The sequence below is a fragment of the Miscanthus floridulus genome, chromosome 8 (genome assembly GCF_019320115.1).
Source record: "Miscanthus floridulus cultivar M001 chromosome 8, ASM1932011v1, whole genome shotgun sequence".
NCBI classification, from domain to species: domain Eukaryota; kingdom Viridiplantae; phylum Streptophyta; class Magnoliopsida; order Poales; family Poaceae; genus Miscanthus; species Miscanthus floridulus.
Window position 1 is genome coordinate 67,906,111 of NC_089587.1, and position 70,457 is coordinate 67,976,567.

General features: G+C 46.0%; 5 protein-coding genes and 1 pseudogene across 5 annotated transcripts; 3 read left to right on the forward strand and 3 right to left on the reverse strand.

The window, feature by feature from the left end:
- Positions 1–10,154: 10,154 nt before the first annotated feature.
- On the forward strand, positions 10,155–12,635 carry LOC136469297 (uncharacterized). Its single transcript, XM_066467540.1, has 3 exons — positions 10,155–10,187; positions 10,330–10,986; positions 11,875–12,635. Exons 1-3 carry the CDS (start codon positions 10,155–10,157, stop codon positions 12,433–12,435), a joined length of 1,251 nt encoding a protein of 416 aa, XP_066323637.1. The 3' UTR covers positions 12,436–12,635.
- A 16,907-nt stretch (positions 12,636–29,542) lies between these two features.
- LOC136476603 (MADS-box transcription factor 26) lies at positions 29,543–32,079 on the forward strand. Its single transcript, XM_066474504.1, has 7 exons — positions 29,543–29,931; positions 30,019–30,094; positions 30,564–30,625; positions 31,290–31,392; positions 31,465–31,510; positions 31,596–31,633; positions 31,728–32,079. The coding sequence occupies exons 1-7, from the start codon at positions 29,750–29,752 to the stop codon at positions 31,887–31,889; spliced, it is 669 nt and encodes a 222-aa protein (XP_066330601.1). The 5' UTR covers positions 29,543–29,749; the 3' UTR covers positions 31,890–32,079.
- Positions 32,080–32,684: 605 nt separating this feature from the next.
- Positions 32,685–35,425, reverse strand: LOC136476604 (succinate dehydrogenase subunit 6, mitochondrial-like). The gene is made up of 4 exons (XM_066474505.1): positions 35,179–35,425; positions 34,994–35,096; positions 34,720–34,863; positions 32,685–33,005 (listed from the first exon to the last, which is right to left on the reverse strand). The coding sequence occupies exons 1-4, from the start codon at positions 35,341–35,343 to the stop codon at positions 32,992–32,994; spliced, it is 426 nt and encodes a 141-aa protein (XP_066330602.1). The 5' UTR covers positions 35,344–35,425; the 3' UTR covers positions 32,685–32,991.
- A 2,082-nt stretch (positions 35,426–37,507) lies between these two features.
- Positions 37,508–39,744, reverse strand: LOC136469298 (pentatricopeptide repeat-containing protein At3g09650, chloroplastic-like; annotated as a pseudogene).
- A 120-nt stretch (positions 39,745–39,864) lies between these two features.
- LOC136469299 (F-box/FBD/LRR-repeat protein At1g13570-like) lies at positions 39,865–43,168 on the reverse strand. Its single transcript, XM_066467541.1, has 5 exons — positions 42,863–43,168; positions 42,398–42,486; positions 40,646–41,440; positions 40,359–40,514; positions 39,865–40,266 (listed from the first exon to the last, which is right to left on the reverse strand). Exons 1-5 carry the CDS (start codon positions 42,939–42,941, stop codon positions 39,865–39,867), a joined length of 1,521 nt encoding a protein of 506 aa, XP_066323638.1. The 5' UTR covers positions 42,942–43,168.
- A 20,115-nt stretch (positions 43,169–63,283) lies between these two features.
- Positions 63,284–69,996, forward strand: LOC136472433 (GDSL esterase/lipase At1g71691-like). The gene is made up of 3 exons (XM_066470143.1): positions 63,284–63,701; positions 68,691–68,815; positions 68,898–69,996. The coding sequence occupies exons 1-3, from the start codon at positions 63,458–63,460 to the stop codon at positions 69,627–69,629; spliced, it is 1,101 nt and encodes a 366-aa protein (XP_066326240.1). The 5' UTR covers positions 63,284–63,457; the 3' UTR covers positions 69,630–69,996.
- Positions 69,997–70,457: the final 461 nt, after the last annotated feature.

Below are 70,457 nucleotides of genomic sequence, written 5' to 3' on the forward strand. Positions count from 1 at the left end.
ATGCTAAATTTGTATGGTCTGATAAATGCCAGGCAAACTTTGATGAGCTAAAGAAGAGATTGACTACAACTCCAGTGTTGATTTTGCCAGATTTAAGCAAGAATTTCTCTATATATTGTGATGCATCTCGTTTGGGCCTTGGATGTGTTCTTATGCAAGAAGGAAGAGTGATGGCATATGCATCTAAACAATTGAGGAAGCATGAGTGTAACTACCCTACTCATGACTTAGAATTGACAGTTGTGGTTCATGCTTTGAAAATCTGGAGACATTATCTAATTGGGCATAAGAGTGATATCTATACAGATCACAAGAGTTTGAAGTATATCTTTACCCAGTCAGATCTAAATCTGAGACAACGTCTTTGGTTAGAATTGATCAAAGACTATGATTTGGAAGTGCAATATCATCCGGGAAAGGCAAATGTCGTGGCTGATGCACTTAGCAGGAAAAGTTATGCCAATGGACTTTGGATGACATTTATGTCCACCGAGTTGTGTGCTGAAATGGAGTATCTCAACTTGAGTTTGGTCACTAATGCAATGGAATTGGTGATGGAGCCTACCCTAGAGCAAGAGATACGCAAAGGTCAATTGGAGGATGAAAAACTTAAGGAGATAGCAGAGAATATAGTGCTTGGAAAGGCACCAGGATTTAGGATGGATGAGAATGGTACTCTTTGGTTCGGGAAAAGGATATGTGTACCTAAAGTGAAGGCTATCCGTGATGTAATTCTGTAAGAGGCACATGAGTCTGCTTATTCTATACATCCTGGAAGTACCAAGATGTATTTGGATCTCAAAGAGAAGTATTGGTGGTATGGTTTGAAGAGAGATGTGGCAGAGTATGTGGCTTTGTGTGACACTTGTCAAAGAGTGAAAGCTGAGCATCAAAGACCTGTAGGGTTGCTACAACCAATGAAGATTCCTGAATGGAAATGGGAAGAAGTTATTATGGATTTTATCGTAGGTTTGCCCTGCACTCAAAGTGGTTATGATTCAATATGGGTATTAGTGGATCGACTCACCAAGGTTGCTCACTTTCTACCAGTCAAGACTACCTATACAAGTGCAAGGCTAGCAGAGTTGTATATGGAAAGGATAGTGTGCTTACACAGTGTTCCCAAGAAAATTGTGTCTGATAGAGGCACTCAATTTACATCGCAATTCTGGCAAAAAGTACATAGATCTTTGGGGACAAAGTTGAAATTCAGTTCTGCTTACCACCCACAAACTAATGGACAGACTGAAAGGATCAACCAAATTTTGGAAGATATGTTGAGAGCTTGTGCACTGCAGTACGGTACTAGTTGGGATAAGAGTCTGCCCTATGCTGAGTTCTCGTACAACAACAGTTACCAAAAGAGTCTCAAGATGGCACCTTTTGAGGCGTTGTATGGGCGTAAATGTAGAATGCCTTTGTTCTGGAATTAGATTGATGAAACTCAAGTGTTTGGACCCGATGTCCTTAGAGACACAGAAGAACAAGTGAGAATGATTAGAGACAACTTGAGAGTGGCTCAGTCCCGACAGAAGAGTTACGCTGATACTCGTAGAAGAGAGCTGACTTTCGAAGTTAGAGATTATGTGTACCTGAAGGTGTCACCAATGAGAAGTGTGAAAAGATTCAATATGAAGGGAAAGTTGGCACCAGAGGTATATTGGATCCTTTCAAGATCCTAGAGAGATTTGGAGAAGTAGCCTATCAGTTGGAACCACCTGAGAGTTTGTCAGGTGTGCACGATGTGTTTCATGTTTCTCAACTAAAGAAGTGTTTGTGAGTACTAGAAGAGCAGATTCCTTTAGAAGAACTTGCTGTTAAGGAAGATCTCACATATGAAGAGTATCCGATAAAGATCTTACAGACGGCAGAAAGAGTTACAAGGAGCTGAGTTATAAAAATGTGCAAGGTACAGTGGAATCGGTATACAAAGGCTGAAGCTACTTGGGAAAGGGAAGAAGAGTTGCGAAAGTCTTATCCCCAACTGTTTGAGTAAGCAATCATCCGAATCTCGAGGACGAGATTCATCTTAAGGGGAGTAGAATTGTAACACCCTAAAAATTGCACTCTTTTAAAATAGTTAAATTTGATTTAATTATGTAATTATGTGTGCATTCAAATATAGGAAAATAATAATTTTTGTGAAAATAAAATCCATCATAAGAATATATACATGTTGATGCACTCAAGCTGGAGCATTGTATTTAATACGTTGAGTGGTTTTGATTTAAACTCAAAAGGATCCAAAAATTATTTGAAAATGGAATTGGAAAATTCATTTGGAAAATAAAAAGAAAAAAGATTTTCTTCTTTCTTCCCCTCCCTTCCTCAATTCTGGCCTGATGGCCCAACTTCCTCCGCGCCAGCCTAGCCTCGCGCGGCCTAGCAAATCACTGGCCCGCTCGCCCCCTCCCCCTGCTTTCCTTCCTGGGCCGGCCCAGCACCGCTGGCAACTGCCGCTGCCGCGCCCCTCCCTCCTGCTCTGCCGCTGACAGCTCAGGCCCACGCGTCAACGTCGTCCCCCACTTCCCGTGCGCCCCGCGCTCGGTCAAGCGCAACCGCCGCCGCGCCCACTTCGGTTGTGGGAGCATCATCTCCCCCCCATGCCCTGGCCTCTACAAAAGGGAGCCAAACACGTAGCCGCCCTCCCTGTTGCCTCCCCGCTCCAATTTTGCACTCGCCAGTGCACAACCGCCACAACAGCAGCGCCGGGATCCACCGTCCGCCCCTCCACGTGGTCCGCCGACCCCGCGCCGCCTCCGTATCCATTTTTCCCCATGGTGAGATTCGTCATGCTCCACTCTTTCTCCCCATGCCTTCAATTTAGTGTTTCATGGCCTCTAGGGCCCGTTTCGCGTGCGCCCGTGAGCTCCACGCCGCCGGCCATGGTGACCACCGCCTCGGCCATGACCTCCGGCCGCAATCTCAGCCTAGGCGGGTTCCCCTCCACCCCCTCTCTTCCCCGGTGCCCTTGGTTCTTCAAACCGTGGCCCATAGACCCCAACCCGCACGTGCCGGTGACCTCCTTTCCGCCGGCCATGGTGCCCAGCCGCGGATGCCACTGTTCCGGCCGCCGGCCTCCTTTCTCTCTCCCTCTCTCTAATCCGAGCTGTCCATCGCATGATCAACGGCTCTGAGAGGCCGATACCCCTTAACGGGACATTTTGCTAAAGAGACCCCCTGGTTTCGCCTAATCAAACCCGCAGTCCTCGGCCGTTTTGATTAATTCTAGATTTAATTTTAATTAAATTCAAAAATAGTTCCTTCTATTTACATAAATGCCACTACACTGTTTTGCTCATAAAATCGTCGTTTTAGCTCCGAATTGACCCGTTCAAATTGCGTTCATAATAAAGTTCTCTACATGTTAATACCAATGTTAACCATGTTTGCAACTTTTAAATTTCATGGTTATGTTTAATTAAATAAATTGTTATAGGAAATCCCTGTTCAATTCATAACTTTCGCGTTTTAGCTCCGATTTTCGTGAACTTCGCGTTGACGTGATCATAGCGAGACATATATTCTTTTCATAAACATTTTATCTTGCTTTCTATACTGCTGGTGTACTGTTCTAACTATAGGATTGTTTGCTTTGCATGAATGCCTTTGGAATGTTGTATGTTGTCGTGTTGGTTGCGTTCAGACGGTGAGGAGAATGTTGGAGACCAAGAGTTCTTTGATGACCAGTAGGACCAGCACGAGTTTGCTAACTAAGGCAAGTATAGCATGGGATATACCTTGATGTCCTATTCACTATTTATTAATTACTCATTTGCATGTGTCTAATTTTGATACCCGTAAGGACATCCTAGTGTTTGATTATCCTATTCCTTATTCTTCTATGGGTTATATACATATGGGTAGTTTGTTAGTGCTCAATGTAACTATGCATGATCTACATGATGAAATAATGGTTCTATGGAACGAAAAGTAAAATTGACTTTTAAACAACTGAATTATAGGGCGAAGGAGCAAATGACTTTCGATCATGATGCTCTCGGCCCTACATAAGGACTTATCTATCGGCAAAAGCTGGGACTAATAGTGCAATCCGTGAGGGTCATATGGCTCTGACTTTAGCTCAGTAATAGGACCTTTTCTAGCTTGTTAGAGGTTACCTTTATGGCGCAAAAGGGGTTTGCCATGTTAGGTATAGGACTGCCCCTGCTCTTATGTGTATAGTCCGCGAAGGATTTATGCCATAGGAAAGGGCGGTTCCTATATCTGCCCACCGAGGAAACCTAGCGGCCCTAACTTGTTAGAGAAACCTATGAAATAGGCTTCATAGTGTACCTCGCCCGCTCACCTTGGCAGTGATATGGGAGTAATTAACCCAGGCATAAGGGAATCACAACTCGCGGTGAATGTGCACAACCTCTATAGAGGGTTACAAACTGTTATAATAGCCGTGCTCACAGTCACGAGCGGCCCGAAAAACTCATAGAATAACTGGTTATTTATTGTTGTTCATTTATGATGTTCTATGATGATAATATGATACAATTGATACTGATATCTGATTATATGGGTTTAAATGGGAGCTTAAGCATAACTTGCTAATAGTTAATGATAAAATATTGACCCACTAAAAGTGCTAACTACAGTAAACCAGTGTCATCCTTTTTGAGCTTTCATAACCCCATGTTAACTCGTTATGTACAGAAAGTACTTATGCTTGTTTACTTTCAATATTTGGATAAAAATCCCAGATGGGTAACAGATGTCAACGGGTATGAGGAGTTCCTAGAGGACTTTTAGGCTTGTGGTCAACCAGTTGACCGTCCCTGTGTTGGAGCTTCCACAAGAGAGTTATCTTTTTATTTTCCGCTGTGTTGTGTAAGACTATGTGATGTTATTAATCGTGATGTAAGATACACCAGTGATGATACTTCTTATAATTTGTTGACTTATGTGTGTGACTGATCCCTGGGCACACATGAGCTTATGCATTTAATTTTATTCTTAAAATTGGGTGTGACACCAGTGAAGGGGTACAACAGCTCTATTTCGTGGGGGCTTCTATTTAAGCCCTATGGCCGGCTCAAGCTCACTCTCTTGCACATTTTCATTGACATAGCAACCTTGTGAGCTTAGCCAAAGCCCTCCCACTCATCTCCATCATTGATTCATCATCTTTGTGAGATTGGGAGAGAATCCAAGTGCATTGCTTGAGTGATTGCATCTAGAGGCACTTGTTATTCGTGTTGCGCTGCAGATTTCGCTTGTTACTCTTGGTGGTTGCCACCACCTAGACGGCTTGGTGCAGCGTTGGAGGATCGACACGAGTTGGTGATTGTTCGCGGCCGTCTCCGGTGATTGTGAGGGGAGTTGTACCTTCCCTGGTGGAGTGCCGAAAGGTAACTCTAGTAAATCGTTCGTGTCATTGAGTTACCTCACTTGTGGGTAGGTTCTTGCGGTGTCCAATCATGTGGATGAGGTTTGTGCAACACTTCTTAGCCGCCGAACCACCAAGTGTTGGTCGACACAATGGGGACGTAGCGTGTTGGCAAGCACGTGAACCTCGGAAGAAAATCAGTTGTCTCTTGTCATTTGTATTCTCCCAGTGTTTGGCTTAATCTTCATCTTGTGATTGGTTCATTCCTCAACACGGCGGTATAATCATCCTACTCACTCACTTACATTCTTGCAAACTAGTTGTAGCAAGCTCTTTAGTGTAATTAGAATTGAGAGCTTGCTTTGTTATTTTAAGTTCATCTAGTGGAGCTCTTTAGAGTAGCAAGTTTGAGAGCTCTTAATGAGTAGTAACATTGCAAGTTGTGTGCTTAGTTATCATTGCAACTAGAATTATTGGATAGGTGGCTTGCAACCCTTGTAGAGCTAGAGCAAGTTTGCATTTCGCTATTTGTCATACTAATTAAATTGCTCTAGTTGATTTATAGATTTTTAAATAGGCTATTCACCCCCGTCTAGCCATATTAGGACCTTTCAGCTCCACGTTCCGCGTTATGGTTAATAGGCTAGCTAGGGCTACAGACTCAGCTACACACTAACTATTCGGGCGGTTTATATTAAATACATCTTCACACCAACTAATCGCCGAGCTACTTACGCTATTTCATCGCCATTGCTGATTTTTCTCCGGAGTTCATATATTTGTATATCATGTACTACCCGTTCTACATATTTGTATTGCAGGATCATCGGACCATCTGGTGCTCGGGCTTCTCCACCGATCAACTGGTTGGACCGCTAGGTCCATAGACTTTGTCGCCAACTAGTTTATCGGACTATTCGTCGGTCGCTTCTACTCAATGTTCACTTCGTCGCCGACCAGTTGACCAGACTGTTCGTCGCTCGTGCTTCATCGCCAGCTACGTCGGTTACTCCTCGGCCCTCAGATTCTTCGTGCTCGAGGACTAAGTGGGCACAATTAACCCCACTTCACCTTGCGGACATCGCCAGCTACGCTGGGGACTCCTCGATGCTCGGACGTCACTAGCGGCGCTGAGGACTCATCGGTGCTTGGACATCGCCAGCTACGCTGGGAACTCCTCGGTGCGCGGACATCGCTACCTACGTCGGGGACTCCTCGGTGCGCGGACATCGCTACCTACGCTAGGGACTCCTTGGTACGCGGACATCGCTACCTACGCCGGGGACTCCACGGTGCTCGGACATCACCAGCGGCGTCGAGGACTCCTCGGTGCTCGGACATCGCCAGCTACGCAGGGAACTCCTTGGTGTTTGGACATCGCCAGCTACGCCGGGGACTTCTCGGTGCGCGGACATCGCCAGCTATGCCAGGAACTCCTCGGTGCTCGGACATCGCCAGCTACGCCGGGGACTCCTCGGTGCTCGGACATCGTCGCCCACGCCGGGGACTCCTCGGTGCTCGGACATCGCCGCCTACACCGGGGACTCCTCGGTGCTCGGACGTCGTTAGCTACGTCGCGGACTCCTCGGTGCTCGGACGTCGCCAGCTACGTCCGAGACTCCTCGGTGCTCGGACATCGTTGCCTACGCCGGAGACTCCTCGGTGCTCCGACATCGTCAGCTACGTCGAGGACTCCTCGGTGCTCGGACATCACCGCCTACGCCGGGGACTACTCGGTGCTCCGACATCGTCAGCTACGCCGAGGACTCCTCGGTGCTCGGACGTCGCCAGCTACGCCGGGGACTCCACGGCGCTCGGACATCGCTCTTGGTTGTCAGATCTTGCTACGTCTTATCGGTGTGCTATCAAGCTGCTCCATGCTGTTCGGATCAGGGTGCTGATCTTGTGCAGCACGTCTAGGGTCTTGATACGCGCATGTCAGACGATGTCGGCAAGCTTTCAGACTTCTTTTTCTTTGACCCTGCTATAAGATTCATTCTTCATCTTCCAGCAGGCTCGGGGACTAAGTGGGCACACTTCACCTTGTGGTGAATGCGCGTTTTTCTCATCTCGAGGCTACGTCCGGAGACTGGCTGCCTGCTCGGCTGGTCTTATACTTTCTGACCCTGGCACCCCGTGACTACATCACCTACTGTCAGGCTCGGGGACTAGCTGTGGGGGGTATAGCCCCCGGTATCCACAAGACAAGACATGGGTCGTACCATCAGAGGTGGCCCAGCCTGCAAGATCAAGGCGTGCACGGCGCTGCTCGGCGTGCACCGTAAGATATTGTATAGTACCAAATATGATATTTTCCTTGTAACCCTACCCCTCCAGAGTATATAAGGAGAGGCAGGGGTCCCCTAGCGGACAGGCTACATCAAGATACATACATCTGCAGTCACGCAATATCATACGATAGCTAATACAAATCAACAGACCACAGAAGTAGGGTATTACGTCATACTGATGGTCTGAACCTGTCTAACTCGTGTGTCTCTATTGCCTTCTTGTTCTTGATGTCACGCTTCCCTGCCGATCAATCTACCTTCGTGGGATACCCCTCGGATGACTGCCAACGATATTTTGTCGACATTTTCTGACGAAGAATGAATTGCTGATGCACTCAAGTCCCATGGACTGGGGAGTGATGAGGGCTCCCGCAGAATTCGCTGATCATAGTAAAATCAAATCAGGTTTATTTGAGTTCGCAACTCTGTCTGAAACACTGAAGATCTGTTATGTGCTTCAAAAGACTCTATGTATTTTATGCTAGTTAAACTGGTTGTACCCATATATCAGATATTGTACTCGCAAAGTCTGCTCCTATATCTGTTTAGAACTCGAACAAACATTGAGTGAAATGTGGCTCACTTACCTGAATCAGATCTACCAATGCTATAACAGCTACCAATTCATGTAAATACAGTCTGCAGTCATTAACATGTCGAGCACGATGGTAAAAGTGAAAAGGGACTTTCACGGTGCTTACCTATGGACATTTGTTAAGTCCCAGAGCTTCATTCCTCTCACACAAAAAATTTAGAAGAGACGCATGAAACTCCAAGCCAATGGAATGTTTAACCTGTTCATGCTCATAAAATATGTCCAGTCCAACAGTTCCACATACTAGTAAAAAACCGAAAAAAGCGCATCTTATCCTTTTCTATTTCTCAAGATTATATTGAAGAAAAGCAAATAAGGTTGTGCACATTTGTTGGACCAGGACGGTTACCTAATTTGAACCCATAAAACTATATCCATATATAGTTATATAAATACATTGACATATATCTATAGCTATAAGCTAGGGATCATATCTTCCAATCATCGCCTGTTGTGCATGCATGCTGCACATATATGAAGGCATTTTACTTGATTTGCCACACCTTTGCATTGTATCGTACTAACTGATCCTGCAACTTAACAGGCTCTGCATTGGTTGCTTTCGGTGTTCCAAGATTCAGAGCCAAAGGGAGTGGTCCTGGACGCCTTGCCGCTCGCCGCCTTTGCATCCTGGAAAGGCCGCCCGTCTTTGTTTCTTTGCAGCGGCTGGCGGCTGCAGTTCTTTTCTTGCAGGGGTACTTGTTATCACTTCTTGTACCTCTTAGCACACATGACACAAAGAACCAAAGTTCAGTGTAACATGGCAGACACTAACAAGTGCTCAGTCACATTGATGCCAAGCTCTGTGTTTGTTAAGTGATATATATATGGATAGGCATAGGCTAGGATAAGCTTACATTTTTTTAGCGTGCATTTTCAGTAGTTTCTGTAACTCATATATCTATCAAATTTCAAGGGAAAAAGCAAGATATGATAGGTTGGGTCCATTAGTGGATATGGGGTTATTTACCGAACAATGACTTTTTGGGAGCAAAGAGGATTTTTGTGTCAGAGCAAACTCCAATGGTTGAGCTCATAGAGTGATAGTAACAAATTAATCTGAGAAAAAGAAAAGGAGAGTAAAGTGTCCAAGTTCGGGTGTGACATTGCTTCATAAGATGCTCCATTATATTAGAGCCTCCAAACTATAAGAATCTTGGAGGAATTCGTTAAATGGACTAATTTGTACGGCTAGGCATCTTAGTTATGAATGAGCACTAATGCAGTTGTTATGATTGACACAGATTTATAGTATCTGATACAACTAGATTTCCACCCTAGGGTAGAATATATAAATAACATCATACTGTTGTCATGAGACCATGAACTCTACTTTGAGGATATATGCATGTAATAGATTTGAAAACCTGCTTTAATTATTCTGCTGATTTTACCTAATATGATTGGCTGGAGTTCACTCTTGATTCTCTGTGGTAGTTTCTTGTATAATAAGACTGATTTAAGTAACCTGGCCGTGTTCTTTCTTTGAAGCAATGATTTTATTTGAAACAATAAAGTACCTGGCACTCAGTTTTAGTACCATGCTTGTGGAGAGCCAATGTTATATTCCCTGGCTGACTATTTTAGAGAAAGAGACCCTTGTACTAAATATGAAGGCCAAATCTTTTATTTCTGGAGGTACCTTGACAGCTTTATAATCTTGGCCACCTTGCATATTTGTGATTCTAGTTTAGAATCATCAAAATATATTCCTCCAAACAATCTTCTTCTTGGTGACTCTAGTTATATACTACTCCGCCCCGTAAAAAGAGTCACTATGGGACTTGTGCTGGTCAATCTTTCTTAAATTTGGCTAGATTTATGAAAATATTAGCAACATTTATATCTCCAAATAAATTTGTTATAAAATATATTCAACTATCTATCTAATGATACTAATTATCATAAATATTAATATTTTTAAGGGAAAATGGTGTTCTTGCCCCTGTTCAGCAATCCAATTGTGATTTTGCCCTTGTTTTTTCAACTTTGTGATTTTGCCCCTGTTATTTTAAAATGAACCATCCGTTTGCCCCTGGTTTGGATGTCTGTTAGATGGACATGGAATAAATGAATTAAAAAAAAATCAAAATCCCTGTAAACAGAGGCAAAAAGACCATGTTGCCCCTCATCTTATCTTCAACTTCCTGTTCGTCCACGACCGCGGCGCTCGCAGGGGCGCGTTGTGCGGGGGACGGTGGCACCTGGCTGCGGGGCGCGGCACTCGCCCACGCCCGCGGCGCGCGCAGGGCAGCAGCGGTGCCCGCCGCGACGCTCGGGTCAAGGCACGGGGCGGCGGCGGCGCCTGGCCGCGGGGCGCGGCGCTCGCCCACGACCGCGGCGCTCGCCCACGACCGCGGCGCGCGCAGGGCTGCAGCGGTGCCCGTCCGCGACGCTCGGGTCAAGGCACGGGGCGGCGGCGGCGCCTGGCCGCGGGGCGCGGCGCTCGCCCACGACCGCGGCGCGCGCAGGGCAGCAGCGGTGCCCGGTCGCGACGCTCGGGTCAAGGCACGGGGCGGCGGCGGCGCCTGGCCGCGGGGCGCGGCGCTCGCAGGGCCCCGGCACGCGCAGGGTGGCGGCAGCGCCTGGTCACGGGGCGCAGTGCTTGTAGGGCTGCGGCACCCGCTCTTGAGCTCCCGTTCACCGCACCTGGCCGGAGACCGAGACACGCCCTTGTTTGGGACCGCCGCCGCCCTATTCCCAGCTGCCCAGGCCTCGTCGGGCTCAAGCCCTTTGCCGGCGACGAGCACTCACCACAGCAGGTATGCCTGCCCCTTCTGTTCCCTTCCGTGCGAAACTGAGCACCCGAACGGCCGAACCCTAATTTAAGCTATTTGGCTATCTGTATTCGATCGGATCTGATCTAATCACAAGTGTATGCATGTATTATGCCTACTAACTTGGTTTTTTTGGTAAAATTGTTGGGTGTACACCCATGACCTTGCCCCCCTGCTGCGTGCTAGAGTAGCCTATTGGATTTTGTTGGTAGTGGAGCTGCCAGTTCAAGTCTTTTTCATGTCTTTCTGATACTTTAATTTGGCTAGATGTGGTTTAGGGTGCTTGATTATGGCTCAGGTTTAGGAATTTTTGTGAAAATCAGCGTGATTATCCAGACTTAGGTCTTGTATCTACTGGTTGAGGGTTAATTATCCCCTGTACTGGTGTCTGGTGGTTAGATATCTCTTATGATACCCCGGTTAATTGAAGCATTCCTGTTTTGTGGGACGTTGATTCATTGGTCTTACTATCTTTTAATTCTAACTAGTACTATATGTTTATCTGTCAAGGCAACGTTGAAATTTCCTATGACTAAGTATTAAGTGACGTGTTTTGATTTAGTGATCTCTCGATGATAATTTCTGTGCTTCTGTGTCAAACTTCCACTTACAGGAACTAGATAATTGATCTTCGCTAAATTGATAATTTCTTGCAAGCATCAAACAGGGTTATGCTCTTCTCCTTTCTGAGTGTGTAACTTTGTTGCTGCCAATTTTATTATGATTTAAGGTTGTTAATGGAATGTATGCTTGTTTTTCCAGATGTTGCATTATTTAGTCTGATGTGTAATTAAAGGATTTACCCCTTTTGTTCTGGCTGATTCTTAGCTCATTTTCTAACAGTACCGTAATGTTTGTTATGTTGGTATGTAGGGAGTAACCATGTCTTCTTCAATGGAATCATTTTCTAACAGTACCGTAATGCGTGTGGAGGCGAGGTTGGCGGCTCTCCTGTGCAAGATAATGGTTAACCAAGCTGATGATGTTGCAGGGATAATCTCATCTAAGGCTGGCCTAAAATATCTGGGTCCTGATGTTGATGCTATGAAGGCTGTTGCTGATGCATACTCTAAAAGATCTCTCAAGTATTTTGAAACTGCCCTTCGCGATTACAAGTCCCAACTGGAGGAGGACCCTATTGTCCACAGGCATCTTTCTTCTCTGTATGATACGCTCTTGGAGCAGAACCTCTGCAGGTTGATTGAGCCCTATTCAAGGGTGGAGATTGCTCATATAGCGGAGATGATTGAATTGCCGGTTGACCATGTTGAGAAGAAGCTGCCACAGATGATCCTCGACAAGAAATTTGCTGGGACTCTAGATCAAGGTGCTTGCTGCCTCATTATCTTTGAGGATCCCAAGACGGAGGAAATCTTCCCTGCCACTCTCGAAACCATTTCGAATGTCGTGAGGTCGGCCAAGATCATGGCTTGAAAGCAGCTAGTCTTACCTGTTTGCTCTGATTTCATTTTCAGTTCTGTCGATGTCCTCAGACATTTAGTCCTTCATCAATATTTGATAGTTTATTGTGCATGTTGCCGCTCAATTTAGTTTAACAAAACATACTCTTGCTTGCTACATACTGCTAGGAACAAGACAGTTTGCTGTTTCTGCGTGGTGGAAGTACTGTGAACACTTGCTGGTCCCAGGCATAAATTATACTTATTGTGCTACTACGATATTTGGCCCAATGTCGGGCTGCCTTACTCTTTACCACTACAGGTTCATATGACCAATGGCTGACTATTTTATGGTTGAGTCGGATGGATGTTATTGTGTGCCGCGCAGGACAGCAGCGGCGCCCGGCCGTGATGCTTGGGTCAAGGCGCGGGGCAGCGGCAGCGCCTGGCCGCGGGGCACAAAGCTCGCGCGGGGCTTGGTGCGGGGGCGTGCGGGTGCTGCGCGTTCGCGTCCTCGGTGGCCGCGCCATGGCCGGACGGTCGACCCCGTGCCGCGCGCAACCGAGCCTCGGCCAGACAGGGGCAAAATCACAATTAGGCATAAAAACAAGGGGCAAAATCGCATGGGCATTCATGTCTTTTGTACAAAGTTTAACACCGTTAGGGGTGGATAACGGAGCAGGGGCAAACCAGTGCTTCGTGAATGGCACAGTAGGGGTAAATTCACAAAGTCAAAAAAATAGGGGTAAAATCACAATTTCGATACAAAACAAGGGTACAAACGCAAGAGCCCCTATTTTTAATATATATTTGATCACAGTTAAAAGTGTTTAACTTCTTGGGAAGCGAGAATGACACTTTTTATGGGACGGAGGGAGTATGTGTTTCGAGCCAAATTAGGTAATCTATAGATTGGGTGTTTGGTGCCAAATATTTTAACACAGAATTAAAAAAATGTTAAATTAACTTACAATAGCCACTGAATAATGCCAAGGACTATGGAGAAGAACTAGCTAACACAATAACATATCCTTGGCTAGCTAGATTTCCACCCTAGGGTAGAATATATAAATAACATCATACTGTTGTCATGGGACCATGAACTCTACTTTGAGGATATATGTAATAGATTTGAAAGCCTGCTTTAATTAGTCTGCTGATGTTACCTAATATGATTGGCTGGAGTTCACTCTTGATTCTCTTTGGTAGTTTCTTGTATAATAAGACTGATTTGAGTAACCTGGCAGTGTTCTTTCTTTGAAGCAATGATTTTGTTTGAAACAATAAAGTACCTGGCATTCAGTTTTAGTACCATGCTTGTGGAGAGCCAATGTTACATTCCCTGGCTGACTATTTTAGAGAAAGAGACCCTTATACTAAATATGAAGGCCAAATCTTTTATTTCTGGAGGTACCTTGACAGCTTTATAATCTTGGCCACCTTGCATATTTGTGATAAAATGTGATTTACTTCAAGTTTAGAATCATCAAAATATATTCCTCCAAATAATCTTCTTCTTGGTGACTCTAGTTATATACTACTCCGCCCCATAAAAAGAGTCACTATAGGACTCGTGCTGGTCAATCTTTCTTAAGTTTGGCTAGATTTATGAAAATATTAGCAACATTTATATCTCTAAATAAATTTGTTATAAAAATATATTCAACTATCTATCTAATGATACTAATTATCATAAATATTAATATTCTTTAATATATATTTGATCAAAGTTAAAAGTGTTTAACTTCTTGGGAATTAAGAATGACACTTTTTATGGGACGGAGGGAGTATTTGTTTCGAGCCAAATTAAGTAATCTATAGATTGGGTGTTTGGTGCTAAATATTTTAACACAGAATTTAAAAAAATGTTAAATTAACTTACAATAGCCACTGAATAATGCCAAGGACTATGAAGAAGAACAAGCTAAACACAATAACATATCCTTGGCTAGCTAGGGCCATTGTAAATGTTTCACTGCAAAAGGAACATGCTATGTTGATGGATAGAGTGCATTGAAGATCAAACAGCTAGCATCTAAAAGGTCTCAAGTGTCACAGGCCAAACATGCATGGAGATGACAACAATGTTTCTTTTAAGAGCGTCCAATGAGCACTCACTTGCTCTCCATTGGGTGCTTTGCCTTCCATTACGCAAAAGCTAATTGGAATCAGTTCATGCTTTATGCCCCAAAGCACTAGCTATATAGCATCTATTACTATGAAGCATCCCACAAGGAGATGTCTCCACTTCTCCAGTGCCACCAGGTGGCACCCTTTCCAGGCTGCAGCATATTTCAGTGATGAATCTGGATGACATCTGGATTCATACTGGTTTCTTGTGATTTCTTTCTGCTTCTACTTGTCAGTTTTAAGGGACCTTCCGGTCTCTACTATACACATCAGATCAGTTTAATAGATATCAGTGCTGTAAATGAAGATGAGAAGAAAGTTTCTTAAACTATTGTACACACCTGTAGAAATTGAAACATGCAGCTAATTCAGTGATACCTTTTAGTGATTCATGCTGATTCATTTTAGAGAGTATAGCCTTCTACAAGCCTGTTCGCTTGCTCGTATCTGGCTTATAAGCCATGGCTTATCAGCCAACGAACAATATTTTTCTCTCACACCAAACCAGCCAACAGTACTTTCAGCCATGGCTTATAAGCCAAACCAGCCCAAACGAACAGGGCGTACAAGGTCATGAAACCCAACCAATGAATCCCCAGGGTCATCAACATCTCCTCATCCAGCAGCTAAATCCGAAGATATAAAAAGCCATACCGAGGAAACAGCCCACTTCGTCTCGCCCTGCGTTGCCCCTCCCACGCGGGCGACTCGGGTGGCCCGACCACAGCCGCCGCCCCCTCCCCTCTCCTCCCCTCCCCTGCCGCGCCGCCGCCGGAGCAGGCCACCGGCAAGGCCGTGCGGCTCGCCGGGATGGCGGTGGCGGGGCCTCTCATCCTCGCGCCTTGGCAGAGAAGCGGCACAGGCTGCAGCGGGCCGGCTGGGCGCGGCCTCGTCTGAGCCGCGTGGGGCTCGAGGGAGCCGCCTGGCCGCGGCTACGGCAGCGCCGGCTGGAGCCCAGACAGGCGCTCGGTGGTGGCGGCGGCGGGATCTCCTTCTTCCACTCCGCCGTCCCTCCTCCTCGTATGGCAGCGCCGGGCGGCGACGTTCTGGGCTGCTACTTGGCCTGGGGCCTAGATCCGGGGCACTGGAAAGCGGATCCGGCGACCAATGGCTGGGGGGCGGCGGCGACAGGCTTGGGGGCACCGGGTTCTCTGCCCTAGCGGCTGGATCCGGCGCCCTTGGGTGCTGGGGGCGGCGCCCACCGTGGTGGGACACTCGGCGACCGCGGTGCCCCGGCAGGCATCGGCTGCGGGTGCCAGAGGCCGGCGGACCTCGTTCAGCAACGGGCTTCGGTGTGCGGCAGTGTGACGCACACGGCAGGGTAAGCCCGATCCCGTGTTACCCCCCGGCCAGAGGGGGTGGCGGACGACGCAGCTATGCGGCTGCTGCGTGCAGCTGGCGCGTCGATGCCTCTCTGGAAGGGTTTTCGTTGGGATGGCGGGGCAGTGACGACGGTGGCGACAACAGGATAGGGTCCGGGTCTTGGTCGGACGTTTGTGCTGGGAACCCTTTGGGCGAAAGCCTTGACGACGGCGACGTCTGTGGGCGCCGCATCCCCTGCTGAGGGCGTCGTGTTCCCCAGCACTTGCCTTCCACGGGTGAAAACCCGGTCCATCTTGGACGAGCGACGGTGGCGTTCTCGACGTCATGCCCTTCTTGAAGGCATCGCTGATTGGATCTCGTCTCAACCACGACGTTGCCTTCGGTTGATGCTCTTAGCTTCTCGGCAGCCCGGTCTGCGTGTGGAGGGAGGACTTGCAGCGTGAAGTCGGAGCTGCTGCGTCAAGGGATGTGGCTCGGCAACGATGACATGAGGCGAACCACCCCCTCTTTCGTCTACTGGGAGGCTTTGAAGGTGTGGCAAATGCCGGGGTGCGGGGCGGAGGTCAAGATAGGAAGTCGGAGCTGCTCTTTGTTTTGAGCTTGGCAACGATGACCTGTTGCTGCCTCTCGCTTTGGGCCATCTTTTTTTCTTCATTAGGTTCGTCTGTGTCTGCCATGGGAAGTCGGAGCTGCTGGTTGCTTTGTAACCACGCTCGGCAACAATGACTCATGACAGTTTTGTTTCCCTTCCGCGTCGCGTGGATGGGTCAGCCATTTGTGTGGCGTGTGTTGGCACCACGTTTGGCTACCCTTCTTGTACATAATTTTCTTTCGTCTTAATTGAGCGGCAGAGCTCCTGCCTTTGTTTCAAAAAAAAAAATCCGAAGATACTCTTATTAAACACTAGTTGTTTATTTTTAGAGCCATTTGTAGATCTATTTTTCTGAGAAGTGTAGATTAGTACAGGATATGAACTAGTTTATCTGTCTTTACTTCCAAAAATAAGAACTACATACTTTATGTTCATGTCACAGTATACGTTTTTGTAATCACTCTTTAGTATCTACATACAGACCCGTCGATGAGGGCGTGCGGCCTAAGCAATGGAAGTCATGGAACAGAGCCTCCAAATTTATCAATAATTGTTTCATAAATTTCTCAGCGGTAGAAAGGTTAAGACTCCGTATAGTTGTAGTCACGCATCCAAGATTTATAAGATAGTTGCTCATTCAAATTTGGTCCGGTCTTCTTTTGTTTATTTCAAGGAGTATCTTATATATAACCTTAAAATTTCCAAGATAGTTGATGCTTTTCAGTAAATCATGAGGTTAGTTCTACCTATTTTTAGCATCAATATTTGATATATTACTAAACTTTGTATATTGAAATAACACATGTAAAAGTTAAAGTATTCTTTAGTTATATTAGACATGATTTCTTTTTTCAAATTTTCGGACCTCATTTTGCATTTCGTTTCGTTCTGGGGCCCAAATTCCTAGAGACGGTCTTGTCTATTAACTGTTAGAGTGGTAGGGTAGGATTAATTTCCAGAATATAGTCTAACAGTAACTTGTGTACCTGGAGCTAAAAACTGCACCAAATTCAGAACCGACTTTCGTGATCTCTGATTCATCCTAGGGAGACTATGTGCTTCCCAAGTTGGCTCACGAATACACAAAAAACCTTGAGCCCCAGATTCATCCACATCTCCTTAAATCTGCTAAACACCAAACAAAGATGCCTTTCTAGAAACACTTGTCATTTATCTTACCTGACTGCAAATTGCAGATTAGCATAACATATGTATTCTTCTTTATGTTCATGTTAGGACGTATTTTAGACGAGGAAACATCGTTTTCACGAGCAAGACACTCTCTTTCACACAATGATAGCTTCCAGTCCTAAAAGAAAAAAGATGGCTGCCAGTCTGCATTAATTCCATATATTCTTGAGCTCACTCTCTCTGGTTCTGGTTCTCCCAATCCAATGAGTAGCATGAATGCAGTAGAGCCATTTTTTTCAGTGGGCCAACCAGAGAAAAATTTTGTCCAGAGGTGTAGGTGATGCAATTCTGCGTCAGAGAGCACTAAGAAGAGGGCATGGTTTAAAAATGCAAATGGCAAGGGAATCCTCTGGGCTGGGCACTGCAAATTGTTGGGGAAGAGATGCTCCATCCAGCAAAAGAGAGTGAAACGAGGGGTTGTTGACGTGACAACCAATTTGTTGGGCATCAGGTTTTCGATGAAGCCTAGCAAAGCTAGCCATCTTTCTAACAAGACATATAGTCGAAGCGAAGCGAGGCAATCATCGCCTGTTGTGCATGCATGCTGCACATATATGAAGGCATTTTACTTGATTTGCCACACCTTTGCATTGTATCGTACTAACTGATCCTGCAACTTAACAGGCTCTGCATTGGTTGCTTTCGGTGTTCCAAGATTCAGAGCCAAAGGGAGTGGTCCTGGACGCCTTGCCGCTCGCCGCCTTTGCATCCTGGAAAGGCCGCCCGTCTTTGTTTCTTTGCAGCGGCTGGCGGCTGCAGTTCTTTTCTTGCAGGGGTACTTGTTATCACTTCTTGTACCTCTTAGCACACATGACACAAAGAACCAAAGTTCAGTGTAACATGGCAGACACTAACAAGTGCTCAGTCACATTGATGCCAAGCTCTGTGTTTGTTAAGTGATATATATATGGATAGGCATAGGCTAGGATAAGCTTACATTTTTTTAGCGTGCATTTTCAGTAGTTTCTGTAACTCATATATCTATCAAATTTCAAGGGAAAAAGCAAGATATGATAGGTTGGGTCCATTAGTGGATATGGGGTTATTTACCGAACAATGACTTTTTGGGAGCAAAGAGGATTTTTGTGTCAGAGCAAACTCCAATGGTTGAGCTCATAGAGTGATAGTAACAAATTAATCTGAGAAAAAGAAAAGGAGAGTAAAGTGTCCAAGTTCGGGTGTGACATTGCTTCATAAGATGCTCCATTATATTAGAGCCTCCAAACTATAAGAATCTTGGAGGAATTCGTTAAATGGACTAATTTGTACGGCTAGGCATCTTAGTTATGAATGAGCACTAATGCAGTTGTTATGATTGACACAGATTTATAGTATCTGATACAACTAGATTTCCACCCTAGGGTAGAATATATAAATAACATCATACTGTTGTCATGAGACCATGAACTCTACTTTGAGGATATATGCATGTAATAGATTTGAAAACCTGCTTTAATTATTCTGCTGATTTTACCTAATATGATTGGCTGGAGTTCACTCTTGATTCTCTGTGGTAGTTTCTTGTATAATAAGACTGATTTAAGTAACCTGGCCGTGTTCTTTCTTTGAAGCAATGATTTTATTTGAAACAATAAAGTACCTGGCACTCAGTTTTAGTACCATGCTTGTGGAGAGCCAATGTTATATTCCCTGGCTGACTATTTTAGAGAAAGAGACCCTTGTACTAAATATGAAGGCCAAATCTTTTATTTCTGGAGGTACCTTGACAGCTTTATAATCTTGGCCACCTTGCATATTTGTGATTCTAGTTTAGAATCATCAAAATATATTCCTCCAAACAATCTTCTTCTTGGTGACTCTAGTTATATACTACTCCGCCCCGTAAAAAGAGTCACTATGGGACTTGTGCTGGTCAATCTTTCTTAAATTTGGCTAGATTTATGAAAATATTAGCAACATTTATATCTCCAAATAAATTTGTTATAAAATATATTCAACTATCTATCTAATGATACTAATTATCATAAATATTAATATTTTTAAGGGAAAATGGTGTTCTTGCCCCTGTTCAGCAATCCAATTGTGATTTTGCCCTTGTTTTTTCAACTTTGTGATTTTGCCCCTGTTATTTTAAAATGAACCATCCGTTTGCCCCTGGTTTGGATGTCTGTTAGATGGACATGGAATAAATGAATTAAAAAAAAATCAAAATCCCTGTAAACAGAGGCAAAAAGACCATGTTGCCCCTCATCTTATCTTCAACTTCCTGTTCGTCCACGACCGCGGCGCTCGCAGGGGCGCGTTGTGCGGGGGACGGTGGCACCTGGCTGCGGGGCGCGGCACTCGCCCACGCCCGCGGCGCGCGCAGGGCAGCAGCGGTGCCCGCCGCGACGCTCGGGTTCAAGGCACGGGGCGGCGGCGGCGCCTGGCCGCGGGGCGCGGCGCTCGCCCACGACCGCGGCGCTCGCCCACGACCGCGGCGCGCGCAGGGCTGCAGCGGTGCCCGTCCGCGACGCTCGGGTCAAGGCACGGGGCGGCGGCGGCGCCTGGCCGCGGGGCGCGGCGCTCGCCCACGACCGCGGCGCGCGCAGGGCAGCAGCGGTGCCCGGTCGCGACGCTCGGGGTCAAGGCACGGGGCGGCGGCGGCGCCTGGCCGCGGGGCGCGGCGCTCGCAGGGCCCCGGCACGCGCAGGGTGGCGGCAGCGCCTGGTCACGGGGCGCAGTGCTTGTAGGGCTGCGGCACCCGCTCTTGAGCTCCCGTTCACCGCACCTGGCCGGAGACCGAGACACGCCCTTGTTTGGGGACCGCCGCCGCCCTATTCCCAGCTGCCCAGGCCTCGTCGGGCTCAAGCCCTTTGCCGGCGACGAGCACTCACCACAGCAGGTATGCCTGCCCCTTCTGTTCCCTTCCGTGCGAAACTGAGCACCCGAACGGCCGAACCCTAATTTAAGCTATTTGGCTATCTGTATTCGATCGGATCTGATCTAATCACAAGTGTATGCATGTATTATGCCTACTAACTTGGTTTTTTTGGTAAAATTGTTGGGTGTACACCCATGACCTTGCCCCCCTGCTGCGTGCTAGAGTAGCCTATTGGATTTTGTTGGTAGTGGAGCTGCCAGTTCAAGTCTTTTTCATGTCTTTCTGATACTTTAATTTGGCTAGATGTGGTTTAGGGTGCTTGATTATGGCTCAGGTTTAGGAATTTTTGTGAAAATCAGCGTGATTATCCAGACTTAGGTCTTGTATCTACTGGTTGAGGGTTAATTATCCCCTGTACTGGTGTCTGGTGGTTAGATATCTCTTATGATACCCCGGTTAATTGAAGCATTCCTGTTTTGTGGGACGTTGATTCATTGGTCTTACTATCTTTTAATTCTAACTAGTACTATATGTTTATCTGTCAAGGCAACGTTGAAATTTCCTATGACTAAGTATTAAGTGACGTGTTTTGATTTAGTGATCTCTCGATGATAATTTCTGTGCTTCTGTGTCAAACTTCCACTTACAGGAACTAGATAATTGATCTTCGCTAAATTGATAATTTCTTGCAAGCATCAAACAGGGTTATGCTCTTCTCCTTTCTGAGTGTGTAACTTTGTTGCTGCCAATTTTATTATGATTTAAGGTTGTTAATGGAATGTATGCTTGTTTTTCCAGATGTTGCATTATTTAGTCTGATGTGTAATTAAAGGATTTACCCCTTTTGTTCTGGCTGATTCTTAGCTCATTTTCTAACAGTACCGTAATGTTTGTTATGTTGGTATGTAGGGAGTAACCATGTCTTCTTCAATGGAATCATTTTCTAACAGTACCGTAATGCGTGTGGAGGCGAGGTTGGCGGCTCTCCTGTGCAAGATAATGGTTAACCAAGCTGATGATGTTGCAGGGATAATCTCATCTAAGGCTGGCCTAAAATATCTGGGTCCTGATGTTGATGCTATGAAGGCTGTTGCTGATGCATACTCTAAAAGATCTCTCAAGTATTTTGAAACTGCCCTTCGCGATTACAAGTCCCAACTGGAGGAGGACCCTATTGTCCACAGGCATCTTTCTTCTCTGTATGATACGCTCTTGGAGCAGAACCTCTGCAGGTTGATTGAGCCCTATTCAAGGGTGGAGATTGCTCATATAGCGGAGATGATTGAATTGCCGGTTGACCATGTTGAGAAGAAGCTGCCACAGATGATCCTCGACAAGAAATTTGCTGGGACTCTAGATCAAGGTGCTTGCTGCCTCATTATCTTTGAGGATCCCAAGACGGAGGAAATCTTCCCTGCCACTCTCGAAACCATTTCGAATGTCGTGAGGTCGGCCAAGATCATGGCTTGAAAGCAGCTAGTCTTACCTGTTTGCTCTGATTTCATTTTCAGTTCTGTCGATGTCCTCAGACATTTAGTCCTTCATCAATATTTGATAGTTTATTGTGCATGTTGCCGCTCAATTTAGTTTAACAAAACATACTCTTGCTTGCTACATACTGCTAGGAACAAGACAGTTTGCTGTTTCTGCGTGGTGGAAGTACTGTGAACACTTGCTGGTCCCAGGCATAAATTATACTTATTGTGCTACTACGATATTTGGCCCAATGTCGGGCTGCCTTACTCTTTACCACTACAGGTTCATATGACCAATGGCTGACTATTTTTATGGTTGAGTCGGATGGATGTTATTGTGTGCCGCGCAGGACAGCAGCGGCGCCCGGCCGTGATGCTTGGGTCAAGGCGCGGGGCAGCGGCAGCGCCTGGCCGCGGGGCACAAAGCTCGCGCGGGGCTTGGTGCGGGGGCGTGCGGGTGCTGCGCGTTCGCGTCCTCGGTGGCCGCGCCATGGCCGGACGGTCGACCCCGTGCCGCGCGCAACCGAGCCTCGGCCAGACAGGGGCAAAATCACAATTAGGCATAAAAACAAGGGGCAAAATCGCATGGGCATTCATGTCTTTTGTACAAAGTTTAACACCGTTAGGGGTGGATAACGGAGCAGGGGCAAACCAGTGCTTCGTGAATGGCACAGTAGGGGTAAATTCACAAAGTCAAAAAAATAGGGGTAAAATCACAATTTCGATACAAAACAAGGGTACAAACGCAAGAGCCCCTATTTTTAATATATATTTGATCACAGTTAAAAGTGTTTAACTTCTTGGGAAGCGAGAATGACACTTTTTATGGGACGGAGGGAGTATGTGTTTCGAGCCAAATTAGGTAATCTATAGATTGGGTGTTTGGTGCCAAATATTTTAACACAGAATTAAAAAAATGTTAAATTAACTTACAATAGCCACTGAATAATGCCAAGGACTATGGAGAAGAACTAGCTAACACAATAACATATCCTTGGCTAGCTAGATTTCCACCCTAGGGTAGAATATATAAATAACATCATACTGTTGTCATGGGACCATGAACTCTACTTTGAGGATATATGTAATAGATTTGAAAGCCTGCTTTAATTAGTCTGCTGATGTTACCTAATATGATTGGCTGGAGTTCACTCTTGATTCTCTTTGGTAGTTTCTTGTATAATAAGACTGATTTGAGTAACCTGGCAGTGTTCTTTCTTTGAAGCAATGATTTTGTTTGAAACAATAAAGTACCTGGCATTCAGTTTTAGTACCATGCTTGTGGAGAGCCAATGTTACATTCCCTGGCTGACTATTTTAGAGAAAGAGACCCTTATACTAAATATGAAGGCCAAATCTTTTATTTCTGGAGGTACCTTGACAGCTTTATAATCTTGGCCACCTTGCATATTTGTGATAAAATGTGATTTACTTCAAGTTTAGAATCATCAAAATATATTCCTCCAAATAATCTTCTTCTTGGTGACTCTAGTTATATACTACTCCGCCCCATAAAAAGAGTCACTATAGGACTCGTGCTGGTCAATCTTTCTTAAGTTTGGCTAGATTTATGAAAATATTAGCAACATTTATATCTCTAAATAAATTTGTTATAAAAATATATTCAACTATCTATCTAATGATACTAATTATCATAAATATTAATATTCTTTAATATATATTTGATCAAAGTTAAAAGTGTTTAACTTCTTGGGAATTAAGAATGACACTTTTTATGGGACGGAGGGAGTATTTGTTTCGAGCCAAATTAAGTAATCTATAGATTGGGTGTTTGGTGCTAAATATTTTAACACAGAATTTAAAAAAATGTTAAATTAACTTACAATAGCCACTGAATAATGCCAAGGACTATGAAGAAGAACAAGCTAAACACAATAACATATCCTTGGCTAGCTAGGGCCATTGTAAATGTTTCACTGCAAAAGGAACATGCTATGTTGATGGATAGAGTGCATTGAAGATCAAACAGCTAGCATCTAAAAGGTCTCAAGTGTCACAGGCCAAACATGCATGGAGATGACAACAATGTTTCTTTTAAGAGCGTCCAATGAGCACTCACTTGCTCTCCATTGGGTGCTTTGCCTTCCATTACGCAAAAGCTAATTGGAATCAGTTCATGCTTTATGCCCCAAAGCACTAGCTATATAGCATCTATTACTATGAAGCATCCCACAAGGAGATGTCTCCACTTCTCCAGTGCCACCAGGTGGCACCCTTTCCAGGCTGCAGCATATTTCAGTGATGAATCTGGATGACATCTGGATTCATACTGGTTTCTTGTGATTTCTTTCTGCTTCTACTTGTCAGTTTTAAGGGACCTTCCGGTCTCTACTATACACATCAGATCAGTTTAATAGATATCAGTGCTGTAAATGAAGATGAGAAGAAAGTTTCTTAAACTATTGTACACACCTGTAGAAATTGAAACATGCAGCTAATTCAGTGATACCTTTTAGTGATTCATGCTGATTCATTTTAGAGAGTATAGCCTTCTACAAGCCTGTTCGCTTGCTCGTATCTGGCTTATAAGCCATGGCTTATCAGCCAACGAACAATATTTTTCTCTCACACCAAACCAGCCAACAGTACTTTCAGCCATGGCTTATAAGCCAAACCAGCCCAAACGAACAGGGCGTACAAGGTCATGAAACCCAACCAATGAATCCCCAGGGTCATCAACATCTCCTCATCCAGCAGCTAAATCCGAAGATATAAAAAGCCATACCGAGGAAACAGCCCACTTCGTCTCGCCCTGCGTTGCCCCTCCCACGCGGGCGACTCGGGTGGCCCGACCACAGCCGCCGCCCCCTCCCCTCTCCTCCCCTCCCCTGCCGCGCCGCCGCCGGAGCAGGCCACCGGCAAGGCCGTGCGGCTCGCCGGGATGGCGGTGGCGGGGCCTCTCATCCTCGCGCCTTGGCAGAGAAGCGGCACAGGCTGCAGCGGGCCGGCTGGGCGCGGCCTCGTCTGAGCCGCGTGGGGCTCGAGGGAGCCGCCTGGCCGCGGCTACGGCAGCGCCGGCTGGAGCCCAGACAGGCGCTCGGTGGTGGCGGCGGCGGGATCTCCTTCTTCCAATCCACTATCCCCTTCCTCCACGTATGGCAGCGCCGGCAGCGACGTTCTGGGCTGCTCTTGGGCCTGGGCGGCTAGATCCGGTGCGCTGGAAGCTGAATCCGACGCCTCCATGGCTGGGGGCGGCGGTGCTGGCTTGGGGCACCGGGTTCTCTGCCCTAGCGGCTGGATCTGGCGCCCTTTGGGCTGGGGGCGGTGCCCATGGTGGTGGGGCACTCACGACCGGCAGCGGCCGACGGTGACCGGCAGCATCGGCTGCGGGTGCCAGAGCCGGCAACGTCGTCCGGCAACAGCTTCGGTGTGCAGCAGTGTGACGAGTGCGGCAGGGTAAGCCCGATCCCGTGTTGCCCGGCCAGGGGGGGTGGCGGCTGACGCATGCCTCTCTGGAAGGGTTTCATTGGGATGGCGGGGCAGTGACGACGGTGGCGACAACAGGATAAGGTCCGGGTCTTGGTCGGACGTTTGTGCTGGGGAACCCTTTGGGCGAAAGCCTTGACGACGGCGACGTCTGTGGGCACCACATCCCCTGCTGAGGGCGTCGTGTTCCCCAGCACTGCTTTTCACGGGTGAAAACCCGGTCCAGCTTGGACGAGCGATGGTGGCGTTCTCGACGTCATGCCCTTCTTGAAGGCGTCGCTGATTGGATCTCATCTCAACCACGACGTTGCCTTCGGTTGATGCTCTTAGCTTCTCGGCACCCGGTCTGCGTGTGGAGGGAGGACTTGAAGCGTGAAGTCGGAGCTGCTGCGTCAAGGGATGTGGCTCGGCAACGATAACATGAGGCGAACCACCCCCTCTTTCGTCTACTGGGAGGCTTTGAAGGTGTGGCAAATGCCGGGGTGCTGGGGGCGGGGAAGTCGGAGCTGCTCTTTGTTTTGAGCTTGGCAACGATGACTTGTTGCTGCCTCTCGCTTTGGGCCATCTTTTTTTCTTCGTTAGGTTCGTCTGTGTCTGCCATGGAAAGTCGGAGCTGCTGGTTGCTTTGTAACCACGCTCGGCAACAATGACTCATGACAGTTTTGTTTCCCTTCCGCGTCGCGTGGATGGGTCAGCCATTTGTGTGGCGTGTGTTGGCACCACGTTTGGCTACCCTTGTTGTACATAATTTTCTTTCGTCTTAATTGAGCGGCAGAGCTCCTGCCTTTGTTTCAAAAAAAAAAATCCGAAGATACTCTTATTAAACACTAGTTGTTTATTTTTAGAGCCATTTGTAGATCTATTTTTCTGAGAAGTGTAGATTAGTACAGGATATGAACTAGTTTATCTGTCTTTACTTCCAAAAATAAGAACTACATACTTTATGTTCATGTCACAGTATACGTTTTTGTAATCACTCTTTAGTATCTACATACAGACCCGTCGATGAGGGCGTGCGGCCTAAGCAATGGAAGTCATGGAACAGAGCCTCCAAATTTATCAATAATTGTTTCATAAATTTCTCAGCGGTAGAAAGGTTAAGACTCCGTATAGTTGTAGTCACGCATCCAAGATTTATAAGATAGTTGCTCATTCAAATTTGGTCCGGTCTTCTTTTGTTTATTTCAAGGAGTATCTTATATATAACCTTAAAATTTCCAAGATAGTTGATGCTTTTCAGTAAATCATGAGGTTAGTTCTACCTATTTTTTAGCATCAATATTTGATATATTACTAAACTTTGTATATTGAAATAACACATGTAAAAGTTAAAGTATTCTTTAGTTATATTAGACATGATTTCTTTTTTCAAATTTTCGGACCTCATTTTGCATTTCGTTTCGTTCTGGGGGCCCAAATTCCTAGAGACGGTCTTGTCTATTAACTGTTAGAGTTGGTAGGGTAGGATTAATTTCCAGAATATAGTCTAACAGTAACTTGTGTACCTGGAGCTAAAAACTGCACCAAATTCAGAACCGACTTTCGTGATCTCTGATTCATCCTAGGGAGACTATGTGCTTCCCAAGTTGGCTCACGAATACACAAAAAACCTTGAGCCCCAGATTCATCCACATCTCCTTAAATCTGCTAAACACCAAACAAAGATGCCTTTCTAGAAACACTTGTCATTTATCTTACCTGACTGCAAATTGCAGATTAGCATAACATATGTATTCTTCTTTATGTTCATGTTAGGACGTATTTTAGACGAGGAAACATCGTTTTCACGAGCAAGACACTCTCTTTCACACAATGATAGCTTCCAGTCCTAAAAGAAAAAAGATGGCTGCCAGTCTGCATTAATTCCATATATTCTTGAGCTCACTCTCTCTGGTTCTGGTTCTCCAATCCAATGAGTAGCATGAATGCAGTAGAGCCATTTTTTTCAGTGGGCCAACCAGAGAAAAATTTTGTCCAGAGGTGTAGGTGATGCAAATTCTGCGTCAGAGAGCACTAAGAAGAGGGCATGGTTTAAAAATGCAAATGGCAAGGGAATCCTCTGGGCTGGGCACTGCAAATTGTTGGGGAAGAGATGCTCCATCCAGCAAAAGAGAGTGAAACGAGGGGTTGTTGACGTGACACCAATTTGTTGGGCATCAGGTTTTCGATGAAGCCTAGCAAAGCTAGCCATCTTTCTAACAAGACATATAGTCGTAAAGCGAAGCGAGGTGGAATTCGTAGCGGCATTAGCCACCAAAACCCTAGTGCCGCAAAAGGGCCAGCGGAATTCGGAGAAAGCCGGCCGGCCTCCTTGTGTTTTGTAGAGGTAGACCAAAATAAATGCAAAAGAGAAGTGGCTGGCTGGAGGATTTAGATTTTTTTTTTTGTTGTAACCAACTTCTTCACCTTCTAGCAAGCATCCTAAAATTCTATTCTTGTAAAAGAGTTTTGCTTTTAGAGGTTGTAGAAGAATATAATTCTTGTAAATAAATATTCTTAAAAATATATATAATTCTTACAGGTTGTAACAAGAATATAATTGTAGCTAGCGCACTTGTCATATACTCAAAGAAAAATGCATCACTGACTCTGATTCTGATTGCTTGTACGTATGTATCCCATTCCCAGGTAGAAATAGAATCAGATCTCAAGCCTTGATATATATGATCAATGGGCAATGCTAAGGTACATCATTTACCTCCAAGGAGGTAATATCTCAAATAAATCTGAGCCATTGATTTTTAGATTTTTTAAATCAATTAATTAACCTAAGAAAAGGGAAAAGGAAAAGGAAATATTTTCAAATCCCCTCATGCACGGGACAGACAGACACCATGTTCGCTTGTTGGTTTCAGCCAGGCTTATTCAACCAGCCAACAATGTTTTTCTCTCACAACAAACCAACACCAGCCAGCTCAGAAACCAACCAGCGAACACGCCGAGAAGCGGCGGCCTGCCGCGCGGCCCTTCCTTGTTGATTGCGCGGCCTTCCTTTCAGTATGTTATACATATAAAAAAATATATCAACATGTATACAACAGCTATATCACGGTTTATTCCGTTATTAAAAGTTACGTTACATATATATAAAAAATATCAATAGTTAACACATTATTGAGACTTGAACTTTAGCGATCTAAAACATGTTATATGTTGACACGTTACAAATTGAGTGTGTATATTATACTAACTCGAATAAAACTATATTTCATAGTTGAGAGGGCCTTACCTGTCAATATTGAGCATGCAAGATGGCCATGTAAAGTTTCATGTATGCACGTAAATTTTCGTGCACGTTGGGCACATACACACATCAATTTCATGTCTGTTTGAGCACATACGTGTGGTACGAGTTACTTGAATAAAAAATAGGTAGTTTATGTTAAATAAATTATGCTAAATCTAAAGTTGCAAAAAATAAAAAGATTTACCACATCCAATGAATCATGTATGCGTCAATTAGATCTAAAAAAAGATCTTTATATCTTACACTTTTCCTGATTTATCATACTTTCCAAAATTAAAAATTAAATAAATATATATTTCATATATTACCTCCTAGGTGATCGTGACCGTCCGATCGAAATAAATGAACGCCTCACAGTCATTTGGTTGTACCGCAGCAAAGCCCATGATCAATTGGTTATCATCATCATCAGGAACCAGAAACCTCAGAACAAATCGACATACAAAATTCGAAGTCTATTCATTTGAAACAAAAATTCCAGCAGGAGGTAGGGGACCAGTACTAGCTACTGCCAATCATCATGTGCAAGCGTTGCCACGCATCTTGACTTCAACTGTGTGTGTGTATATATTCTCTGCCTCGAGTTGACTCCCAACAAATTCAGCCATGCCCATGCATCCACGCCACGCGTGCACAGAAACAGCAGCAGCAGCAGCATGGCGGCTGTGAAGCACAGCTAGCAAAGACATGAGAATTTTTCAGTCATTTTTTTTTTTTTGAAAAGGAGAATTTCAGACATGGGTGCTCTGATGCGACGAACGTTAAATGGCAACAGGTGTAAAGCAAGAGATGCGTATGGGATTCGTCTTCCATCATTCCATGAGACTAGCTAGCAAGCTGCAGAGCTGCTGGCTGCCAAGGCCAGGCCAGGCCAGGCCGGCAGTATATATGCACCGGCAGGGCAGGGCCTGTGGTGACTGAGCAAGAAGACAGAGAAGAGCAAGGGAGAGGAGAGAGCACAAGGGGACCCTCACCCTCACCAACCTCGAAGCTAGTCCAAATTAGTGGGAGGTTGTGTGCAGGGATCGAGGAAGACGACAACCTTTTGCTGCTGCTGCTAGGTGACGACCGACGAGCTAGCCAAGGCAAGGCAAGGGACCAGGCAATCCTTCGGCATCCATGGCGCGGGGCAAGGTGCAGCTGCGGCGCATCGAGAACCCGGTGCACCGGCAGGTGACCTTCTGCAAACGCCGCACCGGGCTGCTCAAGAAGGCCCGGGAGCTCTCCGTCCTCTGCGACGCCCACATCGGCATCATCATCTTCTCCGCGCACGGCAAGCTCTACGATCTCGCCACCACCGGGTAAATCATCGTCGTCGTCACCGTACCATGCATGCTCTGCTGTGCTCTGCTCTGCTGATCGATGATGAGCTGATGATCCGACTGCAGGACCATGGAAGAGCTGATCGAGAGGTACAAGACTGCCACCGGAGAAGCTGCCGACGGCTCCGGCGACAACAGAATGGTCAGTAGCAGTAGCTAGTGCCCTCCCCTTCCAACTTTCCGGCCGGCATCATGTGCCGGTTCTTGTGTGTCCTACCATCGTTTTGCTTGCCATTTACAACACTGGAACATTCATGCCTAACACCAGAATATATGCTCCCAGCCAATTCAGCAACATGTGCTCATTCATGCATTCTTTGCTACTTTAAATACATTTATTTATTTGTTTGTTTTCACTTTCATAACAGTCAACTGTGCAAATTTCCACATCCACAGCACAAGGCATGAGCTTCTAGTAAATAGACCACAGGACTATATAATTTGAGTTGTTATTAGACTGCTGTGGCTGAATCTTCAATGCATAGTACAAGTAGAGAGACCAAACGTTTCCTATGCAAACACAAAGCCATCTTCTTGTCTATAGACACCCTCTCTGCCTTTTCCTCTGCTCTCCCTGATTGCTAAAAGCTTTGGCCATTTCTGCTACGCAGGACCCAAAACAAGAAACCATGGTGCTGCAACAGGAAATCAATCTGCTCCAGAAAGGACTCAGGTAAATTGTTCTCACAGCTCTGCCTTACAGTCTGTAAAAATTTCCTACAATTCAGTTTGCTTCAGAATTCCACTGTCCATTTACCAGCAAATGCGAAACAAACTCGAAGAAACATTTATCTTTGCTTACAAGTTAGAGCTATAACATAGGTTCAGCAGGGTCCATGCTTTTGTCCATACTTAAGTACCGAACCAACCAAGCAACACAAAACATTTCTGTATAATAGACAGAAACTTCTAAACCCAAGAAAGTTTTGGTCTTACACAACACTGAGGCCTTGTTTGAATGTTGTAGTATTAAGAAACTATAGTTTTAGAACCATTCATGTGCAGAAACATAGTTTAGAAAAAAAGAGGTCTACAGTGGAGTCTTTAAATAAAACTTCCAAAAGACTACAATTTAGGCAATACAATGGTATTGAAAACGATAAACTTTATTGCATCCAAACACATCATGTCACTCTAAAACCAAGTTATTTAACAAAACCATGGTATTTTTCTTCTTCTAAAAGTCCAAAAACACTTTACATCGAAACATGGCCTGAACTGTTCACTAGAAAACCTGTTCTGCTCTCTCAAAATAAGATTTATTCTATTAAAAATAAAATAAAATGGCAAATGTTCGAAGTCTGCCATTAATTCTGACAAAGGAAGCATTTTGGTAGGTACATCTACGGGAACAGGGCAAATGAACACATGAATGTTGAAGAACTGAATGCCCTAGAGAAGTACTTGGAGATATGGATGTACAACATCCGCTCTGCAAAGGTAATTCACCAAAAAATCATTAAAAAAAACATATGATTTCAGACATTGCTAAAATTGTATCCTGTCCAATAGATGCAGATAATGATTCAAGAGATACAAGCACTGAAAAGAAAGGCATGTCAAAAACTTGTACTCAACTCTATAAAGACCCAAAGTTTTTAGCATCCATAACTTACTAAAAGTATCTCCGTATATGCAGGAAGGTATGTTGAAAGCTACTAACGAAATTCTCCAGGAAAAGGTACCGATTGTCAGTTCACTCTAAGCTATAAACTTCAGGTTTTGTTCCATATCATGATAAGCAACTGACGGTATGAATTTGACGTTGTATGCAGATTGTAGAACAGAGTAGTTTGCTTGACGTAGGCATGGTGGTAGCGGATCAACAGAATGGGCATTTTAGTACAGTCCCACTGATAGAGGAGATCACTAACCCACTGACTATACTGAGTGGCTATTCTAACTGTAGGGGCTCAGAGATGGGCTATTCCTTCTGACTGTAATAACACCCTGGGGGGCTCATTCTGTTGATTACTAGTGTGTAATACGATTAATAATGTTGGTGTAATGGTTTGTTCTGCTACTTTGGTGTATCTTGTCATATAAACCATAGCCCTTCAGGAGTGCCCTGGTATTGTATTGTGTGCTTTTACTTTCCATAATAAAGAACTGTTGAGGAGTTCTGATGTTGTGTTATTTCTTCCTTATCAATTGAAATATGTTTGTGTTCATTTCTAATCATTGTATCTACTAGTACTATCGGGGCAATCGGTTAAAAACTATGGATACATAATTTCAGTTTACACAGAAAGTGATACATATAAAGAAAAACCATAGGCTTTAGAAACCATGTTTACACTATCAGGTATTGTGAGTCATCAGAATCTATGTTCCATCCACCCCATTTCAATTTTATGTTCTTTTACTTTTAGCATCTAACTTGATACAACAATAGCTACAATTGTAGTAGGGGTGGAATGAACACTCTAAACTTGGGTCAGTAAACTGGACAACATCCGCGTAGTTAAGTACACATCTACCCAAGGAACGATGACTGATAATACATACATAGCCTTATATGCGAAACAGATACATCAATCCTTGCAACATAAACATGATATTCTTATCATCAGGCAAGAATATAGCATTCAATTTTGCCTCCTAAAATGAGAATAATGATATGAATCAAAATCACGTATTGGGCTAGAAGAAACTGCAATTTTTGAAATGGACATAGAGCTTCAGACCAAAAGATAAAAAAACACCTTGTATGCATACATGAAGGCCAAGTGTTTCGAATGCAGTGTGCAGCCTTTTTATTTCTGAGGTTGCAACTACTAACAGAAAAATAGCAGTTTGAGAAAACATATCTTGGAAACGGATAGGATTTGCTGTTTACACCAGAGTGACCCTGAACATTGTAAAGTACTAAGGATAAACATCACTCATGACAGATGAAAATACATTGTCCAGTTGGTTTCCACAACCAATACGCACCTTATTAGAGAAAACTAGGAAACAAAAACTAAGGATTCCACATAAGAGACATCAATGTTTTGTCAAACTGGTATGCTCAAAATAGGTATCATTCAACATGGTTCAGCTCTTCTGGCCTGTTCACGGAAGGGAAAAAAAGAAGAATTAGAACAAATAAGGAATCTCCAATCTTGTAAAACCAAAAAGGAAAAACTACTATGGAGACAGCCTACTGCAATCAACTGCGTTAATAAGCACAAACATGCTAAAGCTAACACAGCTCCATCTTGTACTTTGAAGAGTTTTAACAGTTGTAATCCACTACCGTGTCATTACATGGGTAAAACCAGAATCACTATGTACGGTAACCTAAAAAGGCTAATCCAAACATGAAAAACTAATGTATTAGAATCATGCAGTTGCTTGACTTCAATCGTTTGCAAATTGGCAAGTAATCTCATGCTGAAACTGACACAACTGCATCCTATACTTTAATATTATAAATTCACTGAAAAGAGAATCATAAACATAATCAGTCACAACTCACAAGTCAATAATCATTTCATTTAAGTAGAGAAAAAAGAACCAAAGGAGAGGCAGAGCCAACTCCCCTAGGCCACCTGGCACCTAGTACAAGATTAACAGCGTCACACGCTGGAAAGAAAACACGACCAAAAACCCACAAGAGCCTAAGCAGCTGATGGCAACAGCCTACATAGGAGTTGTTTCACCAGCCAAGCACCACAGATTACACTCTTGATCATGAACTACAAGCAGAACCTTTCGAAAGCAAGGACTACAGAGGCAATTATGTATGTAGTGAACACAAATTTGTTAGTACTATATATCTATCCAACAGTTTGCACTGCGAGAAGCACTCTTCGGCATTTGATAGTCCTGCTTAGTGTCTCACAGAATTTGCATATCCATTCACCAACGCAAATGTTTCTCTCCACCAGAAGACTGACTCAGGTACCAGAGAAAACCAGAGGGTGAACCCAAGAAAACATGGAAGCCAGAATTAAGACTGGAAGTCAATGCCTGCTCACAAAGGCAATGCTTAGTCTGAAGATACATCCTGACATAAACATAAAGCCAACATAGCACTATATTTGTTGTACTAAACTACAATTAGCACACAAATTTAAAAGGCATCTTTGTTAGTAGTAGCTGGGTTAACGAGATGTAGATGGATCTGTGGCTTAATTGTTAGTTTAATGAGGTAGCTCAAGAATCCCTCTAAGATTGATCAGTCATCACCAGGGTTACTTCTGAATTAGGTGCAGCTTTCAGTCTCAGACACAGAAAGGTTCTGTTGCAAGTTCCTACCACTTACAACAGTGGTAGTAGATCTGAGGTGTAAAGACTAAAGAGTGTTTTCAGACGCATAAATTCTGACATTAACATAAAGCAGTTGTAAATACTATACTAACCTACAATTTGTAGGTCTCAGAGAAAAACATTATGTAAAATGAGTGGCAAGTGTTTCCAGAAAGTAATCATTGATTTGGTCGGGAGTCAGGACAAGGAGATGTGGATGAATCTGAGGATTAACACAAAGTTTTACAAACTTAGCAGACTTAATTCACTTAAATAGAGAAAAATAAAATTAACAGGTACAATTTGTAACTTGCACTTAACACATAGTATATCACATAGTTGGTCAGGTAAGATTAGCTGTGTGTTACTCTGCGCTGAAACTGACACAACCACATCATTATTTCAACATTGTAATCCACAATTGCAAGTAGGATATGGCATCCTCTACAGAATTAACCACGTTTACTAGACAGGAACTGGATCATCATATGAGGAAAGAGAGGACAAGATTGCACAAGGAACAGAACAGACCTGAGACCTTGTCCTCCCACCAGTAGATGAACCTGAGGTTGGTCCCCTGCTTGTCCATCTTGTAGAGCTGGTACCAGTGCTCCGCCACCTCGGATCCCAGCACGGCGCCCGTGATCGCCCCGAACCCGGTCGCCAGCAGGACGCCTGCAGTCAATCACAGCCACCCACCCCCAAATGCCGCCGATCAGCAACAGCAGCAAAACCAAACCGATGTCACAACCGATCTGGAAAACCTGGCAGCTACACATGGCCGCAAAGGCACCCGTCATCATACCGTGCGGCGCCTTGGAGAACTTGAGCGCGACGCCGCCGAGGTGGGCGGCACCGACGAAGCCCCCGGCGAGCGCGAACTTCCTCGACTCCCGCAGGGCCTTGAGCTGCGGAAACCGCATCTGTGGTCAAAGGAGAGGCGAGACGAGGCGAGGAGGAAGGGGGAGGGGAGCGGATGGGATCGCCGACCTGGGGCCCGTAGACCGGGTCGGAGGCAATGAACTCGTTGACGTCGGCGTCGGACCACTTGGGGAGGGGCTCGGCGCGGCCGTAGACCTTCTTGAAGTAGTCAAGGAAAGCAAAGTTGCTCGCCCAGTGCTGCTTCACGCCCTCGAAGTGCTCACCAATCCCCATCGCCGCCGCCGGTTCCCTTGTCACTCGGATTCGTTTCGACGGCGAGGAGGTGGTGTGGTGGTGTTGCCCTTGGCTGCGGTTGGTCTGGGGAAAGAAGGGAGGAGGAAGACGCACAAGTGGGCCTGGATGGACCGGGCTGGAATGGTCCTCCTACATGGGCTGAGCCCAACTTGAAAATGTACGGGCCTCCATGTACTAGCCGGCAGCGACTGCTGCTGCCTCTTTGTGACGATTTCAATTTTTCTTTTGTCATTTTATTAAAACCCTTTTTTTAATTAATATTTTGGTGAAAATAAGCCTTTTGTTGTAAAACAGAACTTTCCTAATGGAACGACAAACAACACTACCGCGCGAAGTGGCTGAACTTCCCATTCATCACAGTACTAATGGTCAAGTTACAAGTTACAACTTTGTAGAAAGGAAATACTTCAACACGGGCGTCCGTTCGGATGTGGCTTCCCACTTTGCCTCGCCCGCCACTCAAGAAAAAAGATCTCCCCACTCCGTCTCGCCCTCCCCATCTCTCGGTCTCTTCTCGCGCCCACTGGTAGCAGCAGAGCCCCGTGCCGCCACCGCTGCCTCCTTCCTCTACCCAAGCCGACCACGCCGCCTCCTCGCTCAGTGTGTGCAGTGCCTCCCCGGCCTCTTTCCCAACCCAACGCCGTCGGGATGCCTCGCCACCACGGGCTGCTGCCGCTGCCCCTACCGATGATGGCTGGGCACACGTGCTGGGCACCTCAGGTCGTCCCCTGCCGAGCCAAAGGCACCCACAAGCGCGGGGCGGGGCTGGTGGTGCTCGCTCGCTACCGCTCGCCGTCGGCTCCCACCCTGACGGTCAGAATCGACTGGCCCCGGTCTCTCCCCCGTATGTTGCAAATGCTTATTTCAAGTGTTTCAGGTGTTTTAGAGGTATGTTGCAAGTGGTTCATATAGATGTTGCAAAAGTAGATATGGATGTTGCATATGTTTCACACATATATTCAAAATGTTTCAAATGTTTCAGTCTTATGTTGCGGTAAGTGTTTTCATGTTGCAAGTTGCAAGTGTTTAATCTGGACGTTGCATATGTTTCAAGTGTATGATATAAATGTTTCATCTGCTTCAGAAGTATGTTGCACTCAAGTGTTAAGTGTTTCATGTTTCAGAGAGAGTCACGGGGGCACGGCTTGGGCGCCAGGAATGGGGCGCGCGAGCTAGGGGCCCGACGGATGGGGCGTGTTGGGAGCCTGCGGATGGGGTGTGCTCATTCTCATCCCGGCTCCTGGGGGTCCCGCCTGTGCGAAGAGAGAGAGAGAGAGAGAGAGGAGGGGGTTAGGGGGAAGGAGCTGCAGGTGTGGCATTTCCCGCGGAGGAGGCGTGTGCGTCCGGACTTACGGAGAGAGAGAGGAGGGGGGGGTAGGGGGAAGAAGCGGCGGGCACGGCGTTTTTTCCATGAGCGTACGTGACGGAGGAGGCGCGGGCATCCGGACGTGCGGTTATGTTCGGACGTCCTGGCGCTAGTATCTCCCTTTGTAGAAAAAACAAAGCCTAATTGAGAAACTTTATTTTTTCTCTCATACATACAATCACGTAAAAAGCCTTGTTTGGTACTAAGCTATTGCAACATAACCCAAAGCCTAATTGAGAAACTTTATTTTTTCTATCATACAATCACGTAAAAAGCCTTGTTTGGTACTAAGCTATTGCAACATAACCCAAAGCCTAATCGAGAAACTTTAATTTCTCTTACAATCACATAAAAGCCTTCTTGTTTGGTGAGCTATTGCAACATCATCCATCCCATGCACAATCAATCAGGCTCCGATCCCAGCCTGATTGATATTGCACACGATGGCAGCCATCAGCCCATCACCATCTTCGACGCCTATCATCCTCTCCTACGGCATGACACCGGCTGCACGGCTCCACAACAGTGAACCTAACTGTGGGGGGAACTTTAACATCAATGTTACTTCTAAGGGAGAATTGGTTCTGTAGCATCAAAAGATCACAAGAATCGGAAAATACCACTGAAAAAGCTCCGTCACGTGAAATACCATCGAAAGATGTAAGCGTTAACCCAAATTAGCATTTCGTCACGTTCAGTCAATTTTGGGGTAACGGCCGTCATCTCCACCCGCACGAGCATGCGCTGTGATGCTCTCCAGCTGTGAGCAGTGTGACCTCACCGCGCCGCCGTCCGCACGCCCGCGAGCACCGTGCCGCACCGCCATCCACATGTCGTCCGCGAGGAGCTGGAGGTCGCCGGAGTTGAGGAACCACGTGGTATGCTGCACGCGCTACTCGCTCCAGCTCCTCCAACCCCATCCCTCCTTCCCCGAGTCTCCAGCTTCTTCTTGAAGAAGGCCGCCCTCACGCACACGTCTGCCAGCGCCCCCAGCAGCTCCTCGTCGGCCTCCTCCAGGCACCGCTCCTTCACCTCGTTCCAGAGCACCAGCGCCTCCCCTGGCTTGCGCGCCATCGCGATGCCCATCGCCAGGCTGTCGTACGTCGCCACGTCCGACTGCACGCCGCGTTCCTTCATCCTCTCTACCACCTGCTTCGCCGTCTCCACCAGCCCCAGCTGGCAGTACCCCTCCACGAGCATGTTCCACGCCGCCCTGTCCACCGTCACCCTGGGTCTCGCTCCATCTCCTCGAACACCTTGTGCGCCACCTTGGGCTGCCCCAACACAGCGAACGCCTTCATCAGCGTCGTGTAGCTCACCGTGGACGGCGCGATGCCCCGTGACCGCATCTCGTTGAAGAAGGCTAGCGCGCCCGTGCTGTCGTCGCTGAGCACGCACCCGTCCATGAGGGTGTTGTATGTCACCACGCCGGGTTGGATGCCGGCGTCCGTCACCATCTCCTCAAAGAGCTCCCTGGCCTTGCCGATCTACAGCTGCTGGCAGTACCCCTTGAGCAGGACGTTGTAGGTGACACGGTTGGCTGGAACTCCGGCCGCGGCCATCTCGCCCAGCACGGCGTGCGCGCGCGCCACATCGCCCGCACCGACAAGCGCTGATATCACCGTCGTGTAAGTCACATGGTACGGCCGGCTTGCGGGTACCGTCAGCGCCTCTTGTCGCATCGCGCGCAGCACGGCCACGACATCGTCGACGCGGCCTGCGTTCATGTATCCCTTCATCAACGTGGTGTACACCCTGGCGTTGGGCGGATAAGCCTTGGGGAGCAATGGCACCTCATCTGAGCCCTGTCCCTGTTTGGCCCCGGCAACAATGTCGTCCAGCAGCGCGGCACCCTCCTCGACGTCAGTCGCACCGTCGCAATCCATAGCGACAGCCCTGAGCAGTGAGCATATGTCTTTGCGCTCTTCCCGCATCGCCTGCACGATCCTCTCCGCCGTGGTGATGTCACCGAAGCCGATGAACGAGGCGACGAGGGAGTGGAAAGTGGTGGCGCAGGGGGCGAGGCCGGAGGAGAGCATGCGCTCAAGCACGCGCGCGACGAGGTCCTTTCGGCCAGCGCGCGCGCACATCTTGATGACGACGTTGTAGGTGAGCGCATCGGCGGCGGCGCTCCATTCGCTCATTGCGTCGAACAGCTGCCGGAATCGGCGGCAGTCCCCGGCGTCGGCACAGGCGCTGAGCGCTGCGTTGAATGCGGCCGTGTCGGGGAGGCAGGAGGGGTAGACGAGCTCTGGTGGCGCGCGGCAGAGGTGGCGGAGGACGGCGTCGAAGAGGCGAAGCGCCTTGGTGGGCGGCGTGAGGCGGGCGACGGCGGTGGTGTACGCGCGTCGATCGGGGAGGAGGCCCTGACGGATCATGTAGAGGAGGAGGGAGTGGGCGAGGCGGGCGTCGCGGGAGCGGGCGGCGGCCGCGGCCGCGGCCGCGGGGGAGAGGGAGTTGGCGTCGAGGAGGTCGAGGGCACCGCGGGCGCGGAGGCTCTGGAGGAGGCGGGCGGCGCGGGAGAACGTATCGGGGCTGTTGGAATTGAAGGAGAGCTGCGCGAGGAGGCGAGAGGCCGTGGTGGGGGAGGAAGGGAGGGCAGAAGGCTTCGAGGAGAAGAGGCTGTAGGCGGCATCGGTGTCATGGGCGCGGAGGAGCGCCAGGAGGGCGTCATCGGAGGCGCCATCTTCGTCATGGTCAGGCGCGTGGGTGAGTGGCGGGGTGGAACGGGAAGTAGCTGGGGACAGGGCGGCTGGCGGATGGAGCCTCTGGTGCTGGTTGCCAGAGGAGGAAGAGGGCGGGGAGCATGAGCATGAGCAAGAGCAGGTGGCGCCACCGGGGAAGGAGGGATGGGGTTGGAGGAGCTGGAGCGAGTAGCGCGTGCAGCATAGCATCCCTGGAGTACCACGTGGTTCCTCGACTCCGGCGACCTCCAGCTCCTCGCGGACGACATGTGGATGGCGGTGCGGCACGGTGCTCGCGGGCATGCGGACTGTGGCGCGGTGAGGCGACACTGCTCATGGCGAGCATGGGCAGCAAATGGACGGAGGAGGAAGAAGGGCGCATCACAGCACATGCTCGTGCGGGTGGAGATGACGGCCGTTACCCCAAAATTAACTGAACGTGATGGAATGCTAATTTCGGTTAACGCTTACATCTTTCGATGGTATTTCACGTGACGGAGCTTTTTCAGTGGTATTTTTCGATTCTTGTGATCTTTTGATGCTACAGAACCAATTCTCCCTACTTCTAATTGCCTTGAGTGCCCTATGGGCTTCCATGGGAACACTCTTGCTCTTGGTGCAGCATTTTCTAGAATTTTTAGAACACCTAAAACCATCAAGGGTGTCCAATATGAGACAGTCGAGTGACACTGCGTTCTTGAGAATGTAGCATGTTAGCTCAACCAAGCTCTTCGCAGAGCTGAAGCCTACCATCTTCACACTCTTGAGGTGGCAATGGCGGTGTTCCGTCATCTGCCTCAAACCTGAGGTATCTCCAAAAACCGATTTATGCTGCATATGTCCCTGGGATACCTAATGATTAAAAAAAAATCGAGTCAGTGTATCAAAGAGAGTGGTTAGACAGATACAACTTTGCAGGATGGAATGAAGGAACGGTGCCTTACATCCAAGGTCAATGTCTCCAAGGAGGGAGACGCCTCAAGGAAAGAAACTAGGGAAAAATAATCGTAGGACGGGGAAAAGGAAGCTCCTGATGTAATATCAATGGCCAGGTGTTTGAGATAGAGGAATTTGGTAGGCAGCATTGGTGTGTTGACAACCTGCACAGCATATGTCAAATCTCAGATTAATCATACACAAGGCATGACTTGTGTCAACCGTAATATGCATATGTGACTGACTGACTGCTCTATATATAATATGCATAAAACGCCTTATGTTCTAGAGGTACCTCATAGCTGGAGCTTATATGGAGAATCTCAAGATTTGGCATAATGGGCGGCAGCTCAGAACGAGCATAACAGAGAGCCTTTGGATTCAATTCTACACTTAATCTCTTGATTTGCAATGTATCTGCAAGTGAGAGTTTTACATTTCCATTGATGTGTAAACAAGAGAGATTTGTAGCTTTGCTCTCTATCACTTGCAGCCTCCAGCATCCGAAAACCCTCAGGCAGCTGAACTTTTGTAGGCAAATTATCTCCCCACAAATACTGAGGTGCAACTTCTCCAAGGCAAGAGAGTTGGAAAGAAAACACTCTAATTCATCCTCGGTAACATGTACACGATGCAAACTCAGACTAGTTAGGTTTCTCAAGGGACCAAGTTGTGCTGTCGGGCGAAAGGCACAAGAACCAAGTTCAAGATACCGAATTGAGTTACCAGTCCCATTGGATAAAACTGAGCATGGGAAATTGTACTTTATCTTAAAACTATCACATAATATAACAGTCAGTTCTTCAATCGTTGGTGTAACATGTTTTAGCCAACGATCGAGGAAGCAAAGGGCAATACCATCTAACTGAAGCTCCAATGTCTTCACACCAGTGCCTGAGTGGTTTCTCACAATGCGATCAATTATGTGGCAAACATTCTCTTCATGTGCCTGTTCTTTCAAGGGAACCACATCCCTATTCAAGGTGAGATTGGGACGACATCTCCAGGAACGTAGAAAGGCGTGAGACAGGCAAGCGGCACGAGCAGCATCACGCATTGGCATTAGCGAATGTATATGGTGCCAGATGTCCTGCATACAAGCATGTGAATAAAGTTCAATGCTAGAAGAGCCAAATGGTTACTTGAAGTGTAGAAAGAAAAAACAGTAGTATCACAGGGAGTTGTTATTAGAATATAAACACATGACTACATGAGAGATAGTTTCAGCTAAACACATGGAAAACACACATGATCATACGATGCAAAGGGTATAATTATGAATCGGGATGGAAAAATATTTAGAGTAATTGGTCACGGGAGTCCAGCACAACTAAGATAAAGATACGAAAGTATTAACATGAGTACCGTGTTAGAATATGAGTAGAAAAATGGGAGAGAGCAAAGATAAACAATTTTGCTTAGTCCCGAATCTGTACATACATTTCTAATATTTATCCCCAAAAATTAATAAATTGACAAAGTCCATGCTTGAAGATGTGGTTAACATGTATTTACGGGACGAAGATGATTGCAACATATTCATGTTTTAAGAACAAGCACTATATGGCTACTTTTATATCTGGAAGAAGATTATGATGGAGGCCGGAGCTGCTATATAACTGTTCTGTCTCTCCAGCAGCTCCAGAATTTACAGCACAAAGGTGGAAGATCGTAGGTTACTAGGCGTGCATTGTAAATTTTTATAGGACACAAGGGTAGTTGTATCAAATAGCATCAATAGTCACATGCCTTATAGATAACAGAACGGAATGTGTATAGATAGCCGGGAACAGTTACAGATAGACAAAGCAGAGTTGTTAATTCGGCAGGAGCCTACAGCCAAGACCAACTGCAGAACTAAATCCATTCTCAATTTATACTCCCTCTGCCCGTTATTGTTTGATGTTTCTTACAGAAAAATAGAACTATTTGCAGGATAATTTGTAGGTAACAAATGATAGGAGTATTCAGCTAGCTTAGTCCTTCAGTTAGAATACTCATGGTGATATATTGCGATTTTCATCATCAGAATTTCATGGCACCCTACCTCAGGAAGGTCTGGAATTGAGCATACTGTTATTTTGCCAGCTTGAGAATTATCATCATGTTGACAGGGCGAGCCCTTCCTAGTATTCACTGAACCAATGGATCCAGTTGCAATGCAACAACCATGGTTACAAACTTGTGATAGTCCATGCCAGGCATGAATTGAACTACAAGGTCTAAGAGGGAAAAGCAAACTCAAAACAGAAAAGCAACAGTCTTTTTTCATAAAATGTGATCTGTTGAAATCTCCTCCCGAAATCAATTATCATCTCTAGGAATTACTAAAGTGTAATTTAATCTCAGACAAATGAAATGGTTGTAGGAATATATCAAGCTAAATGGATCACTTAGGGAACATATAACATATAAGAGATAAAAAGTATCACTTTTTGGTTTAGTGAGCTGAAGGAAACAGCAACCAAACAAAACGTACCAGTGGGGGAAGGCGAGGGGCGAAGAAACTTACACCGGGCTCGAAATCGCCGGCGACGCCGCTGCTGGTCGTGCTGCAGGGTCATGAGGCGCTGCAGCGCCGGCAGCCCCATGTGACTATTAGGCTACGACGGTAGCTCCCCTCCCAAAGGATCTCGCCCAGAAACCACCTCCGTTTCCATGTCTTGCATCTCCGCTCCTTTATGCACATGCACCATTTCCCGCTCTCTGTTCCTGTTTTGGTTTTGGATTTGGACTCGATTTTGCTTTGAATCCGAAAGAAATCACGACGGCGTGCAGACGGAATTGTCAGATTCGACTCTGTTCCGTCCCTGAAACTGGAAAGAGTAAGGCTGACCGCACCGCGCCTAAGCCAAGCCAACCGGCAAAGCAGGATGGCCCACCATCAGCACTCCTTTTACAGGTTGGGAACGGGCAGCACGCTGCCGCCGGAGGGCCGGTATACGGCCCCCAAATCATGCCGCAGCCGTCGCTGGTGCGGATACAGGCGTGGGGCCCGCCCCGAGAGCGGATACAGGCGCGGTGTAGAACCTCTGCCTGTCCCGGTCTCCTGTAGCGAACGGAGATTTAGCGTACCCCATAGCGGCGCGCGGTGCAGCTCCTCCACCGCCATATTTGCAGACGAGGTCCGTTCCCAGGTCCCGGGTGCGGATAGCCTAAAATACAATGCCCGCCCCTGAACTAGTAAACTGGGAGGCGCAGGTGCTATCTGATATCTGTCACCGCCCCACATCTAAGCTCATCACCAGAAGAGTAGAGGCCCAGGCGTGGAACACGGGCCTGGTCCAAGAACACAAGGCTACGAGCCCAAGTCTGAAGTAGGTCATCAATGAATCATTCTATATTACGTATTACTCTATCAACTCTGTAACCAGACCTCTCTGGCCGGCAATCTACTACTACTGCTATCGAACTGTTATCTTCTTCATCTCCGGCAGCCTAGCTGCTAACAATCTAGTATCAGAGCCGCCGAGCCACGGCGCCGGCGAACTCTGGATTCCGTGTCGGCCTCCCACGAGCACTTCACCTGCCTGCAGCGAGCAAGAGGGGCGATGGATCCGGTTGTGTCCAAGGTGTTCGATGAAATGCTCAAGAGGATGGAGGACCTCGGCAAGCGCTTTGCCGAACGCTGGGAGCGCCTGGAGAAGCGTTTCGAGGACGCATCCACCGCCCTTCAGGAACTCGAGCAAGCCGTCGACGGTCGCCTCGCCTCCCTAGAGGACTATGCTTCCACCCAGTACATTGCCGCCGTCATCGCCGACAATTGGGGAGCCCACTTCGATTCGTGTGTCTCCGATCTGGAGCAGCGCATGGCCGATCTCGAACTCTTCCGGTTGGCCGAGATCCGCGACGAGCGGGACGACAGAGTGGAGGCGCTGGAGGGAGCTATCGGGGAGCCACAGTCTCTCCAAGTCTTCATCGACGTAGCCGCAGCAACCACCGCTATAGGCGCGTCAGGAGTCGGCCGCCGCCGCGCACCCTGGTGGATCCACGGTCGACTAGCCCGATGGGCACTGCGTCGCATCGATTACATGGGAGCGGGGCTATGGATCGGTGACGACCATAGCTCCAAACCCGGCTAATGGTACGTCTCACACCCCCAATTCCATTCCTGTTTACTTGCATCAGCCACCTCCACCGCCTCTCCACCCAATTTGACCCAAAATACCTACCCCTCTGTTCCTCCAGCCCAGCAACGTTTCCTTCCCAATACCACCAATTACAACCCCGCCTGTTGCTGATGTTGATACGCTGCTGTCCGAGCATACCACGATGATGGAGTCTGTTCGGCAACATCGCTCCTCCGCGCCCAACAGCGGATGAAGTCTCGGTGTACAAGCGCCGCTCTGAGCGCTCCTTCGACGTCGGCGACTCTGTCTACCTCAAGCTGCAGCCGTACGTTCAAGCGTCGCTGGCACCAAGGGCGCACCAGAAGCTCTCGTTCCGCTACTTCGGCCCCTACAAGATGTTGTTCTGCGTCGACTTTGTCGCCTACAAGCACGAGTTGCCGCCGACATCCACGGTGCATCCGATCTTCCACGTCTCCCTCTTGAAGCTGGCTCCGCCCACCAAGTACACTGTCTTCGGTGCTCTTCCCGACCTCGACGACGACCTACAGATTCCAGAGGAGATCCTGTAGCGCCGCGTCCACCATCGTGGTCCGGCCTCGATGCGTCGCTCGCCACCTAGGAGGATGAAGAAGCTCTACGACAATGGTTCCCAGCTGCTCCAGCATGGGGACAAGCTGAGACCCAAGGAGGGGGGAGTGTCACCGCCCCACATCTAAGCCCATCACTAGAAGAGCAGAGGCCCAGGCATGGAACACGGGCCCGGTCCAAGAACACAAGGCTAGCCGTCCCCGAGTGGGCCTGCGTTCGCTGCGAGCCCAAGTCGTGAAGTAGATAAGCAGAGTGAGAGAGAGGAGGAATCAATGAATCATTCTGTATTACGTATTACTCTACCGACTCTGTAACCGGACCTCTCTAGCCGGCGATCTACTACTCCTGCTATCGAACTGTTATCTTCTTCGTCTCCGGCAGCCTAGCGGCTAACAATATCATCTGGATAACCTTTTTTATTTTATTTTTATTAGAACATCTCAAGCAGTCCCAACTCCCTCGCCCCCCCTCTACATCTCACTTTTCTCGCAAATCCAATGTGGGGCTTCCCTCATCCTCGCGTGGGACGTTGATCTCGCCGCCGCCACCGTCGGGCCCTCCCTTCCCTGCTCCTCTACCTTTCTCTGCCAATATCTATATATATGAATGTGTGTGTTCAGCTCTTCATCGACGAATCCAACTAGGATCCAAATCCAACTCAACTAGAGGAAATTGGACTCTTCATCATCAGGTCAGGTCAGGTCAGGTCCGGGCCACGGACGGTTCAGCACTTACCTAAACGGGAGGCGTTTTCTCGGCGAGATCCCTCGGGAGGGGATATACTATCATTTTATTTGAGGGTTTTACCTATGTGCCATTAAAAAAGTTTATAATTACCTACAAGCCATTAAAAAGTTGAGATCTCACAGGTGCCACTGATCCGAACTTATTTGTCCTCCACGCCATTCTGTCCACTTAGGCTACTAACGGTGTCAAACAGGTGGATAAAACGACCATTTTACCCTCAATTCAATTGAATTTCTAGTTTTGTTTAGTTTCCTCCTATGCCACTCGCTCGTCCTGCAACACTAGCCACTTGTGCTCTAGCTGCTCGACGTCAACGAGCTCCACCTCGCCAGGGGCCTTCGTGCCCGTGAATTATCTTGCAAGATGAACGTCGTTTTGGTGACGCCACCACGACGATGACAAGAGGATGTCGACGCGGAGCACGACCACCCCAACAATGTCCACCACCCTCCCCACCAGCTATAGCAGCAGTGGGCGCCGCTAAGGAACCCGTAGCGGTGTTGCTAACGGCCTCGGCGATGGTCCTCACGACATCGGCCTCTGCGGGCACGCCGCACGCACACCTGCTTGGCGCCCTCGTGCGCCACGGCAGCGGTGAGCTGCTCGAGCCCCCTCCCTCCTACGTCTACGCGCGCGGGGGAGGCCAGCTTGGTGGCATCGCGCCTGCGGTGCGGAGCTCCACGAGTGCTGCCGAGGCATGATCAGCGCCGCGAGGAACGTGCCAAAAGGCTCGCTGGATCAGTACATTTTCGAGGACGGCCAAGGCAGGCGGTGGCTGGCGTTGTCGTGGGCGCAGCGCAGGACCATCCTCGGGGACGTGGCCAGGGCCTCGAGTACCTGCACTATGGCGTCAAGCCAGGGATCTACTACCAGGACATGATCAAGGCCACGAACATCCTCCTAGACGCGGACATGCGCGCGTGCATGGCAGACTTCGGCCACGCCCGGCGGAGCCACGAGGGCCAGTCGCACCTCACGACGCGCGTCGCCGGCACGCACGGCTACCTCTCACCGGAGTACGCACTCTACGGGCAGCTCACCAAGAAGAGCGACGTGTACAGCTTCGGTGTGCTGGTGCTCGAGGTGATGAGCGGTCGCCGCGCGCTCGACCTGTCTGACCCGTCCGGGGTCATGCTGATCACCGACTGGGCGTGGACGCATCACGCACGCGCATTGTGTGCTAAGCAAATCTTCTTATTTTTCCTCCATTGTTATGTTATTCTCCCCATCGAATCATGTCATCACTCAGGATCCTCAGTGCCACCTAGACGTGGGCACACAGGATCCCGACATGCACGTACCTCTCCATGGCCGCCACGCTGGTGCTCGGCTCCTTCCGTAGCGCCTGGGCGAGGACATCCCCAGACGGCCAATGATCTCTCGTCGCTGAGACGCTGACCTTCTTCCATAGCCGTGCTCTTCTGAGCTGCCTCTCTGTTCTGCGCGAGTCGTTTCTGAATCTAGGCAAAGCAGAGTGAGGGCCGAAATCAGCGGACGAGGAATTCTTGTGCCTGTGGATAATTCAGTTGAGTCATCTTTAGTCGGATTGTCACACCTTGTCCCTTGGCCTGGCGTCGTGGTCGTGGCCGAAGTTATCCGACGATAGCAGTGTTTCTTCTTCCACCGAACGTCCCACTGTGCCTGCAACTGCAACCAAGGCACTTGGGGGAGGGCGGCAGCACTGGCGGGCTTGGGCTAAAGCAGTACGAGTTCAAGTCGAAGGCATCGCGCGGCAGCTCCATCAGCGGGAGCAGCCGACTTCCTACGCCAGCGCGGCCACGCCGACGGAGTCGAGCAGCGCGGGCGCTGTAGCACCCGGTTTTAAGAAGATACACACCATATGTGAGCCTAGAAAGTCAAATCTCACATATAGCTATAAATAAAGGTAATATCAATAGATAATGCTCAATATATAACGTACTTAATATAGAGAATATAACCTTAGATAGCAAATAGCGGAAAGACAACTCCGATCTTTGGGTGAAGACTCCAAATCCACAGGGACAATTGATCACAAGCCTAATTTCTACAAACTCTAGCAATCGGGTACCCATCCGGGATTTTTATCTAAATAATTGAAAAAAATAAAGCAAGTGTAACTACATGTCGTACTCAACAAATATAACATGTGGTTCATGAGGCTCAAAAGGCTGACACTAGTTTAACTGCGATTAGCTTTTAATGGTCACTATTTTAGCAAATGAGTAGCAACAAGTTCATCACAAGCCCATATAAACACATGATCAGGTAAACATGAATAATGAATAACATAAACAGTAATGATTAGTGAGTATTTTCATCATCAGTATCATTTGTGTTCATCATCTATTCCGTAAATGTTCCAAGGCCGCTCATGACCGTGAGTACGGCTGATATATCAGTTTTACACTCTACAGAGGTTGTACACTTTCACTGTGAGTCGTGATTTACCCTTTCGCCCGAGGTCGCGAGCCTCTTGACCCACTGTCAAGGAAGGTCGGTAGGGTTTACTATGAAGCATTTCAAAGGTTCGTCTAACAAGTTAGGGCCATTAGATTCACTCGACAAATAGATATAGAGCTCCCCTTCGCGATGGCATAATGGCACGTAGCCTATACTCAAGGGACAGAGGCCGCACTATACCCTATTCGTCAAGCCATTCTTACACCAATAAAGGTAACCACTAACAAGCTAGAAAATGTCCTCATACCGAGCTAAAGCCAGAGCCATATAGCCCCCACAGCTGTACTATAAGTCTCGGATGATCACTTACAGATAAGTTCTTAGGGAGAGGAATCTAGAGCACCATAAAATAGCCCAATGCTCTAGCCCCTTGTTTTCATGTTGCTAAAAAGCATCTTTTAATGTTTATTGCTTATTACATTAGTCAAGTTACAAGATCATGGTTGTAGTTGAGCACTAGCATCATACTACCCAATGCAATAACCCAAAGGTATCAAGGTACAAGGTAACAAAGTACTAGGAAATCCTTAGTGGCAGTCAAGGTAGACACATGCAGTATGAATTAAATGATTAAAGGTGTATAGGATAATAAGGAAGATCCCATGATATACTTGCCTTAAAACACCGATCCTTCGTAAGCTTTAATCTTTAATGTTCTTCTTCTTCTTCTTGATCACCACGTATATTTCACCGACTGGACGTAATCATAAAGCACCACACAAGCATCCATACAATCATACACGAAGGAAACAATAGAACTAAATCAGAACAGTACACCAAACATAAAATCAAGAGAAAAAGTTTGTAAAACGAATCTATGTCTCGTTACGAACACACAGACGCGAAAAACACGCTAATCGGAGCTACGGTGAAAAAGATACATCTACCGAAAGATTTGCTCATAGGAGAAAATATAAAACTGTTAGCTTCATGTGTTTTAATTATATAAAAACATATATAAGATATTTTATAGATAATATAATTTAAGTCAAATTTAGATTCGAATTATAAAACTAAAGTAAAACAAATTATATTTTATCTATAAAATCATGTTGTATAATTATTATTCAAATTAGAGTTTAAACCATGAAGTTCTAGAAATAGTGACAGGGTAACCACTGTTACTAACGCGTAGATCTCGTCGCTATGAATCTAACGCAACCTGAATGGGCTCAAATGGAGTTAAAACGTAGAAGATATGAATTAAACAAGATTTCCTTTATTAAAATAATAGATTAAATCTAACCTCAAATTTTAAAAGTTGAAAACATACTTAACAGTGGTATGAACATGTAGATTATAAAATTACGAACCTAACGCAAGTTGAACGGATCAAATCGGAGTTAAAACGGAGAAGTTATGGCTAAAACAAAATCAGTGGTAAATCTGTAATTAACTGAAAACGTATTTTTAAAGTTAACCGATTAAAATACGCTTTTAAAAGAAGAAGACGTATTCTATCTAATACGTAATGGACCACGGGTTAAGTCTTAGATAATTATAAGGGTGTTTTTGAAAAACTCGCAGCAAAGGGGTATGAGGAGATCTGAACCGTTAGATTAGAGAGGAACGGCTCAGATTGGATCGGCGGGAGGAAAGAGAGAGAGCTGGCCGCAGGCGTTGACAGGGACGGCGGCGACGCCATGGATGGCAAAGAAAGCTCGGCGGCGGAACTAAAAAACGGCCTATGGTGCCCGATTTTCGACGGGAAAGACACGGGAGGAGAGAGGAGGTCGAGGCGAACTCACCTAGCTGCTTCCCATGGAGGAGAGCGGTCTGTGGCGGCGCGGAGAGGACGACAGCGCGCGGCTTGGCGGCGCTAGGTGGCGATGTGGTTCGAGCAGGATAGGGAGGCGGCGGGCACGGGCTCGCTATTTAAGAGGCTGGCGCAGCTTGGGGGCGCACGGCATCGGCGGAGGACGGGGCGGCGTGGGACTCCCGGGCGGTGGCGGCGGCGGAGTCCGACAGAGCTATGTGATGGAGAAGAAAGGCCTGACAAGGATGGTCCACCGGTCAGTCAGCGACAGAGGAAGAGGAGAACACACGGCGAAGCTAGGCCGCGCTGAAACAAAGAAACGCAGGCGCAAGTGGGCCGGTGCGGGTAAAACGGGCCAACACGGAGAGCAGAACAGGCCACAGAGCTGGGGAGCGGCGGGCGACGGTGGGCCGGTGCGCTGGCGTCGGGCCGAAGCGAAGGAGCGGCGCGGGAAAAGAGGGTTGGGCCGCTAGCCTTGCTCACTGCGCAGGAAGAGAAGAGGAGAGCGGAATGGGCCGCTCGGCTTGGAGGACCGGCTGGGCCAAGAGAGAAAAGGAGAATGAAGTTTTCTTTTTCCAAATATCTTTCTATTTTCCTTTCTTAATTCAAACCAAATTTTAAATCATGAACCAAATCGAATTTCGATGTAGTTTCAAGTATACTTTTCAACTCAAATAAAAGTGAGAAATTTTGATAAGTTTTCAAAAATAATTTTTACAACTTTTTAAGTTCTTTTATTTTCAAAATCTCTTTTTCTTTCTTTTCTTTTGCTTCAAAGGTATTTTTAATTTCATTTGTCAAAAGCAAATTTCAAACCATTTTAAATTTTCAATCAAAACCACTCAACCAAATAAATCCATGTATGCACACCTATGTTGCTACTCCTTATAATGAATTTTAAATTAATAAAAAAAATTATTTTCCTATGTTTTCATGAGCACAAAATTCTAAATTAAATCATTTTAGCTCTATTTCCAAAAAAATCAAATTTTGGGGTGTTACATGCGCGGGCGCGGGCGGAGGCTGAGGCGCCGTCAGAGAGAGTAGGGAGCGGCAGTGGGTCGGCGTCGGGGCAGGTCCGCGGCGTGAGGGCGTGCGCGGAGGCGGCGGCGAGTGCGTCCAGGTCGGGCAACGAGTGGAGACACGGGTATTTTGGACATGTTCGCTGACTGGGTCCACATGTCAGGGCTGGCAAACGGTAAAAAACGAATGGAAGGTCGACGGAATGGTGTGATGGACAAAAGATTTCAGAGCAGTGGCATATGTGAGAACTCAGAATTTTTAATGACTTGTAAGTAATTATAAACTTTTATAATGGCATACAGGTAAAAGCCTTATTTTATTTAGGTTGATATATACAAACAATGGCGCGTGTTCATGATCAGTGGAGGTAATTAGCAGATCCGGTTGCCTTTTATGAAATCATTCTTGCCTTTTCTGTCTGATTTGATCCATGGTTGTTGCGTTGCAGCAGTCGGATCCACTGCCTCAGCGACTGCTGGAAACCGCTCGCCCTGCCAACAAGAAGATGATTCCGATTCCCAAGCAGGAAAAACAAACTAGGGGAGAAGCAAAATTTGCCGAGTGCAATGGCCATTGCACTCGGCAAAAAAAAATTAAAATAAAAATAAAAAATGCTTTACCGAGTGCCTTGGCAGTGGCACTCGGCAAGAAAATAAAAAAAAGGCTTTGCCGAGTGCCTCGGCGCTATGTCACTCGGCAAAGAATTTTGAAAAAAAAAAGAAAATTCTTTGCCGAGTGTTGCACTCGGCAAAGAAATAAAAAAATTTAAGACGGCATAAGCCTTCGGCCAACGGCCGTCAATCCTTTGCCGAGTGCTAGCTTGACACTCGGCAAAGCCTTTGCCGAGTGCCCGAGATTTGGCACTCGGCAAAGCAGGCTTTACCGTGAAAAGGTTCGATGGAGCCTCTTTGCCGAGTGTTGCACTCGACAAAGAATTTGCCGAGTGCATGGGTGCCTTTGCCGAGTGCATGGGGCACTCGGCAAAACATGTGGCTGCTGTAGTGAGGGTCTTCAATTCCAGACCTTCCTGAGGTATGGCGCTAACCAAGAGATTCTGAATTTCTGATGACTGAGGGCGGCAATATTATCACCATGACTACTGTTAACTGAACTACTTGTCACGAATCCAAACTAGCCTGAAAATAGTTCTATTTTGCTGTAAGATAAGAAACGTCGAGTAATAACAGACAGAGGGAGCTGGCTATAGAATAACTTATTCTGTAGCTACTTTTGAGTTACGATAATTATTATGCTAATTTACATGATTATAGTAACTCATTACTAAGTTATTTACTATAATGTCATGATAAATATCCCCATGTGTTATAGTAACATAATTATCGTAAATATGTATTAACATTATCATAAATTAGTATATAGAATTATCGTAAATAGAGGTGGCTATACAATAACTTATTTTGTAGCTGGCTACTGAATATACTCTTCGTGTATATATATATATATATATATCAAATTCTGATCGGAAAAGTGAAACGTATCTTCCTTAGTGAAGTAGAGCGTTTCAAAAATTCCGTGCATCGCCAGCTCTCACCAGTCCCGATGCAAGTAGACTAGGACATGTGCGTTACCAAGCATGGCTTAAAAGGTTTTTCTTGGTGCGTTCACTACTCAAAACGGGTCCTTCCTCTATTGAATAATATATATATATATATATATAAACTTAGTAAAATGGATTTAGTTATGCAATTTTTTTCTTGGCAGTAGGCTCCAGCCAAATTAGCAGCTCTGCTTTCTCGATCTAACTGTAACTGTACCCGGTGCAAAGACTGGTAATATCACCATCACACATCTATTATCTACAATACACACTCCGCTCTGCTATTTATGAAGTCATATGTCCTCTCAAATTGCCTGAACTTAATTACTGAATGGAAAACCCCCATTCTTATCTTATAAGTAATAAGTAATATATCACACTCCTACCATGTAGAGCCTGCATGTATGATCACCAATAACACAATGCATGTGACTATTATATTTATGCTATTTGATACAATTACCCCTTGTGTCTTGTAAAAATTTTGGCTCGTCTGTTTAATCTTTGTTAATTAATTCCCATGCTTGTATGCAGGACATCTGGCACCACATACATTCACTAGTGCCAATCCGTGATGCTGCCCGTGCCGCTTGCACGTCTCATGCCTTTCTACGTTCTTGGAGATGCCGTCCCAATCTCATCTTGAACAGGCACACGTTAATCTAAAAAAAACATGGATATGAAGTGAACTTCAGCGACATAATTGATCACATTCTAAGAAAACACTCAGGCATCGGTGTGAAGATATTGGTTATCCAATTATCAGCTGGTTTTGGCACCTATTTCTTTGACCGTTGGCTTAAGAATATTGTCAAGCCAACGACTGAAGAACTCACTGTGATACCACGTGGCACTGTTTGGACACTAGAGTACAGTTTCCCATGCTCAGTTTTATCCAGCACAAGGGCTGGTAACTCAATTCGCTATCTTAAGCTTGGCTTCTGCGCCTTTCACCCGACCGCAGAGCTTGGCCCCTTGAGAAACCTAGCAATTCTGAGCCTGCATCATGTAAATGTTACCGACGATGAGGTGGAGGGCTTTCTTTCAAGGTGTCATGCTTTGGAGCAGCTGAACGTCAAAGATTGCGTGAGGATAATTTGCCTCAAGGTATCTTTCAGCTAGTATGATTACCCCTTTGGTGCATTTTGTCAAACACTTGGTAGGCATCATCTGTGGTTGCGTCGAGGTTGCTCCCATGGTCGTGTCCGGTGGAGGTGGAGCTGCGCCCGGTTGCCGGCGGTGGAGCTCCCATGTCCGCCCATGGTGGCTGGCGACGCTCGCGCGGTGGAGCTCCCATGGCCGCCCATGCTTGCGATGCTCCTCCTCCGGCCCCTCGCCTTGGACGTGGCCGAAGCACCTCCGCCCCCCTTGCCATGGACGCAGTGCTCCTCGCCATGGCCGCTCCACTCGACTACTGCTGCTGCTTGCCATGGCCGCGCGAGATGCTTAGCCTTCGTCGCCGGAACCGTCCGCCATGACCGCCATGACCTCCTTGCCGTGGCCAACCCGCGACGAAGCGCCAGATCCCGCCTGAGGAGCTCGTGGGTCAGATCCTTCGCCGGCGTGTGAGGTGGTGGAGGCGCGCCGGTGTGCGAGGTGGTGGAGGCGCAACAGCGGTCGGGCTCCTCCTCTCGGTCGCGCCTCCTAGGGAGCACACCACCGCCGGGGGTGAAGGCGACCTCACCGGGGCAAAGGCGAGGTGGAGGGCGACGACCGGTGGTTGGAAGTGAGGTGGAGCGAGGTGCGAGCGCGAGCGCGGCGAGGTAGAAGATGGAGAGGAGGTGAGGGGAATCGGGACGGCTCCTGTGCAAGCCAGGCTCCACGGGAACGATGGGGGCAAGCGTTTCCAGCAAGCTTGGCTGTCCCCCTCATGGGCTTGCATAAGCCTGGCTAGAAGGGCCATACAGGCAACCAAACAGGCCCAGGGTGCATTATGAAAGCCTGATCAGGGATGAAGCCAGAGAGCCGAACACACCCTTGATGATTTGAGGCTACATTTAATTTGTTGACCAAAGGCATGGAACATATAGGGCGTGTTTGGTTGCCCGCATAAGGGCAAACCAGGCTCTCCGGATGCAGCCTGCTCATGTTTGGTTCCCTGGCCACCCTCCCGACCCAGGCTCCGCTCGTGCAAAAGCCCTCTCCTGGCCTGGCTCGCGAGGAACGCCCAAATCGGTCGTTTTTCTTCAGCCTGGCTCGCTCTGTGCTCCCGCGAGCTCGCGCGCCTGACGATTCGGTGCGCGGGGAGATGGCGCGAAGATCCTAGGGTTACCTCCCCCGTTCCCGCCATTCACCGCCTATATATCTTCCCTCCCGCCGCCTCCCTCTCTTCTTCTTCTTGTCGCTCCCCGTCTACGCCGCCGGTAAGCTCCACCTCCTCTTCCTCCTCCCCCCCCGGTGTTCTTGATGGATTCGTGGCCTCCTAATGCCTACCCTCTATCTCGATTTGTTGCAGGTGCCGTGGATTTGCGTCCTCTCGAAGCAAGTGAGTTTTTCCCCTCCTCTTTCTCCATTTTTCTGTGCGATTTGAAACCCTAGGTCACCATTGTTTGTTGATCTCGCTGCAGGCACACCAAATCTGATTTCTTGGCTGTTATTGCGGTATGGATCCTTGTTCTTAGGTCTCATTTTGTTTTCTTGTTTTTTCAAGTAAAAATCCTATTTTGTGTATGCTAATCCTCTTTTCTTTGCTTGTGTGCTTGCAGATCTGAGCTCCCTCACCTGCTGGGTTGGGCTTTTGCTGGTGCTGCTGCTTGTTGACGTGGGTATTTTGTATATCTACTCCCCCTCTCGCCTCCCCCCTAATCTGTACCGTGCGATAGTGAGTCCTGCGTTCTTAGATTCGGATGCATGTCCTACTTTGTGAGATTATGAGCAAGTATATGAAGTTGCCATTTTGTCTGAGCTATTGTCCAAGTCTGTGATGATTCCTTTTGTCCTGAGCTATTGCCTTAGTCTATGATGATGCCTTTTTCCTGAGCTATTGCCCTAGTCTGTGATGATGAAAGTCTTATTTTTAGCATGTTCTAGTATATGATGAATCTTTTTTCTAAGCTTTTGTCCAAGTCCATGATGATGACATTGTCATTCTGAGCATTTGTCCTTAAATTCCATTCATTTTTTTCTAGATGGACTTGGAAGAGAAGAGACGCATTCTTTTTGCTCGTGCTGCTGCTCTTATCACTGCTATGTATGCCCTGCTGTTTGCTAGACTTCGAATGCTACAGAGTCAGCGGCCTCAGATCAGTTATGGTCCAATGAGCATTAGGGATGAGGAGCGCCAAAGGAACTTGAACTTAATTTACAACTACAATGATATAGAGTGTGTGAACATGCTTAGAATGAGAAGGGCACCCTTTTTTAGTTTGTGCAACTTGCTTAGGGAGAAGAAGCTACTTGCTGACAACATAAATTCTTGTGTTGAAGAGCAAGTTGCAATGTTTCTCTATATTGTTGGTCATAACCAACGATTTAGAGTTGTAAAGCAAAACTGGAGAAGGTCTATAGAGATAGTCCACCGCCATTTTAAAGATGTGTTGTATGCTATTGGTGAGCTTAGACAAGAGATGATTAGACCTCCAAGCAATGAGACACCAGTAAAGATTAGCAACAGCCATAGATGGTATCCTTACTTTAAGGTAAAAAAACCCTGTCATATAGCTGCTAGGATATTGTTGCATTAGCTCATGTCAATTTACTATGCAATTTTGGATGCCATGTAGGACTGCATTGGGGCCATTGATGGGACTCATGTATTTGCCAAAGTTCCAGCCAAGATGCAAGCTGCATTTAGGGGTAGAAAGAATGCCCCCACACAAAATGTGCTAGCAGCAGTTAGCTTTGACTTGAAATTTACCTATGTGCTGGCTGGTTGGGAGGGATCAGCTCATGATGCCACAATTCTTGCTGATGCATTACAGAGAGAGGATGGGTTGAGGGCTCCACCAGGTAATTAAATCAACTGTGATAATAAGAAGCAAATGTAACTGCAAAATGATGAATCTAATTGAACTCCACATTTGTTTTAGGCAAATTCTTCTTAGTAGATGCTGGATATGCTTGTCGGCCTGGATTTCTTCCTCCTTATCGAGGTTGTAGGTACCATCTTAAAGAATATGGGAATAGGAACTACCCAACCAACCCAAAAGAGTTGTATAATTTGAGGCACTCTAGTTTGAGAGTAACCGTAGAAAGGGCATTTGGGGCTCTGAAGAATCGTTTTCGCATCATTGCCACCAACAAACCATTCCATCGCTTGAGGACACAAATCAAGCGTGTGCTTGCATGTTGTATAATGCATAACTGGATCCTTAGTTTTGGGGTTGATGAGGTTATTCCAGAAGAGTTCTCTTGGGTACCAAATGACACAAATAGTCAGCCCCATCCTGCTCATATGGATGACAATGCTGCCTGGGCACTTCAGAGGGATGAATGGGCTAATCACATGTGGGCTAATAGGGGTCTTTCTAGAATCTAGAGTTCTATTATGTATCATTAAGTTGCCTGTAATTCATTTTATTCATGGACAAATGCTATTTTTTCCTGTGATTCTACACTTGATCTGAGACTTTGGGCAATAGCAATGATGTTTTTTTCTATGATACTACACTTGATCTGAGACTTTGGGTAATAGCAATGATGTTTTTTTTTTCTGTGATACTACACTTGATCTGAGACTTTGGGCAATAGCAATGATGTTTTTTTTCTGTGATACTACACTTGATCTGAGGCTTTGGGCATGTGCAATGATGTTTTTTTCTGTGATACTACACTTGATCTGAGGCTTTGGGCATGTGCAATGATGTTTTTTTCTGTGATACTACACTTGATCTGAGGCTTTGGGCATGTGCAATGATGTTTTTTTTCTGTGATACAAAACACCTGTGTTGAGGCTCTGGGCATGTGCAATGATGAATTAGGCTATGGCTGAGGAGATGATGGCTGCTGATGAGCTTGTGTTCCCTAGACTGGATGGTGGTCTTTTGGCTGGTGACAATGTGGTTGCTGGGGATGATGTGACTGGTTTCATACTAGCATCATAGGAACCTGCTCAGTAGAGGACCTCTCTGAGGTGGACTGAGCCCATGTCTGCCTTTGTGCTGAAGCAGATGTGCTAGCTCATTACCACTGGAGTGAGGACTGATAAGGGCTTCAAAGAAGTGCACCTGAACAAGGTGGCAAAGGCCCTGCAAGAGTTCTGTGGTCATGAAGTTAGTGGTACCCAGGTGTACAACCACCTGAGGAAGTGGAGGCAGAGGTGGGTGAAACTGTCCAAGCTGAGGGACCTTAGTGGAGCTCAGTGGGATGAGGACAACTGCATGATTGTTCTTGAGGAGGAACACTACAATGGTCATACCAAGGTGAGCAAGAACCTGTGATACTACAACTTGATTTGTTAGATGACTTTTTGAAACATTTTGTCATTATGGCTAACAAGGGACAGTTCATTATGCAGGACCACCCCAATGATGCTCCACTGCTCAACAAGCCCATACAACACTACAAGCAGATGATGGTCATCTTTGCCAATGGTCAGGCAACAAGCAAGTGGGCTATGGGCTCCAATGAGCCACTTGGCACACCATCTGACTGTGCTGAGAGCTCACTGAAGACTGAGATCCTGAACAGTGGCAAGACTGTGACTCCTGAGGATACCAAGAGTGAGGGAGGAGTTGGTAACAAGAGGAAGAGATCCATGCTGGCAGAAGAGGATGTTGTTCTGTTCACTGGCATGGTAGAGGCAGTGAAGGATGTTGCTGATGCTATTAGGTCGACCAAGGTTGAGGATTCCCACCCTGAGCTGTATGGTGCTGTTATGTTTGTGCCAGGCTTCACTGAAGAAGCACTGATGTGTGCTTATGGCCATCTGCTGGACAACAAGGCCTTGGGTTCAGCTTTTGTCAAGATGTCTGACTCCCACCGTGAGCTATGGCTAAGGACCTACTTGGCCAAGCACTACTACATGTGAAGGCTTCACAGCTTGGGGTTGATCCTTTTGTGCAGTGCCTCTTTTGTGCATATCTAACTACAGCTGGTGGATGTGTAGTGGGTTGACCTTCTCTTTTGTGCAGTTGATCTGATCCTGCATAGCTTACTTACTAACACTAACATATAGTTAGTGCTTAGATAACCCTGCACCTACAACCTAGATCAACCTAGTGGTGGCAATCTGACCATGAGTCCATTGCCAATGATGTGAACCTTGTGGTTCTGAACTTGATATGGGCACCAGTCTGTGCCTGTGATTTGCACAATTTCATTCTGAGCACTTGCCTTATTGCCTGTGATGTTTGTTTTCTTATATCTGAGCACATGTCCATTGCCTGTGATGCTTGTTTTCTTATACCTGAGCCTGCATTCTTTACCTAGCTGGTGCATCTCTTTTTGCCTGTGTTGACATTGATGTGAACTTGATGATCTGAGAACTAATCTGATCTTGTTTGCCAATGATGTGACCATTTCAATATGAGCTTTTGTCTAATGCCAATGATCTGAGAACTAATCTGATCTTGTTTGCCAATGATGAGGTTTTTTTATATATACTGAGCACATGCCTTATGCCAATGATGCTTTGGTTTATTATACTGAGCACATGCCTTATGTCATTGATGAACTTTAATTTTTTGTTTGTCATTCCATGGTCTAAAAGCTGAAGAAAAAATGAAGCCGATGGCGTGTTCGTAGTGGAGCATGCGGTATGCATTGCAAAGAAGGATGTAATATTCATTGCAAACAAAGTGTTGTAGCAAAATGATGTAATTTTTAGTGGAGGGTGTAATAATATTAGTCCAGGCTTTAGTAATTTTAATTTAGCTTTCCAAAATGATGTAATATTCATTGCAAACAAAGTGTTGTAGCAAACTTTGGACTTGCTGGTGGTAACCTTACCACTAAATCAAAGTGGTAACTCCACCAGCTTCTATGCAGGCAACCAAACATGGTTCCTGCATCCTCTTAATTTGAATCCGATGCAGGTTCAGGGAACCAAACACCGGCTGCATGTGACCAGGCTGCTGGGAGCCAGCCAACCAAACAACCACCCCTTGCATGCGCTCAGCCTGGCCAAAGGGGGCCTGGCTGGCTGATGCGAGCTAGGCTGGGCTGGGAAGTGAACCAAACACGCCCATAGTGATGAATCCATGTCATAGCTCTAACTTATAAGCAAGCAAAGTAGCTAGATTGCTGTGAGCTTTGAAACTGAATTAGACACAGAAAGGTTACACCTGACCTGAAAATAACTAGCACATGCCTTTCTGGACTCTGGAGTAGATTGATTTCCTGCTGCAGCACCCTGCATGGTTTCCTGGTCAGCGAGTTTATAAGAGGGAGTCATGGAGAGTTGAGTGAGTTGCAATCTGGGAATGAGGTTGTAGTACAAAGTTGTAATAACAGAGACCGATAGCATGTTCGCTTGCTCGTATACGATCGTGGATTATAAATTGAAATATTATTTTTCTCTCACACTAAACCAGCCAGCAGTAAATAATCCACGATCGTTTACGACCAAACATGCTGCTGCGAGAGTATCGAGCATCGTAGTAGCATGTAGGGCAGAGTTTATTTATTCACCGGACACTGGTACAGTGTACATGAGGTGATGCCATGGGCACAGCAACAACTTTTTATCTCAAGCTTGACTAAGTAGTTAGCAGTGCATATTGTACTAGTAGTACAATGCATGGGCACACACAGACGGTTCGGTCTTTTATTTCCGCTTCTTGTTGTGTCCGCCCGGGGCCACTACTTCAATTGTTATCGTTTGACTGCACGACTCGGCTGCAACCTTTAGATTAGTGAATCTTTTTTGAAAGGTTAAAAGGAGGGTATAGTTAATCTGTTTTTATTTTCTTCGAAACTAGTGCCCTCTTCCTATGTGTGCCTCCAAAAAGGGAAGGTGAGGGGCTTACTTAGAGACGGGTAGATAGACTAGACCAAGAAGAAGATAAGAAAGCGCGGATGTACCCTTATTATCGCAGTTACGAATCAAATATATAGCACGTAGTTGCAAGGCTTTCTAGCTATGTTTGCTTCCTCTTTTCCTTTCTGTTCCGGATGTCAAATGAGTTTAACTAAAGGAATGGCTCCTTGAATGAGACTAGCCGGCCAGTAAATAGAAATGGCCACGCCCATTGAAGCATAAGGATACCAAAGATTGAAACCCTACAACCTAGCTACTTGACTACTCCGTACTTGAGAAGGGGTTTCCTACTTGGTTGCCTACTTGGGTAAAAAAAAAAGGAATTTCGGAAATTACTGAGTATTACTCGATACCAGAGTTCAAAACGATTTTAGTAAAAAAACATTCAGGAATCCATAGTCATCTTTCATTGTCTCCCCTCCTCTCCCTTCAGAAGCTCATCCATCTACTACTACTGAGGTACTGACAGTTGACCAAGCATCATCTCCATTTGAGAAGAACAATAAAGAAATAGTTTGAGATTGGGTTTTTCTCTACTGCTTATTTCCGAAAATGAGTGTGAGTACTACCGCACCCCTGGTTTCTACTACTATTGAACCTTTTACATTTGTTGCACCAGTAGTGCTAGATATCAAGATTACTGGTCAGAAATATCGAGAGTTAGATTATTATTGTGTAACAATTCTTCATACTGTTGGCCTTGCCACACATCTTATCTTACATATCCTCCACCAAATATAACGCTAGCTACTGATAAAGGTTCAAAAGATTGGAGGATCGTTGATAGTCGTGTAATGGTGTAGTTCTGGCCAAGAGTGGAGCATGCAACTACAACCAAAGCAATGTGGAATTTATGAAAATAAAGATATCAACAAAGTAGTTTAGGTCCTCGGTATATTCCACTCCATCACTTTGAACAACAAACATGCATGTCAGTTGAACAATATATATAACGGATTAACGGTGCTTTCATTAAACTGTCGATCCGGCCAGTGAATTAGAGACTCAGTGGTATACCAAATTAAAGCCCCAACTTCTGCATGCATATAGATATTGTGTTGCTAGCTAGGGATGAGTACGAGTAATAACATAATACAATTTCAGTTGGCATATAGTCAGATTGTTAGCTTCTCTTAGTTTGTTGTTGTCTTTTTTCATGCATGTTAATTTTTCTCCGTTATTTCTTTCAGTCGTGGTTTTTCTTTCAGTCATCCTGGTTTTCCATTTTGCCCCTAGTGGTGTGCTTTTTCCGGGTCTTGTTTTTTCTTCTATCAGTAGGTGGGCAAATGTCTGAAACGGGATGACTGAATTCTTGTATCTCTTTTTTTTCTTCTTTTTCTTCGTCTAATATAACGCCTGCCAAAGCTCTTGCTGCTCTTTCGAAAAAAAAATAGGGCCGTCGTGAAGAGCTGTTCTCTAACATATAGTCAATATACATGTATTTTTTTGAGTGGAAGTTAATATACATGTATGTATATTGTTGTTTGGCTCCAAACGGCAAGCGTCTAGTGTGTATTTGAGGCCTAATAAGAAGCAGCCCATGTAATTGCTGCTGCTCCCTTCTGAATACGAAGGGTCAAGCCTTCCTGGCTTCCTTCGTTTCTCGACTGTTCGTCTTCTCTTCTGCTTTGCCAGTTCACGGACTTCGGAACTTCACCACGCTGGTACTGTCGGAGTGAGAGGCCGGACGTAAGACGCCCGCGCCGTGCCACCGCGGCCACGACGGTGCCGCCACCGCTGTCCCAAATTGACACCACCGGGCGCCGGCTGCCGACCTGCCGTCCAAATTGCCTCCTGCAGGTGTTGGTCAGGCGATCAGGCCACCAGAAGCAGCCGGTAATCCGTAATCCATAATCATGTAGTGGTATTCTTATATCTAGTAAATAAAAGTCACTAGTATTTTTTTAATCAAACTGCTCTTACTGGTACTCGTAGAACTAAATTTAGGATAATAGATATGTAATTTCTCGATCGGTTAAGATTTGTGAAACATATGTTACAATTATATATGTTATACAGTTTGGTATAGTTTACTAGTTTAGTCTTATACATCTCAATTCCTGGCTCCGCGGGAGCGGCCGGAAAACATGGCCTAGTCATGGCCGTGCAGTGACTACTTAGCTCCTGCAGCACAGTCGAAAGGAAATGTACCAGCACTAGCTATATAATAGTCGAAAGGAAACGCACCAGCACTGCGCCAATATATCGCGCGCCGTCGGTGGCCGGCCCGCGTGTATAGTCTCGGTTCGGAATTGATGAGCTGCGCTAGTACTTGCTCTTGGTGCACAGTCGAAAGGAGATGCACATCTGCACCGGTAGGTCGGAGTAGCGGCCGGGTCATCAGGGCCCGCTCGCCACGATCACCTTGCGTCTCCTGTACTGGAACAGCAGCATGCATGCATGCAGGCTGCGTGCGCGCCCGAAATAGTTGTAGCAGACGGTCATGCACGCCGGCGCTGCCGCCACCTGCGTTCCAAACAGATCGACACACGGGCCGACGGCGAGCAAGTAGTAGTAACTGCATGCATGCACGGCCATCACTTCGATCCATCGGCTCCACCCTGCCGGCCATGATTCTCCGGCGCCGCGCTGGCCGGCCGGTCCCGCCGCGCGTCGCGTCGCCTCGCTCGCAGTCGCAGTCGCAGGCCAAAACGCCGTGGCGTGAGCGGTGCACGGCAGGTGGCCGGTCTGCCACCGTACAAATTTATTGCTCATCAATCAGTCATCGCTGCATGCATGGCCACACCGTACCACCACGACACGTACGAGTACGACGACGACGACCGGCCGCGTGAACCAACGTGCAGGAGGGCCATACTGAGCCACATAACTCTCCATTCATCTCTTCTTCCCTTCACCTTCGTTCACCCATGCATGGCCGCGAGCCAGTGGCTTAGCTGCTAGCTCTGCCCGTCAGTAGCCTCGATCTGCAACCATTGTCCACATTTTGGACCGCCACCAAGCACTAGTGCGCTGCAGCTTTCAGCTATCTGACACGGCCGACGATGGCCGCCGCCGGCCTCCTCCAGCTACGGCTGCTGCTCCTCGCCGTGCTCGCGGTCACCGCTGCGGCCGGCGGAGTGGGGAGGGCGCCGGCGCTGTTCGTGTTCGGGGACTCGCTTATCGACAGCGGCAACAACAACAACCTGGCGTCGCTTGCCAAGGCCAACTACTTCCCCTACGGCATCGACTTCGCCGACGGCCCCACCGGCCGCTTCTGCAACGGCTACACCATCGTCGACGAGCTCGGTACGTACGGACGTGCGTCAGCGTGCGTGTGTTTGTATGCTAATATATGCACGTTCGTCTAGGATATGTTCTTCTTTGGGGAATTCCTTCTGAGCTTCTTGTTGCTGGCTAGCTCAGCCGTCATACACAAGTCAATTCTGCTTAATTTCTTTCGGACAAAAAAAAAAAAAAACTAAAAACAGTGTGCATTCTGCTGTATGTTTCTGACGACCAATTCTCATAAGTGCTTAGTTTCTGAAATAAAATGGGTAAAATTAACAGCTTGGTAAATTTTTTCCACTGAGATCACTTTTTTCTGTTCTCAACTACTAGTATTAAAAACCCACTGCTCAAACTTCATCCCTCGAATTTAGGATAGATTTTGGGTGAAAATATGACCCTGATGTAGCGTCAAGACCAAGGCTAAAGTAGTTTTTTACAATTTTGAAATTTGGGAAATATTTATAAGTATTTGGGGTAAAGTATATCATATCCATTTATCGATCGCGTTTACTAATTAAAATTCAATCCCGTTGAGAACCAACTGTTTTAGTTTTTTTAATGCCATATATCAACTGAGATTAAAGGTGGTCCTCTCAGGCTAAAAAATATAATACTTTTCACCCGTGCGGCTCGCGGATTCGAACCCAAGAGCTCATGCATGGCCTCGCGTGTACCTTTCCACCCCACTTACACAGCACATGTGACCTTAGGAGGGATGCTTTTCTTTTGAACTAGCCCATCGGAGAACCTTTAGTCTGGATTGGTAACACCAACCGGGATTAAATGATCCTTTAGTCTGGGTTGGCAACACCAACAAGGATTAAATGGTCTATCTTTAGTCCGGGTTGGTGTTACCAACCGGGACTAAAGGTCAAGGCTCTTTAGTCTAGGTTGGTAATACCAACCAGGACTAATGTAGACCCTTTAATCCGGGTTGGTGTTACCAACCGGGACTAAAGGTCAAAGCTCTTAGTCTAGGTTGGTAATACCAACCGGGACTAATGTAGACCTTTTAATCCGGGTTGGTGTTACCGACCGGGATTAAAGGTCATTTGAAGCCTAGGAAATTTGGACCCGGGACTAATGGTCACATTAGTCCTGATCTAAAGCTAGCCGAGACTAATGTGTTGAACGGAAAGTCTGTTCTCTACTAGTGATCTAAAGCTTTTTCATAATTGCTAATGTAGTATACTTTTTTTTTCAAAGTAGGCATGGTTTCAGAAATTTGCAAATTAGCAAATGACTTCGAATAATTTTAACAAAAGTTTTGTTGCACATAGAATTGTTTACAACCTAAATCAATTTATCACACAGTGAATTAATGTTTTATTTGGCATGATTATTTTTTTTACTTTATTTTACGTACTATCTTTTCTTAGTCGTCATTTATACTTTATTTTACTTATGAAATTATTTAGCTTATAAACATTCCTCTGCACTAATGTTGGTCTCATGTTCTTAACGTACCATGCTGCCGAGTGATAATGTTGGTCCACCTCCAAAATAAAACAAGAAACACCAACAGTGTAGCTGGAGTCTTCTTGTCAGATTGAATCAACAAGCATTGAATTGACAATCACAGAGTAGGAATTCTTCTTCTTCTTTTGACAACAACAGAGACTTCTTTGTCAGATTGCTAGAGTACAATATCAGAAATCGCATTAATAATCTAGTGCTGGTAGTACGGAGGCAGTCTATAATTCAAGTCACTTCTATTTATGGAACACAACAACTATCTCGACAGATCACTGAATCCTTGGTGCAGATGAAATGCCCTCTTGTGTTTGTCACTCATTTTTTGTTCAGTAGTTGAATGCGTGCATGACTTGTTTATGCAATAGGGGTAGAAATGACACAAAGTTTACTGAGTATCTAATCTAACTTGGACAAGAAAGGTCATGCCAAACTACGCTGAATTCAATCAATTTTAAATGACTTGATGATCACTGCAGTGCTGATAATTTTCTCCTTGAGTTGATAACCCCAATTTCTGCAAAAAAAGGTGTTTAATTTTATATAATGGGTAAAGCAAGAGATTAATCTTTCGTGTAAATCATTTTTACCTCAACTACCAAACCACATGCACATTACATTTTCTGCAGAAAAATGTGCTTACTTTTCTGTACAGTAATCATTTTTACCATCAACTAACAAACTGCACATATTTCATTTTCTACTCTCAAATATCAGTTCCCGACCTTGAGTTGAATTTAGAGTGGTTTCCTAGATGAAGTGGCGCTGATGTTGTGACACAATCAAGGTTCAAATAGTTATTAAAATTAAAAAACTTTGGGAAAATGGCTTGGTCTATGGAGATTCTGTAACCTAAATCTATTTTATACATTTGAAGTAAACTGTATATAATTCCATTCTCTTGAGAACACAATGTTTTAGTTTGGAAAACCCATATATGCATATAAATAATTTTTCAAAGTAGGCATGGTTTACTTTGAAAATGTTCTCTTTCTTTTAGAAGTGGAGGGTTACTCTTAGTGGTCAATATATAATAAATAAAAGACAAAGTATTTTGAAAATTACAGGCCAATGTTTAATTTAAAAATTAGCAAATGACTTTGAACAATTACAGAAAAAAGTTTATGTGCACACAGAATTATTTTAAACCTAAATCAATTTAATATGCACTGAATTAATTTAAAATTAGCATGATTAACATAAAATGTGAAGTCCATCTGGCCCACCCTCAACTCAAAAACCATAAATCTTACATCCCTCAACTTAAAAAAGGGACAAATGACCCCCTAAACTAGTTTAAAGTAATTTTGAGTCATGTTGTTCTTTCTAATTAAAAAATAGACCCTTTATAAACACTAGATAAGGTTTTAAACCACAAAAAAAATCTTCAATCTTGCAAAAAAACCCAAGAAAAATCCTAGAGGTATATTACAAGAAACACCCAAACAATATATAGAGCTCATGAAATTATCTATGAAAGCTTCCAAAAATTGAATTGAGCTCTAGAAAATGAAGAAATATCTAGAAAAATATAGAATGGTCTTGAAACATTCTGATTGGAGTATAAACACATTTTCAAAACTTTTCACAACAAAAACATGAGATGCAACTAGCATGAATGCAACCAACATTACTCTATATTGCATTCATGCTGGTTGCATCTAATTTTTTTGTTGCAGAAAAATGTGCTTACTTTTCTGCATAGAAATCATTTTTACCCTCAACTACCAAAACACACACATATTTCATTTTCTACTCTCAGATATTAGTTCCCGACCTTGCGTTGAATTTAGAGTGGTTTCTAGATTAAAGTGTGGCGCTTGATGTTGTGACATGATCAAGGCTGAACTTCAGGAAATTTGCTTAATAACATTTTTGCCTCTCGCTTTTTCTATGGAGATTCTATAACTGAAATCTGTTTTACACATTTGAAGTAAACTATATATAGAATTCCATTATCTTGAGAACACACTTTTCAATTTTGAAAACCCATATATGCATATGAGTAATTTTTTCAAGGTAGCCATGGTTTACTTTGAAGTTGTTCTCTTTCTTATAGAAGTGAAGGGTTATCCTATGGGTTAATATATAATAAATAAAAGTGAACAAAGTATTTTGAAAATTACAAGCCAATGTTTAATTTAAAAATTGGCAAATGACTTTGAACAATTACATAAAAAAGTTTATTTGGACATAGAATTATTTCAAACCTAAAGCAATTTAATATCCGGTGACTTAATTTTAAATTAGCATGATGAAAATAAAAGGTGAAATCCATTTGACCTACCTCCAAACTTGTCACTGGAAAACCACCCTCAACTCAAAAACCATAAACCTTACATCCCCAACTTTCAAAAAAGGGACAATAGAATTGAGCTCATGAAATTATCTATCGAAGCTTCAAGAAATAGAATTGAGCTCTAGAAAATGAAGAAATATCTAGAGAAAATCTAGAAATATCTTGAAACATTCTACTTAAGTATAAACACGTTTTGCAAACTTTTCACAACAAAAATATGAGATGCAACTAGCATGAATGCTACCAGCATTACTCTCTGTTGCATTCATGTTGGTTGCGTCTAATGATTTTGTTGTGGAAAGTTTTCAAAATGTGTTTACACATTAATTAGAAAGTTTTGAGATTATTCCATTTTTCTTGACATTTTCTATTTTTCTAAAGCTTAATCCAATTTCTGGAATCTTCAAGAGATAACTTAACAGGCTCCAAATATTTTTTTTAGTACCTATTGTCCTAATATATCTAGGATTTTTTTTGAAGATACTTTCATGGTTTAGAAACCTTATATAGTGTTTATCATATTTGTTTTTTGAATTAGTGACTCAACACACCGTTAAAACCACTTTTAGTTTTGTGGGATTTAGTTTGTCTGGTTTTGAAAGTTGAATGATGTAAGCGTTTGTGGTTTTGAGTTGATAGGTTTAGACTAGCAACAAGTTCAAGGGGTCAAATGGACTTCAGTTAAATAAAATAAAAGTAAGCTATCAATTGCTTGGGGTCTCCAAAAGGAAGAGATAGTGCTGCTGGAGTACTTTTATCGAATTAAATTAACAACATTCAATTAACAGACAACGAGTAGTTTGTAGCAATATTTGAAGTCAAATAAATCTAGCACTATACTAGTATATAGTTAAAGTTAGTTAATTTCATTATGAAAACAACTATCTTTGACATATCACTAGATCATAAGTGCAGATCAAATGGCACCTTCTGCTTGTGACTTCACTTTTTGTTTAGTAGTTGAATGCGTGTCTAACTATACAGATTGTTTATGCACCAACCACGCGGAGTACAAATGACAAGGAGTTGATTTATCACCTATAATATTAGTAATCTAACTAAGCTAGGACACAAGTTCCTGCCGAACCATGTTGACTTCAATTAATCTGACAAGCAAATCGAATAGTTGGTTCACGTTCACAATCTCAGTGTTGTTTAAGATCATTGCACTATTTCTTTTGATGACTTCACTATTGCTCAATAAAGTGTCATTGTGTTCTATGTTTAATTTGCAGCTGAGCTGCTTGGGCTACCCCTAGTGCCACCCTACTCAGAAGCCTCATCCGTGCAGCAAGTCCTGCAGGGCACCAACTACGCCTCTGCCGCCGCCGGGATCCTCGACGACAGTGGCGGCAACTTTGTAAGCAACCATGGCAGCCATGCATGTGTTCATAACCAACAAATGACCAAACAACACTACTTCACAAATTGCAATAATGCAGGTTGGAAGGATCCCATTCAACCAGCAGATCCAGAACTTCGAGTCAACAGTGGCACAGATCACCAGCGCAGTGGGCGCATCAGCGGCAACGGACTTGGTGTCACGCTCCATCCTGTTCGTGGGGATGGGCAGCAACGACTACCTCAACAACTACCTGATGCCCAACTACGACACGCGGCGCCGGTACAGCCCGCAGCAGTTCGCCGACCTCCTGGCCCGGCAGCTCGCCGCGCAGCTCACCAGGCTGTACAACGCCGGCGGCCGGAGGTTCGTGGTGGCCGGCGTGGGGTCGATGGGGTGCATCCCGAGCGTGCTGGCGCAGAGCGTCGCGGGGCGGTGCTCGCAGGAGGTGGACGACCTCGTGCTGCCCTTCAACGCCAACGTGCGGGCATTGCTCGACGGCCTCAACGCCGGCGGCGGCGCTGCTGGTGGTGGTCTCCCTGGTGCCCGGCTCACGTACCTCGACAACTTCCGGATTTTCAGGGCCATCCTCGGCGACCCGGCTGCGTTCGGGTTCAGCGTCGTCGACCGCGGCTGCTGCGGCATCGGCAGGAACCGTGGGCAGGTCACTTGCTTGCCCTTCATGCCGCCGTGCGACGACAGGGAGCGCTATGTGTTCTGGGATGCCTACCACCCCACGGCGGCCGTCAACGTCATCATTGCCAGGCTGGCGTTCCATGGTGGCGCGGACGTCGTCTCGCCCGTCAACGTCCGGCAGCTCGCGGGCCTCTGAGAAGATGATCGGAGCTGACGTAGTAGTATAACTTCGTGTGGTCTGCTCCTTTAAGTCCTTAGTCCTTATTATATATAGAACAAACTAAATTTGTGATATTACCCAATGTAGGAATAAAATCCTGCTAATAAACGCATGGTGTGATGAAGATGAACTCTACGTCCTGTAGATCTATGATTCCTTCGCTCTAGTGTGTTGAGTTTGTTTGTTTCAATCATGCATGTACGTATGTAATAAACTAATCCAAATCATGGACTAGTGATCCAGATTTAAAATCGTACGCGGATGCTGGACCATGCATGCACACATACAGAGCTTACATGCGCACCATGCATGAGCCGGCCATCACTAGAGCCAACACCAACAGCTGACAAAGAGAGAAGCCATGTTTGTTAGGTGAACTGTATCAGCTTTTGTGCTACAAACCTCCAACCACAAACCATGTAGTGGTTAATTATTTGTTACTTCAATCCATATATGCTTTGTACTGCGTATAAGTTTTCTGTGTTTATTTTTCGTATTATACATGGTACCAGAGATTGGATATATGAAATGATATTGGTTGTCCCTATTGATTAGTTGTTACCTTTTTCAAGCCATTTGGGGAATCATCGTCAATTAAGTGATGCATATGTCACGTTTGGATCATCGGGCTAAAAATTAGTTTGCCATCGAAAAATAGCTAGGCTAATCATAAACTTCTTTTTTGAATGGGTTCTAACCACCAATTAGTAGCCCCTAGCTCTTACTCTCCCTCTGTATCACAGGAATTTTAGGACAAATTATGAGGTAAGACAAATGATGTATGTAACTCTCTCTTGACTGTAG

Excerpts from the sequence above, each read along its gene's own strand:
- LOC136469297 (XM_066467540.1), top strand. The coding sequence starts at position 10,155 with ATGGTGTTCTTGCCCCTGTTCAGCAATCCAATT. Across the intron at positions 10,188-10,329 it reads CCCTGTTCAGCAATCCAATT|AGGCAAAAAGACCATGTTGC; the intron begins GTGATTTTGCCC and ends CCCTGTAAACAG. Across the intron at positions 10,987-11,874 it reads ACGAGCACTCACCACAGCAG|GGAGTAACCATGTCTTCTTC; the intron begins GTATGCCTGCCC and ends GTTGGTATGTAG.
- LOC136476603 (XM_066474504.1), top strand. The coding sequence starts at position 29,750 with ATGGCGCGGGGCAAGGTGCAGCTGCGGCGCATCGAGAACCCGGTGCAC. Across the intron at positions 30,095-30,563 it reads GCTCCGGCGACAACAGAATG|GACCCAAAACAAGAAACCAT; the intron begins GTCAGTAGCAGT and ends TCTGCTACGCAG. Across the intron at positions 31,393-31,464 it reads ACAACATCCGCTCTGCAAAG|ATGCAGATAATGATTCAAGA; the intron begins GTAATTCACCAA and ends CCTGTCCAATAG.
- LOC136476604 (XM_066474505.1), bottom strand. The coding sequence starts at position 35,343 with ATGGGGATTGGTGAGCACTTCGAGGGCGTGAAGCAGCACTGGGCGAGC. Across the intron at positions 35,097-35,178 it reads ACCCGGTCTACGGGCCCCAG|CTCAAGGCCCTGCGGGAGTC; the intron begins GTCGGCGATCCC and ends CGGTTTCCGCAG. Across the intron at positions 34,864-34,993 it reads GTTCTCCAAGGCGCCGCACG|GCGTCCTGCTGGCGACCGGG; the intron begins GTATGATGACGG and ends GATTGACTGCAG.
- LOC136469299 (XM_066467541.1), bottom strand. The coding sequence starts at position 42,941 with ATGGGGCTGCCGGCGCTGCAGCGCCTCATGACCCTGCAGCACGACCAG. Across the intron at positions 41,441-42,397 it reads CAATTCCAGACCTTCCTGAG|GACATCTGGCACCATATACA; the intron begins GTAGGGTGCCAT and ends GCTTGTATGCAG. Across the intron at positions 40,515-40,645 it reads ATATAAGCTCCAGCTATGAG|GTTGTCAACACACCAATGCT; the intron begins GTACCTCTAGAA and ends TATGCTGTGCAG.
- LOC136472433 (XM_066470143.1), top strand. The coding sequence starts at position 63,458 with ATGGCCGCCGCCGGCCTCCTCCAGCTACGGCTGCTGCTCCTCGCCGTG. Across the intron at positions 63,702-68,690 it reads CACCATCGTCGACGAGCTCG|CTGAGCTGCTTGGGCTACCC; the intron begins GTACGTACGGAC and ends TTTAATTTGCAG. Across the intron at positions 68,816-68,897 it reads ACGACAGTGGCGGCAACTTT|GTTGGAAGGATCCCATTCAA; the intron begins GTAAGCAACCAT and ends GCAATAATGCAG.